Raw genomic sequence first — 72,089 nt, 5'->3', positions numbered from 1 at the left:
AAGGAAAGGTTGCAGAAGATTTTGGAAATCTTTCAGGACGAGGGTCAGAAGTTGACAATCTGAGGAAAGGGGGTGCTACCAGCAACGCTAGGAGAGCCATGGGCGGAATTGGCAAAAATCATCCAAAGCTACATCACTTGCGAAGGCAGAAAAGACGTGGTAAGACCACGACATCTTAAACTCCTAGTTGTCTTAAAACAAAAATGTTCTGTGAATTTGCCTGCATTGTTGAATTCACTATTGCATGATGTCGCACGAAGTATGAAGAAGGCACAGCATGTAGAATCAGTTATTAGCCACCACGGATTAATTCGCTTGATAGTAAATTACAGTCTCACCCAGTAGCAGAGCAGCTGGGAAGAACTAATTGCTGTTATCAATAAAGGGACGGCCACATCTGGACGTCTGAAAAAACGAAAACGAGTTGATAACACACCCCAACGTCCAGAGAAATGAAAACAGGACACTTGCACAGAAGTGCAACCTGAAAAACAATCTGAAAAACGACCCGAAAAGCGGAAACATGACGCTATTACACTCGAACAACCAGAAAAGCGTAGAAAGTCAGCAAGGCTCGCAGGGTTACAAGGAGGGCTGGAGAAGCCCCAGGCAAGCACGAGCCAAGCAATAGAAATCGAAGATGAGCAGTCTGCAGAAACAGAAGCAGAAGAAGAAAGCAGTAAGGAAACAGAGCAGTCCACAGAAACAGAAACAGAGGAAGAAGGCAGCGAGGAAACAGAGCAGTCTGCAGAGACAGAAATGGAAGGAGAAGATGCCGAGGAAGAAGAACAGTCTGTAGAAACAGAAACGGAAGAAGAAGACGTCGAGGGAGAAGAGCAGTCTGCAGAGGCAGAAATAGAAGAAGGAAAGGAGGAGCCAGAGCAATCTGCAGGGAGAAAAGAAGAACAAGATGAGCAGACTGAAGAAAAAGGAGACGAAAAGAAAGAAGTTGAGTAGTTCGAGCAGGAGGAAGGAATGGAACAGCAGGAAGGGAGCCCATTACAAGACCCGTTAAGGGAAGATGAATTGGCTGACATTTTGGCCAATATGGGCAAATATGGCCAACCCCTAAGTCCATCAAACCTCCATGCCGAAGAGAAAACCCAGGAGAAAGATGCACCCGAGGAATTGCATGAAGAAGAGGCAGAAATAGAAAACTTGCCCATTCATAATGAAAAGATATTAGAAAATGCTGAGCAAGAACAACCCGTTCCTAGTCAGAAGCCACCAGAGGAAAGTCCGGAGGAAATAAGGGCAGAAGAGGAATCAGCCCAAGAAATAATGGAGCCAAGTAAGGTTCTTACCCTGGAACAGTTACCTCAGGAAGAAAATCAGGAAGCCAGCTGTTATAGACATTTTTGTGCCTTACAGCATTGAGCATGAAATGTCCATAATCTAAGGGATCCAAAGTCCCTAAACATGTTGTTCCTACCCCTAGAGGAACAAGGCTAACAAACCAAAACAATTCACAGAAGTTCTCCACCTGAAACTGCTAAAAAACAAGTCAATTCAGGATCATGTCAACTGCTCCACTAAGCTTCTGCGCTGAATGTCAGGGGCTCCACTGTCTACCTGCGTTGAATGTCAACTCCAACACTAGCTACCTGCACTGAGCGAGTTTGGACATGTGGCAGACTCATTCCTCAAGGTGTCAGAGCCCAGGAAGCTTCCAAAATGACACTTGCCTTCGGGAATTCGACTGGTGATGAGTAAGAGGTTCCAAATCTCCAAGTGGAAGCAAGAACCTCCAAGTGGAATCAAGAACTGATAGAGGGAGAGGACACTAGTCAGATCTCAAGCTGACTCATCCTCTCTCCAAACATCTATATATGAATCTCTCCTCCATGAGATCCGGGGGCTGGAATTTTGTTATTGCAAAGAATTGTTGTTGGTTTGAGAATGGAATCATTGGGTGCTTAATGCTTTGAAGGGAGGTGAAGATAGGAATTCCATTCTGCTGGGAAGGAGATGCTGGATTGGAGCCCTCTGGGTTGTATCTCTTCCTGAACCTTGTTATTTATCAATAAAGCTATCTTGGTTTTCTCCTATATACTGATGTATCTTTGATGTATGATTGCATTAGTGTATTTGATTTATTTCTAATCCTAAATCAGTTATGAATATGAATATCTGCCTTTGTGTTATGTTCTTCTCTTGTCTCAAGTAGCTGTTCTCTTGTCGCAAGTAGGTGTTCTCTTGTGATCTCGCAGGAATCAAGTAGCTGTTCTCTTGGATGAGCAAGGAGGCAAGTAGCTGTGAACACCCAAAGGAGAAGAGGATCTAGATCGAGGGACAAACGGAAGACACTGGTAAGTCCATTGATCTCTCTTCTTTCACATTTCATAGAGGAAGAAACCAGAATAGCTGTCTCTGTTTGTTGCTAAGGCACTGTCACACCTTAGGTGGATAGGATCGTCCTGCATAGGCATTTTTCCCCACAAAAAATTGGCGACTCCGCTGGGGAAGATTTGTTTTAGTCATTTTATTTGTGTTTCTATCATTGTTTACCTCATAGACTCAACAGCAACAATCGAACTGCTTCTGCTATTCTCAGTTGCAAAGTAGACAGTTGCTGCCTTGATCCTTCACTGGATTTTGTCTATGATCTGAACAATGGATTCACAAATGATTTGATGATCCTTTGTGATAGATCTTAGTACCCTCTCAAAGCATCCCTTTGATTATACCTTGCTTGTGTTTCTGATTTGGCCTGAAACTGTTGATTTTTGAGCAATTTGTGACCCAGAACCCAAGAGAAACGAGAGTTTCTCCTTCAGCGCAACTGCTGTGAAGGCATTTTGCATTTCAACGCAGTTCCCGTGAAGGCTACCTGCGTTGAATGTCAAAACCACAGTGTTGAGGTTGCACTGAACCAGTCTTGCCTTGTGTAGCTGGGGTTCTCTGCTCTCTGTTGCCCTGTTTTGATCTCTGTTTTTTGCAGCCTGTAACCAGCATAGGTACCAGTCTGATAACCCCTTTTCTCTGCTTAAATTCCGCCTCCTTTTGTACAAAAAGACTGTGAGTGTTTTTATGTGTTTGTGGCATCATTTACAGTTTTCCTTTACATGAGTGAAATAATCATCCTGTAGCCCTTGATTCAGATCTGTTGATTGTGATCTTAGGAGAGAGTTCATTGGCTGTTTGCAGATTGATTATACATTTACTCTTGCTTATTGGTTTGAATTTGTCTCTTTTAAAGTGTCGAAACAAAAGTTTATTTCGAAAATCGTTAAGTGTTGTAATCTCTTCTACCCTTTCTGATTTCGAAAAAGTAAACTTGTTTGTATCTGTCATTTAAAAGAAAATTCAAAGTTGTACAAAAAGCTTTCTTTGTAGGCATCAATACTAAGAAAGCGGAAAACAAACACCTGCATTGTGCATTTGCATTTTGATAAGTTTGCATGCTTGATTTAGGAACAGTGCATTAGAGTGTGCTGATTGCTCTTTGAGAAAAGATGGTGTCTTTCTTTTCCCTTAGTAGCTAGGATTTTCAAAGTTGAAAAGATATAAAGCTTGCTTATCATCTTTAGACTGCATTTAGGAATTTGTATCATACATCTCGTGGTGAACCTTGAAAGGCAAACTTCTAAGAAGATCAACTTAAAATAAACTAAATGAACTTAACAACGCTTTGCAACATAACGCACAACATAGAGGTCTAGGCTAGAGACGTGTTCCGACGTCGTTAAGCCTAGTGACTGTCGATCTCGTGGAAGGTGGGTGATTCCTCCTGAGGGACGATAGCGCTAGTATGGATTGTGCTCCCACGTACCGTCGCGTATATATTGGGAGACCCCTATAGGCATATACCCTTTATCCTTAGGAAGCTGTGTCGGCCGCCCTACTGATCGCAATGCAGTGAACACAGCATTCACGAAGATCGACCGCCCGTACCTTAAAAAGTATTCTGCGGTTTTGCGAAAGGTTTGGCACACCCTCTGCCTAGAACTCCAGAGCAGTTTCTTTTGGCCTTTTTCAGACTCTATAATAGAAAAAGTCCATCCAAGCATTTGTCACTTCAGGCTCGTTAAAACATCGAAGGAGACTAGAGTCATCTTTAGCTTTTTCTCGACTCTTTAAAAGTGAAAAAGCAAGTTGTGTCTAAAGCGTCGTTAACAATTTATTTTAAACGGAACAATCACCCTTTATTCCCGCGTTGATCTTTGGGTTGAAAAGATGGAGCACACCAACCAAGGAATTCCCCTTGGTGGAAATCCTAGTCCCTTCTCCTCTTGGGGAGATGTTGGTGCGCCCCACATGGCCACATTGTCGCTTCCAACACTGACAATTAGCCTACCAGTCTGGCTCTTTTCAACCAATGTCGTTCAGAACACCACCATCCCTAAACAGTCGAGTCAACAGTTAGACCAGACCAGAGTTTCCCACCAGCCTTCTACTTCATCTTCCTCTCCTCCTTCCTCTTCGCTTGACGGAACTGGTAAAGCAAAAAACCGAGTTCCTAAGGAGAAGAAGGAGAAGAAGAAGGAGCCAAAGGCGACTGGGGGCAAACAAGTGTCGTCTGACAAAAATCCACACACAGCACTGGCAAGGCCTAAATCGCCATGCGTCATATGCAAGGGAGACCACTTCCACAGAGATTGTCCCTGTATCCCTCGGATACTAAGGGACTGGTCTCCCCATTTGCACAATTCGGTAGCGTCGACCTCTGATAGCCATGTTGACTACTCACCGTCGACTAGTGGAAGTGAAGCCACAGGACAAAGAGGGAACGCTAGATTTCCCTGCAAACTGTGTGAAGGCGATCACGCCATCCACCATTGTCCCTTCTTAGATGAGGCAAAAAGAGTTCTGGAAGATCGCCCGATTTTACGAGCGCAACTTCCTCCTGGATATCAAAAACTCCTGCCAAGTCCTTCGCTAGTTGAGAACCCAGCTGGCCCGCTCAAGTGGTCAGCCGAAGCGCCAGTCATTGAAGATGAACCGTCTGAATTCATACCTGACGAAAGTCTAAAGGTTGAAACGGCAGTTGACCCGGTTTTTCCTTCAGAGGCTCTATCTTTGAATGACACCATCACAGAGGAGAATAAAGACGACACTGTCCAAATTCTCTTCATCAGCACTGACTCTGATGATCAAGGGGGCAATGCCACCATTCCTTTATCGCAGGAAGGAAGTTCATCAGAGCGATATCTGGCCGTCTATTCGGTCCCACCACCAAGCAACCTGGTTGTGTCCTTTAACTGGAACCAACTAGGCAGACCCCGCTTGCCAGCTAGCATACCATTCAGAATTATTGTCCAAATATACAGAATGGTAATGGCTGGCACAGTTATTGATGAAGGGGCATCTGTGAGTATCCTTTCCTCTATTACTTGGAAAGCACTTGGTTCGCCAGCGCTTTTGCCTGAAATGAGAAATCTATCAGGCTTTGATAAAGGAACCAGTCGACCTTTAGGGATCCTCCCCAATGTGCCCATAACATTGAAAGGGAAGACCGTTCAAATGAACGTGATGGTCGTTCAAGGACCCTTGGATTATAACCTACTCCTTGGACGAGACTATATATATTGCATGGGAGCCATCGTCTCATCACTCTTTAGAGTAATGTGTTTTCCGCATAAAGGAAGAATGGTCAAGCTCGTGGACCAACTTTCATTCCCCGGATCACGCATCGCAAATAGTCATGTACCATCCCTAAATGGTCTATTCACGCAAGAAGTGTCTCAACCCACGGTCCGTCCTCCTGATGAGCGCGAGTAATCCGGGAGGATATGACTGGAACCCAGGGGGCATGCGTCCTGGTCTGCTTCGGCAGAGAACTTTGGGTATAGGGTAGGTTTCCGTGGGAGAATATGACTAGTCCGTACCCCGTCCGTCTAGGAAGAGGGGTTGTTCTAGAATAAGATTCTTTTGTCAAAGTTATGTGAGTTGACAGATGGAGTCTCTCACCTTTTTCTATTTCGGTAGACATTGCCGAAGAAGTGTTTTGTTTGAAAGAGTAACGAGACAATCTTTGGGTAACCTGAAAGAGGTAAACCTCTCTCGTTAGAACAAATGTTTTGACGGAAAAGAAGTAGAGGTAACCTTGAAACTCTGTCTTATGCCTGGGGGCATGCAAACCTTTTAGAGTACAAGCAAGGGACGACTATTTATTTTTTAAATTTTTAGGACCTCTAACCCTCTAAACTCGTAGGATTTGTCGTTTCCAAACTTGCATAAAGAAAGGATCCGGAGCAAAGCTTACGTAAGATCTAAGCTCCCTAAAAAATAGCATCTTCAATGAGACACTCTTATCATATGACTGGTATAATCGAGCAGTTTTAGCGCATAGTTCATGCTCGTTAAAAAATAAACATAAGATCGAGCAGTTTTAGCACAAAGTTCATGCTCGTTAAAAAATAAACGCAAGATCCGAGCAGTTTTAACGCGGAATTCATGCTCGTTAAAAAATAAACATAAGCACCACCTGGTAAATAACCACTGTGAACGTAAACCTCATCAGCCATTAAAGCCTTGGTCGTGTTTGCACCGTCACCTCCACTTTTCGTTTGGCCGATCGTTCACCTCCATATGATTGTTTACCCATTTTGAGGAACAGCTGCGAAGAGTGATTTCGCCTAGCCATCCTTGTGACACTGCCATGATTGGAAAATTCCAACCTGTACCTGGAATCAGCTGCTAACCCTGTTTATCACTTGTTCCTCAAAAGACGAGTGTTCTTTAAGCTCTTTTCAACTGACTCGTAAAATATGAAAAGATTGCCGAGTTTTGGCCTTCCAGCTCGTTAAAGCGACCGGAAGTGCTATCCCTCCTCTAGATTTTAATCTTTTTGGACCTGAGGGATTATTGCACAAAAAGATCGAGCGCTTGTTTTGTTCGGCTCGTTAAAACGATCGAAAACTCATCCCTTCTGCATTGTTTTATACTTTTTCGGACTTAAGGGATTAGATGACGAAAAAGGAATTTTGGAGTTAACTTTACGTACCTTTTCAGACTCTCTAAAAATGAAAAGGGACCGAGTTGTCTTTGTCGTTAGACTCGTTAAAATCACTAAATAGCGACAAACTTGTCTTTAGACAAGAACGAGTTTCACTATCGCTAGGCTCGTTAAAACATAGCGATGGGCTTGCCCGAAGGGCAGGTTATAGAACAAGCATATGTTATCCTCCTCAAGCTTGACAAAAATAAAGAGGTACTGGTCAACAATGACTGGGGAAAAATTGGGAGAAACTAAAGAAAACTTTGATGGTAGCAAGTCGCTCTTGAACATGACACTTTTCCTCCGTACCACAATCGGGTTGGGTTGTTTCATTCACCGGTCACATCACCATGGTCTCGCCATACCATCCATAATTAGGGTAATGCTACCGATCCATCGCATCAGTGTCGCCATATGTTCAAGAGAAGTCGTTCAGAAAGAGTCAACCGGGTCCCATCCATTGCCATACATTATCCTTCATCCATTCATGACCGCCACCCTGAATCATATGTCACAGATCGTTTTCACCTCCATTAAAATCATTAGCTCCGTTCCGTGTCATTGATGTGGGATTCATTAAGGCCCTCCTTTGACCGATCGCTTCTTGTCGACATCAGCTCATTATCCAAGAAGTTGATCCAGGGACAACCCCTTCAGTACTTTGAAGCTTGCATGCCTCAATGGCAAGTTTCTCACTTCCGGCGACAGGTATACATCAATGACCTTCGACCAGAAGATTTTGCGTGGTGTTCGACGCCAAGTCCTTTATTCACACCACGTGAATTGTACTGCAGTACCTTGAGGGTCATTATCATTATCGGTGATTCCTCTCGCGCTTGTTAACGGTTTACCTCATTGACCGGTAATCAAGCGATGTCTTTCCATGTTCGACTTCAGCGCAATTCTCACATGGATCGACTTGTACTTAGAGTGAAGATCGAACGATTTTGAAGACCCCGGATCTAGTCTCATCCATCCGGGCTGCGATATATATTCAGGAAATATAAAGACATTTGACATGTACATCATTGCAGCAGATGATCATCCTACTCAAAGGATGATAATTTCACCAAAATTATCAGTCTACCATGAGACGATTGTCTGTTCTATGTACAGAAAATGAATTTATAAAGCTCAGCATGGGAATGCCCGCCTCAGCTAGATCATGAAAGCAGTATGAAAAATAATGTATTGTATTGTATCTTATTACAGGTCTCCTCCCAGCAATTGGATGAACTTCGGACCCTCCTGGATAAAGCATTTCACCCGATAAACGGCCTCATACTTTAGGGGGCAACTGTTATAGACATTTTTGTGCCTTACAGCATTGAGCATGAAATGTCCATAATCTAAGGGATCCAAAGTCCCTAAACATGTTGTTCCTACCCCTAGAGGAACAAGGCTAACAAACCACAGCAATTCACAGAAGTTCTCCACCTGAAACTGCTCAAAAACAAGTCAATTCAGGATCATGTCAACTGCTCCACTAAGCATCTGCGCTGAATGTCAGTGGCTCCACTGTCTACCTGCGTTGAATGTCAACTCCAACACTAGCTACCTGCGTTGAGCGAGTTTGGACATGTGGCAGACTCATTCCTCAAGGTGTCAGAGCCCAGGAAGCTTCCAAAATGACACTTGCCTTAGGGAATTCGATTGGTGATGAGTAAGAGGTTCCAAATCTCCAAGTGGAAGCAAGAACCTCCAAGTGGAATCAAGAACTGATAGAGGGAGAGGACACTAGTCAGATCTCAAGCTGACTCATCCTCTCTCCAAACATCTATATATGGATCTCTCCTCCATGAGATCCGGGGGCTAGAATTTTGTTATTGCAAAGAATCACTGTTGGTTTGAGACTGGAATCATTGGGTGCTTAATGCTTTGAAGGGAGGTGAAGATAGGAATTCCATTCTGCTGGGAAGGAGATGCTGGATTGGAGCCCTCTGGGTTGTATCTCTTCCTGAACCTTGTTATTTATCAATAAAAATATCTTGGTTTTCTCCTATATACTGATGTATCTTTGATGTATGATTGCATTAGTGTATTTGATTTATTTCTAATCCTGAATCAGTTATGAATATGAATATCTGCCTTTGTGTTGTGTTCTTCTCTTGTCTCAAGTAGCTGTTCTCTTGTTGCAAGTAGCTGTTCTCTTGTGATCTCGCAGGAATCAAGTAGCTGTTCTCTTGGATGAGCGAGGAGGCAAGTAGCTGTGAACACCCAAAGGAGAAGAGGATCTAGATCGAGGGACAAACGGAAGACACCGGTAAGTCCATTGATCTCTCTTCTTTCACATTTCATAGAGGAAGAAACCAGAATAGCTGTCTCTATTTGTTGCTAAGGCACTGTCACACCTTAGGTGGATAGGATCGTCCTGCATAGGCATTTTTCCCCACAACACCAGCCACAATCCAAACCGCAGCGAATAGCCTGCTGTTTCTTCAAAAGAGATGATGGAAATAAGGGAATTACGAAGGGAAAAGTGGACATTGTTGAACATAATAGCCCAGCTTCACCAGCAGATTAGGATTCTAAAAGCAAGGCAAAGGGTGAAGGGGACTTCAAGAAGAAAAGGTCTAACCACACCAGTAAGGCCCCTTAAGGGTAGGAGGCGGAGGAACAGAAGCCATCCCACTGCTCAAAACCGTGACAGAAGCCAAACTGCTGTTCCAAATGAAGCTGAAAAACAAACTGCTATTCCATTTGAAAAGGAACAGCAGTGGGTTGGAGTTCGTGTTAAAATTGAAAAGGATGATAAGATGGTTCAGACGGAGACACCACCATTGGGAGTAATAAGGGCTCTGAACTCGAAGCAGCGTAATAAGAAAGTTCAAGTAAAGCTCCCGGCCTCCACGGATGCATGGAAGAAGGACCCGAAAAAAAGAACCCTCCACAAACATTTGAAGCAGGCCCAACAAGAAGCAGAAAAGCTCAGGGAGCAAATGGTCCCCCGAGAAAAATATGAAGAATTACAGCAGCAGCTAAGGAATGTCAACTTATCTGAAAGCCAAGCTTTCGAAGGATGGCGAAGGGAACAAGAGAAATTTGCCAAGGTAACCTGTAGATTAGATGTTGTTATCAAACAAATGGATACCTTGTGTTCTTTATATAATGACGTTCTAGCATGTAGAGCCCATGCTAAAAATTTTGCCCTATTTTTAATGGAGAGGTATTTACAATTGAAAATAAAGGCTGTCAAAGCAGGCGCTCCTATACAGATTAACACTATGGATGATTTCATAAACTGCTGTAAACATTATGGGGTGAAAGTGCAGAGATTATTATGTGAATTTTACTTGCATAACCTTATACTAGAACAAGAGACTGAATTGAACCCAGCCCCTTTTGTTGGGGACATTCAATTGCAAGCATTTATCTCATTTGCAGTTAATCAAATTAAATGGCTCAAAGCTTATAATGCTTTTCAAAAACAAGAGAACGGATTAGATCTTTGGGTAAGAGCCGAGCCTAGGGATCCAGCGCAGTTATGGAGGAGTCATAGAAACCTTATGAGGGCTCTAGGAGTGATTGAAGCGCTAGGACCCATGCATGAGGCAATCATTCGACAGGGACTTGAATACTTTTCCTCTATTAAGGACCCTGCCATTGATGTAGCTAAATTTCGATATCAAGTATCTAATCCGAATATTCAGTTCAGAGAACCATTTAAATACGAGAACTTTAGACTTGCTGCTAGCCGTTTTCCCCTCTATGGTGAAATTGTTTTGAGGGCAGGGCCATCCTGGTTAGGATATAGGTTCTGGAGTCCAATCATTTGGCATCCAGCACCCGAATACCAAACCCTATATGAGATGCCTGAGGGTCAGACAGGCCACTTCTTTGATTATTTAGTTTCGCATCACGGCTGTAGACCCTCACATGAGATTCCATCTCCAGCTTACTCACTCATTGCCTTGCATATCAACTACAATGTTTTCATGAGGTCATGAAAAAGGGTAAGCTGGGGGGTGTGTAGAGTCTCAAAGAAGGTATGTTTTGATGGTTATTTCAGTATCTTTTTCATTAGGATATATAAGCCTTTCTACATTTTAAACTTAGATAATAACGAAACACGTGAGGTTAATAGGAAAAACTGATAATTGTCGTTCTTACGTGCAGGAAGGAGGAAAAGCAGAAATTAGCCATCTCAAAGGGAAAGATGAAGAGGAGCTAACTGCTGTCCCTTTGACGGGGAACCGCAAACAGACCAGATCAAAACGGACCAACCCAGAAAAGGAAGCGGAGATACCAGTTCGGAGCAGAAAAGGAAAGAAGTGACTCAGGGTTAATGATTCTGCAAATCCCTCAGGATCTTAGATCCTGAAGGATCGCTATTTTATCTATTTTCTGTATCTAGATATCTCCGTCATCATCCTTATATAAGTGATAGCATTGTTGGCTAGAGGGGAGGTTCTGTTGTAATTCCTTTTTAACAGATCAAGGCTATGATCTTTATATCCTGTTAAGACTTGCTCTGCTGTAAGTTTATTTCATGCATTAATACAGACTTGGTTACTCTTTTATCTTTGATCCTGGATCAACTTTAAGCGGTGTACCCCTGGAGGCTAAGGGCCCGGCCCTGGAGGACACTTGCTCTTGTACCATTACGCGTGGTTTCTGTGTGGTTTGATAATAGGCGTGATATGTTAATCTGTTGTGTTTTATGAACGTTATATTGCATGCTCTGTTATGTTTAACTTGTTTAATGTTCCTGCAAATTGAAATCTTATATTGACACTGTATTATGTTACCAATTCATTAAAGTGTTGATTAATCTCTACAGGATATTATCACTCCAGTACAGAATTCATTGTGATTGTGTTTTAGCATTATGACAAGTTATCTTGAGAAGTCTGATTTCAGATGATTATTGAATGTTATTGTTTATATCTTGAGATGCAATCGCATGCGTTTATTCAGATCAATAATAGAAGCAGATTGAGCACGTTGTGTTTCTAGGGTTGGAATTGGTAGTATTGTTCTATAGTATGTGTATATCTTTTGAGACTGCAGGATTGATGTTTTGATTGGAGTGGTTAGATAGAATCACAACTTGATGAACTTGGTTATTGCTTGTTCCAATTGCTGTTCCATTTAGTTGCTATTCCATTTCAATTGCTGGTCTATTTCAAGATTGCTGATTTGTTGTTTCATTTACTTGCCATTTCTTAAGGACAGACTCAGGCTGTAGTGAGTGTCAGCTTCTGCTATTTGGCTCCCAGACCTCTGATATGCTCCCATCAGTTATGAAAGGGATAGGTTATTGCCACCAAACCCTTGGCTGATGTGCTATTCTATTTCATCGTTATTTCCTTTAATTTCCATGTCATTTATATTCATCAAGGACGATCTCAGGCTGTAGTGAGCCCCAGCATCTACTACCTAGCTCCCAGACCTCGGATTTGTTCTCATCAGTTATGAAAAGGATGGGTTATTGCTACCGAACCTTCAACTTATGCAATGCTTGGTGTGATTTAGCCTTTTGAAGTAGTTAAGTTGTAGAAATGCAGCCATTTACTTTTGTAGCCTTTAAGTAGTTGTACTACGAGCATTACTCTGACAAGTGCTAAGCCTCAGACTGAGACACTCTTTTGAAATAGCAAGACGTTCCCGGATTGACATTCTAATGTGAGGTAACTAGAGGTGAAAGAGACCCTTTTTATAGCTCTACACCTGCAGCTTCTCGAGTGCACCCAGTTTTCCATGTTTCATGTTTAAAGAAGGTTATAGGCGACAAGCTCCCAGTTCAAACAATATTGCCAGAACTTGACGAGGAAGGAAAAATTATGTTGGAACCAGAAGCAGTCACAAAAACAAGAACTTGACAGCTACGAAATCGATCAATTTCGGAGTATCTTATCAAGTGGAAGAACTTATCGGCTGAAGATTCCACATGGGAGGCTGAGAATTTTATACAGAAGCATCTAGAACTACTCAAGCGTTGAGGACAACACTTTTTTGAAGGAGAGGGGCATGTTGGGTCCCTATAATACTAGTGATTACCCCATTACTATTGTAGTTGTATCCCTTATTAATATTGTTGTGCCCCCATTGTCCCCATATTGTTATTACTATGCCCCATACAATCCCTCTATTGTTATTTTTGTGGCTGTATATTATTATTTTTAGGTCGGCTGGGTTATATTGTGACTCCTTAGACTCCTATATATAGAAAGGAGGTTTTGTCATTTGAATCATCCAATAATTGTTCATTTATGTAATGTAAAGGAGGTTGCCCCCTTGAAGAGGCTGAATTCTAAGGCGTGGATCTAACTTTTCTATCTTTTTCTTGCGCTGGTTCATAACAGGGGTCCACAATTTGTATCAAGACTTGACTTGGAAGTTGCAGTACTGTACTTCCAATATTTTTTAAACAAAAACTAGACCAAAGTTCTGCATTTTTATCAAAGAGGCTTTTATAATATTTGCACTATTGGATCTTTTGAAAGTGTTCCCAAATAGCAAGGTAGAATCTGAATTTCGTTTACATTGGGAGAATTCAAATGCATACAGTACTATTATCTCTGTTTTTCTCTTATTTCTCTATGTGAATGAACATTTTTCAACATTTCTATTATTGATATATCTATATGTTTTTCAAGCAATTCTTTAGCTTGTCATTTCTGAATGTTTTAGAATTGTTATCATTTGAATAGATATGTTGGTGATATATATTATGATCAATGCGATAATGTTTTTTCTATTACTTTGTTTAACTACTTAAACAAAGTAACTATCATATGAATGCATATTTCTATTTAATGAATAATTCATCTTTATGGTTATTTGTTTAATAGAAACAATAAAAAATCATGTTGTTAAAAGAATACCCGGGATAGATTAGTTATATTTGTATATTTTTGCATTATAGAATAGAACACTTATCACTTTCGTTATACATTACAAACTAATCAGCCATCAACTCATATATCACTGGGAAATTGGTCCCATTACATCCAGTCGGAGCCACCATACCAAACGAAAGGGAGCTACACTAAGGTCTAGACTGGGTGGATTTCCCTGATGTTGATGCAACGATTTTAGACACATCATTATTTTTGGCGCTAGAAGGAGGGCATGAACCGTGAATGGTGAGAAAATCTAAATCCATAGCCCATTCTGAGAGTAAATCTCCCTCACAATCTTCTCCAACTTCTCCCTCGCATTCTGAATCTCCAATTCCCAAGCAAGAAGTTGAAAAGACAACAACCACCACTGAAGACCTGAGCATATCGGACAAATCTACTCTTGAACCCCCTGAAATTTAGCCTTTAATTCACAAACTTTAAGGGTTTTCAATATCTCAAGAAAAGTCTAAATGATCCCAAGGCAGTGTGACTTCACAATACATTCCTTCTCATCCTCTTACAAGATTACAGAGTGAAAAACTTGGTATTGAACCAACAGAATTTCCTCTGCCTAAAAGGAAAAGAGCTAGGAAGACACCTGAGGAGTTTGACAATGAGACTCTTTCTTCATCATCATCCATTTCATCTAATCCATTGCAAAGTCAACCATCCACCCCCCAACTTCATATCATTGCCCAACAGGGTACAGGTACTCTGACATCCTCTTCCCAACTACTTGTAACTACATCCTCACTTTCTTTTGCTATTATCACAACAATGGCACACAATCAACCACAACCAAGTCCATGGACAAATCAAGGGGCAGTTGCAATGCCTGCACCCTTGAGTCAATTACCAGCCCATCCTGAAAAATGGTTGCCAAAGTTTGATTTTGATATAGGCATACTGGCAGAAGAACACATAAACAAATTTATGTTGTTAATAAACTTAAATGGAGTGACAGAAGAAGATTTTTTTGTGAGGCTTTTCCCATACACCTTACAAGGAGCAGTTGGATCATGGTATTTTTCATTACCAGCAGGATCCATTACTAGTTGGAATGCTTTCCAAGAGCTGTTTTTGACTAAATTCAGAGACGATAGGTCCACAACGACATTAAAAAATGATCTCTCCAATCTTAAAATTGAATTGAGAGAACCCATTAAAGATTTAAACTCACAATTTAATAAGCTCTTAAATAAAATTCCTACTACGTCTAAGCCTAGTGAAGAGGTTCGAAGAGAATGGTATATTTCTGCCTTGCCTTGAAATATAGCAATATTCATTGATAGAGCTGCAAAGCCTACCTTAGCAGAGAATATGAAAGAAGAAATTTTCGTTGAGAAATGTATAATCGATTTAGAAAAGAAAACTACTCTTGAGGAGAGAAAGTCCAAAAAAGTTTCTTTTAAAGATGATTCGAAGAAGAAAATGGCTAAATATCCTATGATATGGAGGGTTTGCAAAATTTTTTAAAGACTATGTCTAATGAAATGGTAGAAATAAAGAAACAAGTAGATGAAACATCCACTAAAAAGCCATTTAGGAACTTCAAAAGAGCTAAATAAAAACCACCTAATGCCATATCTAATGCAGAATGAGATCCAGATAATGATGAGGATGAAGACACAGTATTATCATCTGAAGAAACAAAAGAAGATGAGGTTTCTAAATGTCACGGTATGTGGGATTTCATTTTGCCCAAATCTGATACTGAAAGCGAATAGGAAGCTCTCCCACTGAGTACTAGGAGTAAAGCCATTGGAGAGCCTATTCAACCAACTCAAAAGAAGAAAAATGCAAGCCCTACTGGCAAAGACAAGGCTCCCATAAAGAAATCTACTATGTAGCCTACTCAAGACCAGCCATCATCTTCCAATTCGCCCTCATCATCCAAGACTTTGGTAGTCTCTGTTTCTATGGATTACAACATTATAGAAGACATGAAGAATACTAGAGTGAATATCTCTTTGTTTGAGCTTAACAGGCTTAAACATCAACAGAAATTGCTACTCAAAGAGTTAAATGCGGTACCTTCTTCTCCTCTTCCAAATGTTGTATTGTCCAAGGCGACTAAGGGAACAGGTAAGCCACCATCAGATAGAGTAAATGTTACTGATGCGTGTTGATCGGAGATGGATCTAATTCTCATACTCCTCGTTTTCTCTTGACCTATGAAATCTTCAACAAAAATCTGCACAACTGCTTAATAGATTCAGGGGCTTCATCAAACATAATGCCAACCTCGGTTTGACCAAAATCGAACATTTAGCTCCAAAAATATGCAGTGCATATTGTTTAGTTGGATCGAATTAAGGTTCAAGTACTAGGAGAGATTAATTCAGTCACCATTAAGTTATCAATTGATCCTACAGTAGTTCAGAGAATTGATATATTGATTGCTGACATCCCTGAGTTTTATGGGTTAATTTTAAGCAGGGATTGTTCTGAGAAACTCCATGGTTACATTTCTATTAATCAGTCTCATATGTGGCTTCCCTATAAAGGGAAACCAAATCAAATTAATATTGATCGAGAGAAACACATGACCCATACTGTAACGGAGTTTGAGTAGGAAAATCAACCCATAGCTTTCAATAATAAAATTCTCAGAAATTACTCAGCCAAATCATTCTTTGGTAATTTTAACGCTCAATCATCACCTTTCTCTGTCAATAGTTTCACATCGCAGAAAGAAATTTTTTCTCATACAGATACATGAAGTGTGTTACTATTGTTGAAGAAATTGTAGATAAAACTGTAGATAATCCTATATTTTGGTCTTTATAGTTCGATGGGTCAAAATCCAATGATGGTGCAGGAGCAGGATGTATTTTAGTTAGTCCTGAGGGGGAAAAAACTATGTTATCAAGTAGACTAGAATTTGAGTGTACAAATAATACTACTGAATATGAAGCATTGATTCAAGGAATTTACAAAGTAATAGGCCTAAAGTTTCAATATCTAAAAGTATTTGGTGATTCTGAGATTGTCATCAAACAAGTAAGAAATACTCTCCATTGCCTTTTAGGACACCTCAAGCATTATTAGTCCTTGGTTCAAGACCTCATATCTCATTTTCTAGCATTCAATATATCTCCCATTCCTAGATCTCAGAATGTAGTAGCTGATTTATTAGCCAATGTTGTTTCTAAGCTCCTTCCATCAGAGGATTACAACCCTGATAGGCTTTTAGTTGAATTAATTTTTAGACCATCCGTTGCAGAAAATGTCACCAATTGGAGGGTATTTAATCATGACGAAGACATTTAGAATTTATTAACTTCTAAGAAATTCTATGATGACCAGATTATTGATGAGAATGACCATGATCTTCAAATAAAACAAAAACCAGAGGAAAAATCCATACCTAAATCTGTGGTCAAACTTGAAGATCTTTATGATATCAAGGATAGGTTTAAACAATTCACTAATTCAAAACTTCAAAGTTCTACTTTGAGGTTTGAATTAATAAATCTTGGCACTGAGGCCAAACCACCAAATATTAATATGGGACTAGGGCTCACTCCAGAAGAAAGATTGGCCTTTATCAGATTGTTGAACAAATATAGAAATGTTTTCGCTTGGAATTATGATGATCTAAAAACGTATGATACTTCTATTATACAACACACAATTCCAATGATTTCTGAGGAGAAACCTGTGCAGTGAAAATTGAGGAAAATACATCTAAATCTAGAGAGTCAGATTAAAGCAGAGTTGAATAAACTCTTGAAAGCTAAGATAATTTTCCCAGTTAGACATTCGAAATGGGTTTCTAACTTAGTATCTATTAGAAAGAAAAACGATGACATTAGGATCTGCATTGATTTCATAAATCTTAATAAGGCAAGCCAAAAGGATAATTTCCCACTGCAAACTATGGAACAAACTCTTCATTCAGTTGTTGGTTCTGAATTAATGTCTTTTTTGGATGGATTTTCTGGATATAACCAAATATTGGTTCACCCAGATGACATAATAAAGACTACCTTCAGAACCAAATGGGGAACATATGCGTACCAGAAAATGCCTTTCGGTTTAATTAATGTTGGAGATACCTTCCAGAGAGTAATGGATATATCATTCAAGGGTTTGATTAATAAGTCAGTTGTTGTCTATTTAGATGACATAATTTTCTTCTCCAAGAAAAGAGCGAAGCATTTACATGATTTGAAGCAAATCTTTGAACACTGTAAGAGGTATGGGATTTCATTAAATCCCAAGAAATCATTCTTCGCTCTTGATCAAGGGAAGATGTTAGGGTTTATCGTATCTAAAGATGGCATTTATATTGATACAGAAAGAATCAAGGAGGTTTCTGATATTCCTCTTCCACACAATAAAAAATCAATGCAATCATTTTTACGTCAAATAAATTTTGTAAAAAGATTTGTTCCTAATTTTTCCCAAATTGTTTTACCTTTACAGACCATGATTAAGAAAAACTTAGTGTTCAAATGGGAGCATAATGAAAATGAAGCTTTTGATTAAATCAAACAGGCGATCATTAATGCTCCTGCATTGAACACTCCAAATTTTTCTAATTATTTTATTTTGTATACTTTAGCATCCGAAACTTCCTATGCAGTTGTGTTAACACAAATCAATGATCAGCAAGTTAAAGCACCCATATCATGTTTTAGTTCTAATATGCAATGTGCTGAACTTAATTATTCTAAAGTAGAAAAGCAAGCTTTCACTGTGTTCAAATCTATTAAACACTTTAGGCCATTCCTCCTAAAGACTCATACAAAAGTAATAGTCCCATTTTCAACAGTGAGACAACTACTAGTCCAAAGAGAAGTGGGAGAGAAGAGAGCCAACTGGGTTACAACATTGCAAGAATATGATTTAGATATTAAACCAGCGAAAATTGTTAGAGGTCAAGGTTTTTGCAGTTTGTTAATAGGAGCTTCAAACATCCCAGAACATGAAGGTTCAGACAATGCTCTTCAGATAAATGAGATAAGTATTATAAATTTTGAATCTCAATATGTAGATATGGTCTTTTATTTAAAAAATGGATATGCTCCTCCTAATCTCTCTTACAAAAACAAACGTGCCTTGAGATTGAAAGCAAAACACTTAGAAATCATTGATGATGTGTTATTTAGAAGGAATTATGATTCAATTTTATTAAGATGCCTTGAAAAAACTGAAGCATAAAAAGTGTTACAAGAATTACATGATGGTCTAGCAGGTGGACATTTTTGAGGTGATACAACAGCTCACAAGATAATACATGTTGGATATTATTGGCCCACTTTATTCAAAGATACCCATGACTATGTAAGGAAATGCAAAATTTTCCAAACAGCTAGGGGAAGACAAAGGAAACCAGCCTTTCCTGTGCAACTAGTCAACATTGAACAATCATTTGAACAATGGGGACTGGACATCATAGGAGAGATTGTTCCACATTCTTCCAAGTAGCACATATATATCCTCACAGCCATGAATTACTTTACAAAGTGGGTGGAAGTAGTTCCTTTGAAGGTAGCCAACTCTGATGAAATCATTGAATTCATCGATCAATTCATCATTACCAGGTTTGGTGTACCTAATGCTCTCCTTTTTGATAATGCATCTTATTTTTATGGAAATACAATACTTGAATTTGCCCTCAAGAGAGGATTTAAATTGAAATATTCTGCAAACTACTATCCTCAGGGTAATGGTCTAGCAAAATCAACAAACAAAAATCTTATCAAGATTATTAAGAGGACTATTGACCAAAATCAAAATAATCGACACAAGTCTTTGATCTTTGCATTATGGGTAGACTGCATAACATAAAAGGCCTCAATAAGCACTTCTCCATTCAACTTAGTATATGGGAAAGAAGTTGTGTTACCAACAAACTTAGCACTCCCATCTCTAGCCTTAGTGCAATTTATTGAAGAAAATCCCTCATCTTTTATTCAATTGAGATATGATCAAATCCTTAAATTAGAAGAAGAAAGGGAAAAAGCCAGAATTACACATGCAAAACATCAACAGGTTATTAAATCTTCTTTTGATGCAAATTCTACAGGCCCAAAAATTTTACAAATTTGTGATCTTGTTTTGAAATGGGACAAAGCACACGAAGATAAAGGAAAACACACTAAATTGCAAAAGATGTGGCTTGGACCATTTCAAATCATTGAGAAGATAGGCTCATCAATGTCCATATTGCAGGATCTATCAGGAAAGAGAGATTCTCTTCCTGTCAATGGGCATATCTTGAAAAAATTCTTTACTTAAGGAGGTAACCCCTTCTTACTTGTAAATATTCCTTATGCAGTTTTGTTTTGTTTGAAATTTTATTATTAGGAAATAAGGTTGTAAATAGTCTTCCATTGACCTTTTACTATTTTAAAGTTATTAAAGGAAGTATTGTAAACACTTACTTTCGATAGATGGGAACCTTTAAGGAGTAGACCGCAGTTCTAGAAAGTTAGTCAAAAAATAAAACTCTTAGAACCTCTTGTTGGCATTATGATTCTGGTATGACTCTATGTTACAGGTGTTGTACTTGATGGCAAATCACTCAAGTAACAATGCTCAGGCTCTCAAAATGTTGGAAATTAAGAGGTACGCAGGTGAATGGTTCAAAAGGTGCGGACCCGCAGGTACGCCGGCCAGGAAGTGCGTTCATACCCGCAGGTTACCCGTTCATGAGGTGCGAACCCCCAGTTCACTCACTTCAAGGCAGAGAAGCGTGCTCACGTGGGGTTTCTTATTTTTGGCCCGTGGTATTTAGCCCGCCGTTCTTGATTCTATGTTTTTGGCCCATGGTATAGGATCTAATTTAGCCCCGGTTTGGATCCCTTGTTTTGGTTATTTGATGGTTTTGTCCCATGGTGTGAATGAGGGCTTGACTATAAATAGGGAAGGAGATCACTTGGCCAAGGTATCTTTTACAAATTGAATATCTTAAGATCTGAAATATTGGGTTATCGGTTTAAAAGCTTGATCTATATAAAAGTGAAGTTGAAAGTGAATCTATGAAGTGTGATCTCTCGGGCGCATGATCAGATCTGGGCATTTGACTATCTGTGGCACACTAGTGGACTGCCAATTTGGCCCTAATCAGAGGTTCGCAGGTGATTAACGGTGCAAGTGCGGGGGTACGCACAACAGAAGAAGGCGCAGTGCATGGGTACGCACAGCAGAAGAAGGCGCAGTGCGTGGGTACGCAGTGCGATAGAGGTTCAGGTGCGGAAGAACAGTAAAGGTATGCGGCATGACAGAGGTTCAGGTGCAGAGGCACAGTGAAAGTACGTGGCGCTACAGAAGCTGCAGGTGCGTAGATACGCGGCGCGATAGAATCTGAGGGTGCGTGGCCACAGTAGTAGTATGTGGCATGATTGAAGAAATAGTGGGTGGGTACGCGGTGCAGTGGAAGGCTCTCTGCGGGGATACGCAGAGACGCAGAAGGTGAAGTGCGAAGCCACGCAGTCTAGATAAAGAAAAATTGCATATCTGTCCTAAAACATTTGTTAATCATCTTCTATTTATTGCTACAGAGTTCTGGGTTTATATTTCTGGTACTATCTTTCTGTTTACAACATTCTGAGAAGTTGGGTAATTCTTGGTTGATTGTATAAGGAGTTTGGGTAATTTGCATGTACTTGATGTTTATTTGATATTCTTGGATCCAGTTTGAAAATTTATGAAAAGTGGTCCTTGAAAGAAAAGAAGTAGGGGGTTGTAGCTCCCTTCCAGGAGAGATTGGAAAACGAGAGAGAGTTGTAATTCTCTGCAGGTTGCAGCCTGCGTACTGGTAAAGGACTGCACCAGTACAAAATCATTGTAAAAGGAGTTTCTAATTGAAAGAAGATAGAGACATGTTGCAGCAGGTGGTTTTCACCCACATTGGGTTTCCACCTTATATCTGGTGTTCTTTGGTGTGACTATCTATTTTTCTTGTTCATGCTCATTGTTTTATGGTACTGACATACAAGAATAATTCAAAGTATAAATAAGGAAGATTTATTAAAAAGAACTTGATAATACTGATTCACCCCCCCCCCCCCCTCTCAGTATTATTTCCAACACCTCTTTTAGAGTTGTAAAAACCTTCACAACCCTTGAAAATACTGTAAATCATTCAACGTTTTAAAGAGCCAAGAGAGGTTATTCATCAAAAGTAAATACTTTTCCATACTTAGCATCTACAACTCTAAAATTGTCATCCATATACTCTTAAGGAGAAAACCATTCACCCCATCCTCTAAGTTTATGATTTTTCAGAGTGTAATTCTAAAATATGTCAGATATAAAAGATAAGAGGTCTCGTCATGAGCCTGCTTACCATGATCATAGGAAACTAATTAAACTGACATTACCAACACTGCATATCAAAGCAAGGTAATGGCTTATAATCGTAAGACAAGGGGTCGCATCACGAGCTAGCTTGTTTAGTTTAATTACAACCAGTGAATGACATTGTCAATAGCTGGCCACCAAACCAGAACAATGGCTTTTTGTCTTTTAAAGAATTTGAAAGAATAAAAAAACACAAAAATAAAAATATGTGTGAACATATCTTTTTGAATTTATCTTTCAAAAGTCATACTCTTAGATGGATGGAACAATGAATGATTAAATGGTTAAAAGGTAACCCTGTCGAGTCTATAAACGTCTGCTGGCAGTAGAGGCACTACCTGTGACAATAGAGTAATCTTAAAAGAAAAGTTGGAGAAACACCCTACTTTATCTATACCAACAAATTAAAGTTCGAATAAACTCAGAATGTTTTTATTTTAGGATTGGAAAAGGAATTACAAAAGAAATTTTCATTATATTCAGAGTTAATTTTCATCTAGCTATTCTTAAATTGTTTTCTTTATCCTAAATGGTTTCCAAATTTATAAAGTTATAGATATTGCATTACTTTCTCAGAGATAATTGTATCTCCCAGCGAATCACCAATTGTTGTGCTATACAACAACCCTCCCCATTTCAAAATTTCTATCCAAAACTTCAACATGAAATGGGGCCCCTTTTTAGTTAAAATCAATAATTCAATGATAATCGCAAGCTTGGATTTAATCACATAACACATGCATGTCCTTATGAAAAGGTCCGATCCGATATAAATATTATCCAAGACCTTTTTGTAAAACAAATGTAAAATAATATGTCACATCCTTTATTTAAAGGATAAGCTTAAAAGGCTCTCATTAGCAAATCACCGATGCGATAATGCTATCGGAAATCACATATCGCAAAGTGAATAAAGAAGCATTCCAAAGGTCTATGCCAAACCCCCGATGTGATAATGCAATCGCAATCGGCCATTGCAGATACCATGAAACACATAACAAAAGCCCCTTTGGAATTCGCCGATGCGATTTCATAAAGGAAAAGTGTGCTTTTTGATAAAACGTTGTTAAACATATATTAGAGGGTTTAAGCCTTAAATCAATAATAAACAAGAAATAGATGATTTGTTAATTATCCTACCTTCTCACGATACCTAGCACCTTCATTGCAATCGGAGCTACCTATGGTAACAACTTGAGCTATATCTTTGAACCTCCTAATCTGTGATATGCGATTTTCGCTAATCACTGATCGAGAAAGCCAAGAAATCCACTTTAAGAGATTGTGAGTAATATGTGTGATGCGACATATCATTATCACATTTATTTTCCACGATTGGCAATTACAAAAATAATTAATAAAACAGTTAATGTTGAATCCTTCGAGGATTTCATCCGTGGTAATATCTCATTTCATATTACTTATCACACTTGAATTACCATTAAGCTTTTTATTATGTCTTGGCTTTGAATGAGTTTTTTTCTTTGTTACATTCTTTTTTTCCTCTGTAGAACAAGTCTAAGTTGATGAATCTGGCTAAAATGAAAAAGAAATCAAAGAAACCAAAGGCCCCTATCGTAGCTAAAGAAGAACCAGTTAAGAAAGTCCTGATATCAGATACTACTTGCCTCGGTCTAGGCCAAGCTTCATGGGAGAGTATCTACAATTTTCCGGAAGTTGAGGATCCTAAAGAAATCGAAGTAGAAGCAACAGAAGATGGCACGGACAAGTCGGAGAATACTCTTAAATATTTTTCCTGCTCCTATCTTCATATAATAACAACCCGCACCAACGTTTTAGCCAATAATGACGTGGTTATATGGGTTATTGAGAGCATCAATATCATAGACAAAACTTTCCTTACAACTGATGGAAGAATGTTCAAGTTGTTCAAAGCAGGAGATATCAAAGCAATGTACCATTTGCCCAAACCGGAGAAGTGATATAACAAAGCATTCTTGGAGGCTTTCGCCAAAGAAAATTCCATTGAATCGGACCCTATCGGATAATGGAGGCATTTTATGACCAAACACAAGCATGATTCATTGGGTATGTACTCCGTAGATTCATTGGCATCTCCTTATTGTTATGATGGTGCAATGATGTGCAGACTCTTTGGAGTCCATGATTCTACTAAATTTTCTATACAGATGGTACCATTAATGGAGGTTGCAATTAATTCCTATATCATGGATTGGGCAACCATTTTGTCTGATAAAATGGCCAACCAAATTCTTGACTGTAGGAAAAACAAGTTTGTGGCTACCCGGGTACTACCCCCATTTTACATGAGTGCGTATATTATGGACACTATCTGTTTCAATTCCAAATATCCCATTCTAGGATGGAAATTGACTCCACAGGACTCGAACCCCATTCATATCTATCATAAGGAGATGTGGAAAGCCCATTACTAAAATCATCTGTATAGAATCTGTCAAGGTTTCATCCTCCCTGTGCATTATGACATATTCAACAAACCCGCTCCTAGGTTGTCTGAGGAAGCCTCTATTGACCTAACTACAATTGGCAGTTGGTTTGGTGAAGAAAAGTTCACATACATTAGACTTTTTTGCAGCACTGCTAACCCTCATGTCCTCCCCTTATACATCCCAGATAAGTTACTTGCCAGAGAGTTGGCATATCAAATAACAGTAGAAGGGACATCAAGGAACCTAAAGGAGTCTAAAAAGCATATGTGGCCTTCATTCCCCCTCCGATGTGGTGCTTTCGCACTGCATGATTTCAAACATGCAGAGAAGGAAGCTGAGAAAATAAAAATGTTAAAGTTAGCAATCATCGCAAAAGGGCAGTACGATCCCAAATCAATTGCCTACAATGTCACTTATCAAGCCAAAATCGCCAAGTTTGATCATGAGAGGGATATTTATGATGATTTGTTTACTTCAGTCGAGGTATTTTCTCTAGTGAAACAATTAGTAAAAATCAAATTGGGAGCAGAGGGACTAGAAGAATTTTACAAGTTCATGACACAGAGATTGGAAACACTACCACTAGACTTGTTAAATACTACCTCTGTGGTTCAACCACAAGGCCAGTTTGAAGAGAAAATTAGTGAAAAGACTCTTGAGAAAGAAAGGACCCTAGAAAAGGTGTAGACACAGGAAGGAACTAGTGAGCCCCTTGATACAGATATTCATATTGATCCTAAGTTAATCAAGGAATGGAAGCAGTTCGACTCAATCATCAATAACTCGAATAAATCCCAAGAGCTCACTACACCAGAAACGCCTATAGCACAGAACCTAGAAGTTATCACAGTTTCGATTGGAGGAACAAGTAGCCTACATAGAATTCAATAGGACATAGAGATTATTCCCGAGAATCCCACTGAGGAGATTATATTGCAAACTAAAGAAATACCACCACTTGGTGTCTTCTACAGTCCGAAGCACAGGGTTGTAGTTAAAATATAGAGGAAGAAGATTAAAATTGATCAAATTCCTCTTTTAACTCCTCAAGCAGAAATAATGAACATGGTATGGAAAGCAGAAGTCGATCCCTCAGAGGATTTAACAAATATATCTCAGTTCGTAGGAGTCTACACAACAGTGACAATGGATAAAGCCACGGAGGTTAGCCATTTGATGAGGGAAAATGATCAGACAATTACCCAACTTGAGGTGCAATCGTCAGAGCAACAACAAAAGATAAATCAACTTGAACAACAGTTAATAGAACAGAGGCAACTAAATGAACAATTAAAAGAGAAATTGAAGTTGGAAAAGGAGAGGATTGATGAGCAGACTCTCCATAAACAAAAGGAGTTGTCTCAAGAGTTGAGCAAGCTTCAAAATCTAAGAGAGCAAGAAAATAAGGGAAAGGAGGAAAAAATCACACAAATGAAAGAACAGATAGAAAGGTATAAAGGTTATCCACAAGTAAGCGAATTCAGAACAGAAGCTTTGGAAATAACCAAAGCCTTGTCTCGACAGTTGGATATTCTTTGTCATAACCCCTTATGCGATATCTCTATATCAATGATTGAAAAGGCAGTAGACACCAGACTTGAATTAGATAAAGTAGATGATAGGTTAACCAATTTTCTGTCTTGGGAAGATTCCAAAGAAGGAATGGCTGCCAATCTGCTAAGAATACAAGAATTTCATAAAGAAATCCTGTTTTCCGAATGTGAGTCTCAGTTAATGAAATCTAAAAGAGCAACGCCTAGATGCAAAGCTGCAATGAATAGTCTGATTGAATTGATAAATAACAGTATGCATATGTCCAATTTGATCACTGATTGCTCTCCGGGAAGACTCGCAAAAGCAAAATAATTGGAACAACATTGGAAATAGGAGCTGGCGCACAAAGAAAAATAGATTGGAGGAATCGAAAGCTTGACATGGGAAACGTTCTGGTTTTTCCTTGTCAAGCCACATAGCCAGCAGATGGCGATGAAGTGTATTTCAGATGTAATCAACTGCATGATCTCTGAACTCTCCGATGCCACCTATAGAGCTCAGCTACACTCCAGGATGAGTCAACCTCTAGAAATCCAGCCTATGCTCGCAATCACAGGAAAAGAAGTTGATACAATGGATTCATTTCAACTACCACAACACTGCTATTTTTAGAATAAATCCCAAATTTATATGTTTATAGTTAAACCAGCGCATAGCGATTTTTATTGATAGTTTGTTGTTATTTTTAGTATTTAAAGACCCTTTCATGTATTTAGAAGGGGTCCACAATTTGTATCAAGACTTGACTTGGAAGTTGCACTACTGTACTTCCAATATTTTTTTATGAAAAACTGGACCAAAGTTCTGCATTTTTATCAAAGAGGCTTTTATAAGATTTGCACTATTGCATCTTTTGAAAGTGTTCCCAAATAGGAAGGCAGAATCTGAATGTTGTTTACATCAAGAGAATTCAAATGCATGCGATACTATTATCTCTATTTTTGTCTTATTTCTCTATGTGAATGAACATTTTTCAACATTGCTATTATTGATATATCTATATGTTCTTCAAGCAGTTCTTTAGCTTGTCATTTCTAAATGTTTTAGAATTGTTATCATTTGAATATATATGTCGGTGATATATATTATGATCAATGTGATATTGTTTTTATTATTACTTTGTTTAACTACTTAAAAAAAGTAATTATCATATGAATGCATATTTCTGTTTTATGAATAATTCATCTTTATGGTTATTTGTTTAATAGAAAAAATCAAAATACGTGTTGTTAAAAGAATACGTGGATGTTAAGTGAGTGATAGTTTAAGTGAGCAAATTTCTCATGCCAAAGTTTGATCACTTCATCATTATGAGTAACAAATAACGAGGGAAGAATTGATGACCCGAAGTTGTTAAACTTATACAACCTTGTAGAATCATCAACAAAGCCAGTAGTTAAAATCTGTCTAGGATCTCTTAGGTCCTTAATTACAACATCATAAGGTGAAAATTCAACAATTTTACCTTCACGTGAATGAGTTATATGATATATATATATATATATATATATATATATATATATATATATAGATATATAGAGTATATATATATATATATATATATATATATATATATATATATATATATATATATATAAGGCTGTAGGATAAGGTAGGAACACATAATACATCATTAAATTGACCATTGTCTATATGAATTGTTCTAGTCCCTACAAAACTAAGAGATCTATCATCACCAACATATATATTTTTGGTGTTACAATCATTTAAAGAAGAAAAAATGGCTTTGTTTTTTTCCATGTGACAAGAAGCTACAGAATCAATGAGCCAATCATGAGAATGAGAAGAAGTAGAGACATTTAGTGCATAACTAGACCGAGATGCTTGAAAACCACATGCAGAAAGTGTTATTCTTGAAGATGAAGTTAAAGTTGAACAATGCTCCAAATGGATGTTATGCTTCTTCATTGTTGCTTCCAAGGCTTCCATCTTCTTAAAGCATTTGGATTCTAAGGGCCATCTTGATTACAAAAGTTGCAATGTTTATCAGTATTCTTCCCTTTGTTTTTATTTTCCTTATCATTTTGTTGAATTGATTTTTCATTTTGAAACTGAAATTCCTTATGACCCTTGTTTGGTATAGGACCATTCTTTTTAGGATACTGCTTCTTAGGATTCTTTGAATTTGGTTGTTGTTGGGCTACTAAGGCTTTGTTATAAGAGTTTTCAGTATTAAGAAGACCAAGATGTAAGAGTTTTTCTTGTTCTCTTGTTAAAGGGTCACAAAAGGCATCAAAAGAGGGGGACTTGTAGGCTTGTCCTTGAAATAAAGGCTTCTCTAGTAGAATGGAAGGTGAAAACAAACATAGAGTAGGATGGTCCTAACTTCGTAAGAATGGAATAGATAAGGCTACCATGTTCTTTCTTAACCTTAACACCTTCCAAGAGAATTGTAAGGGTATTGAACTTGGAAAAAAAATCTTCAATGGAAGAAAAATTATTGAGGCCCAACATAAGAAACTTATTTTTGAGTTGATGGGCTCTAATTTCATTTTTTTTTTTCAAAAACTATATCGAGTTGTTTCATTACTTCATCAGGGGTATCATGTTTTACGATATGGAATCTACGGTCTCGAGAAATAGACATCCCTATAAACCCACGTGCCTGATCTTTCTTATTTTCCCATTTGGCTTACTTATCTTCATCTTTAGGTGTAGACTCTTGGCCTCAGTCTATTCTATAAAGACCTTTACTTCTAAGTAAATCCACAATGTAGGACAGCCATTGGAAGTAGTTGGTGTTGTCAAGAATAATTGGCATGGACTTTCCATTTTAACAGAAACTAAAGATGTAGATGATGAAACTAAGTGTTCTAATGGAACAATATTGAAAAATTAGACCGATTAAAAAAACTCTGGCTCTGAAAATGGCTTCCAGATGAAGAAGTTATGATTTTTTGAAGAAACATTGTTGAATATGCTAATGAAATACGTGAATGTTTGGAAGTGAATGACAATGCTATATTTTAAAACAAATCTCCCCCTGTCCAAACTTAATCTAATTAGTTTATTTTTTCACAAGATTAATCTATGTCACCCACTTTTATAAATAAGTGAAAATCACTTTTACAATGGTACTTAATGAGCTACCCAGTAAATTGTAACCTAAATAAAAGATAAAGTGACTTTAGAATTATAAGTGACTCACTTTTTATAATGGGTGAGAACGCTTTTACAAAAGGTAGCTTTAAAACATAAGTTACATGTTTTTTTGGAAAATGTAAGTCAACAAAAACAAATACTTGAACCCAAGACCTCTATTCTCATAAAGTAACTTTGGACCAATTGAGCTAGTTTAAAAGCTTAGTAATTTTTTCAAAAGAGGAAGTTTTTTTTTTTTTTTTTTCCCACTAGAGCTTTCGGGTGCGTGCTTACTTGAAAATGCCCTTTTTGCCTACAAAACAAACAAAAAAACATACAACCCAAAATGAACATGAAAAAAGAAAAAGAAGACTTATGTCTTAAAGTTATATTTCGCGAGAAACTAAATATTTTCCTCAAAGTTTCTGATTTTTCGAGATCACACTAAGGTGCAACGGAAAAGAGCATATGCATGAGAAAAATCCTTCCTTTCTATTTTTGATTTTCCCAGAACGCATAGAGTCGTGTGATAAAGATCATATGAAAGAATTAAAGGTATAGAATGAGTAATAAAAATAGAGAGATAAATAAACTGAAATAAACAGAGAGATAAATAACTAAAATTGCAAATAAAGACTCTATACCTCCAAATCTTAAAAGTGACGTAGCTAGGGATACCAGAAACTGTTTCGCGTGAAACGAAATGGGTTCCTCACTGAATAGATGCTCCTAACATAATAGAGTAGTCTTTTGGGCCCAAAAGTGGTCAGAAATAGTAGATCTACGAAACAACATCTAGATGTAGTTGTATTGGCTTTGCATTTGGATCACCAATGGATGCCGCCCTCAAATAGATCTGATACCATGTAGGAATTTATAGGGTAAGTTCCTTAGATAGAACACCAAGGGACACCGCTCACAAATAGATCATAGATCAGTACACTAGTATTGTTGACGTGGTTAGAAACCTCAAAGAGGGAAACAACCCATGGCCTAAGCCAACGTGACCACTTCAGGCAATTTATTATTGTAAAAGAAAAAAAATTACATAAAATTCTCTCATGAATGGTCACCTTACAAATGACCCTCCATGCTCTTTAAATAGATATCATGGACCAATCTAGTGTTAAGCCACATATCAAGTGTTAGTAATACTGAGGAGAGAATGAACCTTCAGATCAGTTCATGTCTAGAACATATTGTGATCATTGGGTTGTAAGTTACAAAAGTAAAAAGTAATGAAACACACTTTACTTAACTCTACACTAGACCAAGTTATACTTAACTATTTCCTATGTGTTAGAATATCCTAACATAGGAAATCTTCGGAAGGGATCCAAAAGGAACAATAGAATATGAGACAAATATTAGCAAAGAGATGAAACTCTTCCAAGGAACAACTTTAGAAGATATGCCTCATCAAGGCAACTTCATGAAACCATGTATCAAAATATGTTTGTCGGTCATCATTTCTCATGCTTGAAGTTTAGACATAAAGAAAGGGATGAAAAAGGCTATGCCATAAATGATTATGTGAGTTATAGAGGATTTTACCAAATTCCTAAGAACAAATACATGGGAAACCAAAATAGAAGTTATAAAAATAGGTGATATTGGAAATTCTCGCTAATATTCAAACCAAATAAATAATGTTACATGTATCATAATGAAGGACTTATAACATGTGATTGCAAAACCAATTTGAGATCGTATAAGGGAGGGCTCTCTAATAACTCAAGAATGAAAACCATGGAATGGAGAATGAAATAGGATATACCAAGGTTCACTATGAACACTCAAATATAGTCCACTAGTGATATCTTCTTCAAGAATATAGATGTTTCTAAATGAAACTTTAAGAAGAAATATTATGGAAGATAAATGTAGGATGATCATTCATCAATAAGAGGGAGAAATTGAGTAGGAAAGTTATACTATACAAGTACAACGATTTGAAAGGAGAAATTAAGTAGTTCAAGGAAGTTGAGTAGCTCATATTAGGTTAGATATAGTAGATCATGATTACTTGTATCTTAGATATAAAATATAGGGAAGACTTCAACAAGCAGAAGTTTCACTACAAGCCTACACAAGAGGAATATGCACAAGTTATGAAGTATTTGTAGGTAGAGATTTTATTAACAAGACAAGAGTGTTTTCACATTAAAGGGAGCATATTCTCAATGCAAGATTTCATTCACAAAAGGATCAGAACCACAAAAATAATTAGGAATCTTTATATTGATTTGACATGCAATCACCTTGTAAGTAGCCATCATCAACATGACCCTTTTCCATTGATGTCAAAGAGGGAGAGAAAGCACATATTGAAGTAGAAAGAGAAGTTGAAAAGAAAATAGACATTGAATAAAGAAAGAACAAGGCATACACTGAAGTATCAATAGACATTCAATGAAACATAAACAAGTAGGGGATTTCCCAATAACATGATAGGGGGGGTTCCATTTCCATCAATGACCATCAATGTTTGGTGGTGTTTGCAATAATGAAAAAGGGGGTTATTGTTGGACATAATGTTGTCATTGATGGAAACCAGTGTCATTCATATCAAAGGGGAAGTATAAGTAGAAAAAAATGTCATTAGTGAATCAAAGAAAGAATTATGATAATCTGATATCTTAACAACATCTCATCAAAGCATGTCAAAATGGCTTAATGTTAATTGAACTTTTACTAAAGTTATGATGCTAAAATGAATCTATGGATGGTATGGTTATAAATTCCTCTTTGATATATTTCCTATGGTATATAAACCTTCGTCAAACTCTTCCCCGATGAGAAGATATGTCAATTTCAAGTTGGAAATTTCATTAGGGAAAATACACCAAATTTGTGAGTTAAATCACCAAATTGTTAAAGTTCATTCATATTTAGATTGGATCCATATCGTTAATGGAAATGATGGAAGTTGGAGTGTGAAATTGAACACTATTTAACCTAACTAAAGTTTGAGCATATTAAAATGGATTTTTCCATTGGTGGCCACCCACCTATTCAACCTAGACCTCCAGTCGGTTTCATCTATTTCCTTGTTTTTTCATCATTTACTATTTTTAGTAGTTTTTCGGGATGTGAACTTTCAGAGCAGTTTTGATCCCCTAAATGACATTTTTTGAGGCCCGCAACATGGCCATGGCCATAGGTAGGGTCCTACCACAAATCCCATAGAACTTATAGAGACCTTTCCAACAAGGTATCATATGCACCAAACGAAGATAATATGACCAAGTTATGACCCTAGGAGGTTGACTACCCAACTAACCAAAATGGAGCCCACAAACTCTTGGCGTTACATCTCCTGGGGTTTGGGTTTTTTTTGTTTAGGGTTTTCACTTGTTGTTCAATAATAAATAGGCCCCTGAGCCTCATTATAACACAATTCAGAGGCATGTAGCTACCACATCTCTTATTAGAGATAAGCTACCATTACCCATGCTAGTTTATTTCCATTTTGTTTGTAAGCATATTTTAGTATTTTGATATTAATGAAATGAAGTGTTATTTCTGTTGCATATCTATATTTATGGCTATATCTATAACTTTTTATGTTCCTATTTAAGTTCGGATCAGTGGTATCATGGAATTCTGCTCTTTCTCTGTTTTTCTTTGCATGTCCCCAAAAAGGTTAGGGTATAAGGAGTTAGGGCTCGAACTAGTTGAACCTTTCCAAGACCAGCCTTGCAAACCCCGATGGCCTTCCATGGAAAAATAAAATAAACATGAGGGGGTAGGAGATCCTTTTAAAATCTTGCTCGAGGAGGCTCTCGACCAATGAGGAATGTGATTATGGATAACTTTTCCCAGACCCTCCGACTCTACCCACAAGCGACACATCTTCATTCAAAAGCCACTCTAAAGGCCCCACTCCTTTTAAGGTACAATTTAACTTTGATATTCCCATATTTAAGGGCCAGATAGATGCAGATGTCGTAGATAAATGGTTCAATCTGGAAGGATATTGTTCAGTTCATGAATTTTCCAATCGGGAGAATATTTATTTTGCACATCTCAAAGTTTCCCCACACATCAAATACTGGTTGGAAACCTATTGTGAAAAAAATAACAAGAGGGAATCCTCACTATTTTTAACCACACCCACTTGGGACTCTTTTTGAGATGCCATCAAGGAAAAACATTACCCTATTGGGAGCTATGAAGATAAATACATAAATTGTACCATGCTACGAGAGGGAAGGGACCAAGATGTGATGGAGATCGCAAACATTTTCCATACCCTATGCATGAAGTTGGGTATCAAGGACTCCGAGTGGCTTTTGGTGCTCAAGTACCATGACTGTTGACATAAGTACATCTAGGACAATATGGAGTTCCTAGACATCTCCTCGCTCGACACGACATACTGATACACTATTAAGATCGAGTAGAAGTTTAAACAGAAGAATCAAGACTTTGGATCTACGAAACCGAAGCAAGCAAAATTCTCTCACAAACCACATAGCGAAGGCCAAAGCCAAGGTGGGGTGACCCAGGACAACCTTCCAAATCTGCAAGCAAATAAAAACACCACGAAGACAAATAATGGCATAGGAAAATGGTGTGATTTCCATAAGAGATCCACTCACAACACAAGTGACTGCCAGGCCAAGCAGTCACTGGTGGCCGAGATGAAGGATTATGATTCAGACGGATGTTCCAAATTTGAGTTAGAACTCGACAAGGGGAATGAAAAAGGAAAGAATATCATTGACGTGGAGCCTAGTGCCAGTGTTGCCACCACCAATATCCATAAGAATGAGCTTGAATATCCAAAGGAGGGAGAATTCCTCTTCCACTCATAGACGTGGGTGAAGGGTTCTCTTTCTAGTTTATTGTCAAGAGCGGGAGCCAAAAGAACCTCATTTTAGCAGATGTCATGAAGCGGTTGGGCCTATCGATGATAACACATCCGTAGTCATACACCATCAGGTGGCTTCACCAAGGACAAGATCTTCACGTCAGCCAACAATTTCACCTTCCCTATAGAATCAAACCCTTAGGAGATTAGGTATTATGTGATGTTGATCCTCTTGAAGTTTGTGATGTATTATTAGGAAACCCATAATTTTGGAAGCAAAATCTTGTATATGAGTCTAGACCTCACTCTGTGATTATTACTTTGGGAAATAAGTTGTACATGATACCGGAGGTAGCCCCACCTATCGCCATCTCTTTGATCACTACAACATAATGCAATAAGATCATTTCACAAACTAGGAATTTTGTTTTCCTTATGATTCTCCCTCAGGGCAAGAAGAAGGTCATGGCCATAGCCTCCAAAGAGGGCTCCTATACACAACAATAACATATGTAAAAGGTCGTGTAAGAGTAGAGGGAAATTTTCACCTCACCTACATGTTGGAAATACTAGGGGGGTGAATCAATATTTATTTTCAATTGTTACTTGTACCAGTTAGATCACTTATATTTAGAACACAAAATGAACAATAGAAATAACTTATTTTATTAATATAATATTTACAATGAATCAAGTACATTATAGGTAGGGTTCCAACCCTTGATGAAGACACCTAGGCTCCAACCTAGGATGTGCCAAGAACCTACCTGGACTTTAGTGAGGCTCCGACCTCTATGGCTTCAACCCTATCCTATCCAAGACACCAACCTTGAGTTTTGGAGCACCAACTCCAAGGAAACCAATCCTTTAGCTTTTCTTTGGCAAGATATGTTAGGTTGTTCTTCAGGCTCCCAAATTCTTCTTCAACAAGCCCTGTCAATCTTCAACAATCCCTTCTCTTAATCGTCACATCATATAATCAATGACAACCTTGTCTCATACACGGTGTCACCACTGCTATTCATTATAGCCAAAAAAATATATCTAATGTACCTCATCATGGATAATGCATCATGGTATTCAACATTATCTTGAAGGTGCCTACAAAAGGTGGTCCAAGTTCTACACCTGCTCTAAGCCTCTTCAGGGGCTTCTTCAATAACTTTCAAGGCAGTCTTCACAGTGTTTTTCCGAACAAGAGATTCCTCCAAAAGCTCTTCAATGGGTGCTTCAAGATGTCTTCAAGGTATCTTCGCTATGCTGCACTAAGCCTACTCCACTACACCATTCTTCATCACCCAATAGGCACCATCAACTCTGCACCATACTACACCATCTATTTTGAAACATACTCCTTCATCAATTTTGCATCAATCTTTTTGCACCACATGTCACCAGTACTTCACCAATGCTTCTTCACCATAGATCACCAATTCTGCACCATCTATTTAGAAAGAATATTCTTGCACCATGTTGCACTAGCACTTCACCAAAATTTATTCACCACATCCCACCAATCCTGCACCATCTATTCAACAACATTCTTGCACCATTTTGTACCAGTACTTCACCAACACTTCCTCATCACAACTTCACCAATATTGCAATACCCAAAATTCTGGGCTTCACCGAGACTATAATGCCTACTGATCTAGGCTCCATTGAGATCACAACACCCACTATTATGTTTTCTATGAATATTATTATCAGGTTACTTCATTAGATCATCATCTACACTCAAGCACTGAGCTATACAATGTCTTCACCACATTATATGCACTGTAAGTGAGGCACATTACTTTTGTCTACATGTAGGGAGACACACTACTGCTCAGACCACCATATGAAATCTGTCCCAAGATAAAAACTTTGTCCCTAGTCAAGTATGTAGTAGACTTATAGATACGCCGTAGCAAAAAAGAGGTTAAGACTTCAGTTCACAATAGATGTATCAGAGTGAGGCTTAACTACTTAGCCCACAGTCAAGTTTGGGGACCCTTTCCACATCTTGGAGATGAGGATTGGAATAGTTCCCAAAATAGTCTTCAACCACCCTAAAACATTATGTAATCCACCATAAAAATAGTCTTCAATTCACCATAAAATAGTCCACACTTTTTGCTTTAAGGTGGCAGGTTTTATTCTTTAGTTCACAAGATGTGAATTAATCTTCATCTCTAAGATCTGTATTCTTCACCACAATTATGAACTAAATTCCCTCTTATCCGAATGCACATAGGTTCATATATATAGTTGCTTGTCATAATTGAATGGACACATCTATTGAATGGGTGTGTTGTGTCTTAGTGAGCCTACATGAGTTGGCTAGCAGACTTTGGTCAATTTTGACAAATGTTATTTTGAAAAATAAATGTCTCCATAAAGGAAGGGATTTAGAAGCTGGGTGAGGGCTCGTTGCGAAGAGGAAATAGTCCTATTGAATATGGTGGAGGAGCAAATGTGATAGGATGTGTCCAAGGTGAAAAAAATATAATTTTTTTGTGATTGTTCTTGAAATGTTTTAGTGCAGACCATGGGATGATTATTTTGGAATTTTTAATGTGCTTGGTCATTTATTAGTGCAGAATTTGAGGTAGGGAAGTTAAGCTTCTTCATCATAGGTTTATAATTTCATCAAGATAGACTTCATCCATCTCATCTTGATATTTCATAGTGTCATCATGTACTAGTGTAGTGATATGGCATAAGCAACTTCATCATTAGGAAAGTTTCAAGATAGTAAGATAGTATTCCAACCATCAAATGAGATATTCCATGTCATCATCTAATCTTCCAACCTTCATTAAGTACCATCATTAAGTGTGGTCATTCAAGAGTATGACATCATCAAAAGTATGGCTTCATTAATTATAATCCTTCACATCATGAGGTTGTATATTGGCACTTAGGATCTAGATCATCAATCAAGGCACATGATTGGCACTTGGAAAAATCATAGTTAATCAAATTACTTCTTAGGGATTCCTTCATTTATGGTTTGAATTCTTCGTGACTTGACATCTTCAATGATGTTATCCTAATCAACCAACTACCAAGAGTCATGGCATCATCGTCTGGAACAAGGCATATCAAGAATATTGACATCTCAATTGATACCATATTGACATCAATGACAACCTAGATTAAGAATCTCCCCCTTTTTCATTGATGACAATATTGTTTCCCTTTCAACATTGTTATAGGAAAATTTGGGCACATCAGCCCCAGCTTCTAGAGCAATGATATTAGGGTCCATCAACCCCTAATTCAGTTGTTTTCATTCCCTAATGAAGTTAACCTACATCATGCTTGCCTCCCAAAAGTTTCATGACACCATTCATCCAAAAAATGTCCCTAAGGAGATCATCGCAGGTGGCCTTCTATCTGGCTGCAATGAATGGCAGCCACTACACTGTTTGGGTGCTATGCATAGCACCTGGACTTTTTATCACCTACAATGAGCGAGATCCATCGAATTTTTCAAATGAATCCATTGGATTCCTTATCGAATGGATGCTTCTAGAGGTTTCTAGAAGGATTGGGCTTGCTTTTGGATGAGGAAGGAGACGAATGAACCTTAATCCATTATCCCTTCCTCCATGGAACCACTTCCCAAATATGGAAAAGAATTCATGAGGGCCATTAATGGCCTAACCTCCTTTTTTCAGCTATAAGAGGACTAGGCATTCAAGGCTGGTCTAAGGTTGGAACTTTGTAAGTTAAGGAAATGCTGCTTGAGTGAGACTTGAAAGAGAGTAGTGTTATCATGTCAAATTGTTGTTTCCAGGAGGAGAGAAGGATTTGAAGCTGGGAGGATGACGTTGAATCGGACATGCATCTACAAGGGTTGTAATCTTCCTTTCTATGAATAAATATTTCTATGCTTTTTCCCATTCATGTGTTATGTGATGTATATTGTACTTTCGATTCTATAATATGTTTAGTTAACATATCGATATGTATGATTTGATGGCTTTCTGTCTTAGCTTGTGTACAGGTACATTTCAAGCGAGTTAAGTATGGAAGGGAGTGGCGAAACAAGTCAAAGGGAAGAGGGATCAAGCGAGAAATACATGTTGGTACCTTTTCTCCTCTTTCTTTTATCTGTTAGTTATAGGAAAAGCAATGGAATTACTTTAACTGTTGTTCTAGACTTGATACTAGGTCTAGGGGTTAGTCATTTGAAAAGACACTAAATTTGCCCATAACAAAATGGCGACTCCACTAGGGAATGATCCTATCCCTTATAGTAGCTAATCAATCTCTTAGAACACTTTGACATACTTTACCCTCTATTTTTCATCGAATTCAAGTTCAATTCAATGAAATTTGAGTCAATTTTGAGAATAAAATTTTCATTCTGCAATCATTGCAACTCTGTAACTGACAGGGTGCTATGCATTGCACCCTCTACACAGAGATAGTGCTATGCATCACACTGTCCCTCACTCTAACCTACGATGATTCCTTTAGGATCAGTTTTCCCATCTAGGAGCTGAAACCTTAAGTCAATTTTCAGTTGTTTGATTTGCTTGTTGGATTTAGATGAGGTCTTGTCTCTGAAAGCAATCTTCATTTCCTTGTTTCGACCCATTTTAGACTAGATTGTTAAATGTTTGTTTATGTATTTGTTTTATCATTTGCAGTCCATTGTCGAAAGTAGTTTTAGTCGATTGTTTTGTCAAATACGAAGTGTCGTAAAATCTTCCTTCATTAAAATAATCGGTTGGTCTACTTGTGCATCTGATTCATATTTTCGTTTAAGTGTCGAAAATCTATGTTTCATTAAAGTTAAAAGTGTCGTTTAGTCTTCCTTTATCGTTAAGTGAAACTGTCATAAATCGAAATTTTTGTGAAAAAAGCTTTTGAATCATTGTGCATTTGTTCTTTTTAGTGCATAATTCACATTAAGGAGAACTAAAAAGAAAAAGAAATACATGTAATGGTATTTTAGGAGATTGAATGTGTGTGCTTAAAAGGAATGGTTAGGGAAATGCATTAGTGAGTGCTCTTTGTTGTTTGATCCAAAAAGTATTTTTTTTCTCTTTCCCTTGTAGCTAGGATTTTCATTGTCAAAATGGAAAGAGTGCTTCTCATTTTAATTGCATTCTTAGGAATTTTGGAAAACATCACGTGGTCAAACCCAAAGGAAAATTTTAAGCAAGATCAACCTAAAATTAACCTCAATTAACCTAATAACTCATTGGAATTTAACGCAAACATCTAGAGGTGTCTAGGCTAGAGACATGTTCCAGCGTCTTAAAACCTAGTGGCTGTCGTTTCATTGAGGTTGGGTGATTCCTCCTCTCTGAACCAGTAAGTACTAGTACAAACGTGTGCTCCCTGTACCATCGTGTATATAGTGAGAGACCCCAATAGGTTTAAATTCTTTATCCCTAGGAAGCCGAGTCTGCCGCCTTACCAATCACAATGCACCGAACACAACATTCGGGAAGATTGACTGCCGTATGGTAAATCGTTGGTAATATCTCTTTAATTTACCACCAAGGTGTATATTACAGTTTTGTGATTAGTTTGGTAAACCCTCTTGTTTAATATCTCTAGAGCAGTCACTTTTGCTCCTTTTTGACTCCTTAAAAGAAAAGGTTCATCTGAGCGCTTGTCCTTTCAAGCTCATTAAAGAACGAAAGCGACTAGAGTCATCTTTTTCTTTTTCTCGACTCTTAAAAAATGAAAGAGCAAAGTTAAGTTCTAGTGTCGTAAAAATTAATTGACCGCAGATAACATCCTCCACACTTGTTTTTTCAGTTGATATTAGGTTGAAACATATGGCGACAAATTCAAAGTCCACCAATCAAGGAATTCCTCTTGATGGGAATCCTAGTCCTTTTCCTCCGTTTGGAAATATTGGTGCTCCATATATGGCTACACTGTCCCTTCCGGGATTTACCATTGGCTTGCCAATATGGTTGTTTTCAACCTCCTTAGTTCAAAATGTCATGATTTATTCACAATCGAGTACACCTCCAACTGGACAAAATCAACCTCCAGTTGATCCTAAGGTTGACCCTTTGCCTTCTTCCTTGGTTGTTTCGTCCGCCCCTTCTTCCTCTTCGCTTGGTGAAATTATTGGTACTAGTAACGAGGTGGCTAAGAAGAAGAAGAATGGGAAGAAGAAGAAGAAGAAGCAAGTTTAGCAAAGGGAAAACTAAGCAACCATTGCTTTGAATGCAACATCTGATGAGAAACCATCCATCAAGCCTCACAAAGTTCGATATCCATGCAAACTTTGTGCGAGAGACCATATTCTGCGAAATTGTCCTGATATTCCTCAGATATTAGAAGAATGGTCTTCTCATTCACATCATCTCGTGTCATCAAAATCTGGAGATCATGTTGGTGACATACCATCAACTAGTGATAGTAAAGTTCATGGAAAGAAGGGAAAAGTCAAGTTTCCATGTAGGTTATGTGAAGGGAATCATCCCATTCACCTTTGTCCCTATCTGGATGAAGCCAAAAGAGTGTTGGATAACCATCCTGCTTCACCGCAGTGATTTCCATGTTGTTACAGGAAACTATCCCTTAATTCTCCACTAGTTGATGAATTGACTGACTCAAATCAACCATCGGTCAAACCCACTCTCTCTAAATGTGAATCCTCTGAGTTTATACTCGACCCAAATCAACAGGTCAAGGTAACCGTTGACCCTATTTCACCTTCAGCTAATCGAACCTTTCCCGAAGAGAGTGAAAATTATACCACTCAAGTTATTTTTGTTTCTTCAGATTCTAAGGAGATTGGGGGTAGTCCTCCTGTTCCATCATGACAGGAGGAAAATCCTCCCACTCTGGTAACTCAAGGGGTTAATCCTCCCGTTTCTATGGTACCCCCTCTGAATAGTCTTGTCACTTCCTTTGATTGGAATGAACTAGCAGGATTCTGCCTTCCTTCTCATGTTCCTTTCCAAATCATAGTACAAGTTTGTAATATGACTGTATCAGGCACTATTATAGATGAAGGTGCATCAGTGAGTATCCTTTCCTCAACTGCTTGGCAAGCGCTTGGTTCGCCACCGCTTGTGCCAGTTACACAGAATCTGTTGGGTTTTAACAGAGGAACGAGTCAACCATTAGGGATCATCCCTCAGTTACCTATTACTTTAGGAGGAAAAACCTTTTATCTAAATGTGATGGTAGTCCAAGGACCTTTAGATTATAGTTTAGTTCTTGGGTGCGACTATGTTTATGACATGGGGGCTATTGTTTCAACACTCTTTTGAGTGATTTGTTTCTTGCATGAAGGCATAATTGTCACTGTTGACTAGCTTTCATTTCCCTATCCAAATGTGGCTCCTAGTCAGCCATCTTCCCTAAATGGTCCATTTATACCAATGGTATCATCCCCGCCACGAGTTAATTATGTGGCAACCTGTTCCATACCTACATCAACTGATGATCAATTCAGTGATGTTGTACATCATGTATTGGGGGCATTGGAACCTGTTCTCTCCTTCATGACCACTTATGAGTTGTGATTGACTTCTGAGGATAGTTCGTTGTCTTGTGTCAACCTCGTTAAAAAATGAAACAAGGAGTCCGAGGATAGTTCATTGTCTTGTGTCAACCTCATTAAAAAATGAAACAAGGAGTCCGAGGATAGTTCGTTGTCTTGTGTCAAGCTCGTTAAAAAATGAAACAAGGAGTCTGAGGATAGTTCATTGTCTTGTGTTAATCTCGTTAAAAAATGAAAAAAGGGTCTCCGAGGATAGTTCGTTGTCTTGTGTTACCCTCGTTAAAAAATGAAACAAGGAGTATGAGGATAGTTCTTTTACCGAGGGAAACTCATTAAAAAATGAAACATACCCATGAGGAGAGTTCCTGGTCTTGTGTCAACCTCGTTAAAAAATGAAACCAAGGATATGAGCATAGTTCCTTGTCTTGTGTCAAGCTCATTAAAAAATGAAACAAGGTCCCCTAGAGCAAAGTTCCGAGTCGAGTCTTTGAGTAGATCTTGTAAAATCCTAGTCGATTCATTCACTTGATCTCGTAAAAGAACCTTCATTCCATCCACTTGATAGCCATGAATAGGCTTGGGGGGCATGCACCTAGTGGCAAAGATAAGTTTCCCTGTAGGTTATGTGAAGGGAATCACCCCATTCACCTTTGTCTATCTGGACAAATCCAAAAAGGTGTTGGATAACCGTCCTGCTTCACCGCAATGATTTCCATCTGGTTACTGGAGACACTCCTTTTCATCATGCTGGGGGCATGTAAACCAATTCAAGCATAGTTTCTCATTTTAAGCTTGTGTAAAAATGAAACTGAAGCTAAGGATAGTTTTTCGTTTCAAGCTTGTGTAAACACGAAACTGAATACAAGCATAGTTCCCTATGGTTCAAGATTGTATAAAAATGAGCCTATTTTCATTTTTAACTCTCATGATTGCCATTCTATCAGCCTTTTTTGTCAGATGAGCCTTGGTTGTTCTCATTCCATCGCCACCATCCCTTTGGCCGATCATACGCTTTCACTTGGTTGTTTTACCATTTTTGAGGAACAGTTGCAATGAGTGGTTTTATTAGCCAACCTCTTCACATAAATCAACATGTTTTGAGAAGTTCCAACATCACTGGAACCAGTTGTTACCCTAGACAGCACTCATTCCTGAAAATGGAGCCCTCCTTAAGCTCTTTTCAGACTCTCTAAACATGAGAAGATTGCTGAGAACTTGTCGTTTCTAGCTCGTTAACAGATTAGAATCGATATCTACTGAGTATAGTTTTACCCCTTCTTTGGGCTGAGATAAATTAACTACGAAAAAGGTACTGCTTGGTCAAACATGATCAATAGGTTCTCTCTTGTATTGTTTTATGCTTTTTCGGGCTTGAGAGACAAATGTACGAAAAAAAACTTTTGGAGTTTTCTTTAGTCCCTTTTCAGACTCTCTAAATATGAAAAGGACCGAGTTATCTTTGTTGTTAAACTCGTTAAAAAAAATTTAATAGCGAAAAACTTGTCCATCTAGACAAGACTGAGTTTCACCTTCGCTAGACTCGTTAAAACATCAAATAGTGATGGATTCACCCGAAGGGTGGAATTATACAACAAGCATATGTTATCCTCCTCAAGATTGTTAAAAATAAAGAGGTATTGGTCAGAAATGACTGGGGAAAATGGGAAAAAGATGGGAACACTTTATGGTAGCAAGTCGCTTTTGAACATGACACTTTCACCTCATCACCTTAACTATGTGGGCTGGGTCATTCAGCTTGATGGTTATCACACCGTTGGTTTATCATACCATCCATTGCTTTGTTTTGGGTCAATGCTACCAATTCACCTTAGTGTCACTGATATGTTCAAGAGAAGTCATTCAATTCAAAACCTCATCCTTTACAATACCATAAACCTTCATTTTCATGCCTGCCATTCTTGAAACTTGTGTCGTCAGTCAATGTTCTGTCTCAAAAATCATTTATCTCGTTTCATGTCGTTGATGTGGGATACATCAAGGCCCTCCTGTGACGGGTCGCTTCTTGTCGACATCAGCACATTATCCAAGAAGTTGACTTAGAAACACCCCTTCAGTACCTTGAGGCTTGCATACATCAATGGCAGGTTTCTCACTTCTGGTGATAGGTTGACATCAATGGCCTTCTACCGAAAGACTTCGTATGGTGTTCGACATCAAATCATTTATTCACACCATGTGGAATGTATTACAGTACCTTGAGGGTCATTATCATTATCGGTGATTCCTCTCACATATGTTAATGACTTACATCATTGGCTAGTAATCAGACGATGTCTCTCCATGTTCGACTTCAGATCATCTATTCACACGGTTAGACTTGTACTTGAGTAAAAGATTGGAGAGATTGAAGACCCCGGATCTAGTTTCATCCATCTAGGCTGCGATATATTTTTAGGAGTACTATATCAAATGTACAATGGCCTTACATTCATGGTCATCCACTCATGGGTCTACATCTGTAGATGACTATATTTGTACATGTAATGGAAGTTTATAAAGCTGAGCATGGGTCTGCCTTCCCTCAGCTATATTGTGAGAAAAAAATCAAAGTATCATGATATTTGTATTGTAACTGATGCAGGTCACTTTCCGTTTCGAAACCTTCTCTCCAAATGGTAAAGCATCTCACTCGACATGGTTATTTTTGACTTCATGATTTAGGGGGAAACTGTTACAGGAAAATTTGGGCACATCAACCCCAGCTTCCAGAGTAATGATATTAGGGTCCATCAACCCCTAATTTAGTTTTTTTCATTCCCTAATGGAGTTAACCTACATCATGCTTGCCTCCCAAAAGTTTCATGACACCATTCATCCAAAAAATTTCCCTAAGGAGATCATCGCAGGTGGCCTTCTATTTGGTTGCAATGAATGGTAGGCACTACACTGTCTAGGTGTTATGCATAGCACCTGGCTTTTGTATCACCTGCCATGAGTGAGATCCATCAAATTTTTCAAATGAATCCATTGGATTCCTTATCCAATGGATGCTTCTAGAGGTTTCTAGAAGGATTGGACTCACTTTTGGATGAGGAAGGAGATGAATGAACCCTAATCAATTATCCCTTCCTCCATGGAACCACTTTCCAAATATGGCAAAGCATTCATGAGGGCCATTAATGGCCTAACCTCCTCTTTTCAACTATAAAAGGACCAGGCATTCAAGGCTGGTCTAAGGTTGGAACTTTGTAAGTTAAGGAAATGCTGCTGGAGTGAGACTTGAAAGAGAGTAGTGTTATCATGTCAAATTTTTTTTTTCCATGAGGAGAGAAGGGTTTGAAGCTGGGAGGATGACACTGAATCGGACATGCATCTAAATGGGTTGTAATCTTACTTTCTATGAATAAAGAGTTATACGCTTTTTCCCATTCATGTGTTATGTGATGTATATTGTACTTTTGATTCTATAATATGTTTAGTTAATAGATCGATATGTATGCTTTGATGGTTTTTTGTCTTGGCTTGTGTGCAGATACCTTTCAAGCAAGTTAAGTATGGAAGGGAGTGGAAAAAGCGGTCAAAGGGAAGAGGGATCGAGTGAGAGATACAGGTTGGTACCTTTGCTCCTCTTTCTTTTATCTGTTAGTTATAGGAAAAGCAATGGAATTACTTTAACTGTTGTTCTAGACTTGCTACTAGGTCGGGTTAGTCATTCGAAAAGACATTAAATTTTCCCATAAAAAACATTCTCTTCCCCTTTAACATCAATGGAAAACAGGGTGCCCAAAGTACTCCTCCTATCGAGGTACTTCTTTTCTTCATGACTAGTAGTTCTTCATAGGTATCTTACTCCCCTTGTGATGGTGGTCCTCTTTATGGCAATGTGGTTCATGATAGATGTGCTTACATTCCTTTATGTGATGAACCAAGTCCCCTTGTCTCTACAACCTCCTCTAGCTCAAGAAAGATTAGCTTCTTAGTGATGAAGTTGAAGACATCTTCAATAACATTCCATTCGATATATAAGAGATCATGTTCTTCAATCGAGTGGTCCTAAGAAATGATCTATGAAAGAATGATTTTCAATGTAGCTCATAAAGGATTTCATAAGGGCCATTCATGGATAGCTTCTACAAGAATTCTTAATCATCACAAGCTCCCGCTAACTGTATGTATGGTCTTCCTTTTGGCAGAGTCTCCCCATCATATAATTGGAATATCAAGGATAATTTCACCAGGTCCACAACATGTGTTGTTGGCTGGAGTGTTCAAGGGACTTCTAGATTTAATTTGCTTCCTTCTCCATACTTGTGTAACTTTCTTCCATGGCACAATTCTAGCTTGTGTAGGGACCTAAGTCAAGTTATAATCACGTGCCATGTGTCCAATTTTATGACACTTGAAGCACTCTATGTTTTTCATGAATAATAATTCACGACTTCTTGCAAAACTTCTTCTCGAAGATTGACGGGGACAATTAAATATGTCTTTGTGATATGCCCTACAATCTTTTGCCACGTGCCCAAATTTTGTATAAGAATAGAAATAACCAATAAATATACTTTGGTACCTGGGAGATGAGGATTTCCTTGATGTACTTCTAAATTCTTTTTGCCTTGGGATCCTTTGATGATAACCATTGCTTCTTGCATTCTTGACACTATTTGCAAGTCTTCTTAGAGTAGAATTTCTTTCAATGTGTTCTTGACTCTTCTCCTTGCCTTTGTTGGAACTTGAAACATCAACATTTCTTCCAGGCTTCCTCACATCCTTGTTCTTTGAAGGATTAGGGTTTGCATCATTCTTTCTTTAGGATTCACTCACATATCCAAGACCTAATTTATCAAGGGGTGAACTTTGATGACTTAGGATTCCATCTAGGGTTTGAGAACTCTTCAAGTCCTTATTCAGCAAGTCAACTTCCTTTTTAAGAAAGACAATTTCTTCCTTCATTTCCTTACATTATTCATCCTTATTTGATAGAATTATCTCTATTTATTCTTTCATCTTGGTTGCTTCACAAGATTGGGCCTTAAGAGAAGTGATTTTTTATCTTAACTTGGTTATGTCATCATCATTTTCTTCTTGTTGGCATATCATGGTGTTTCTCTCCTTTTCTACTTCATCAACTTGTCCTTATATGAATGCCAAAGCTTCCATCACATTCTCAGCTCCTTATGCTTGTTTCCTTGCTTCTTCTAGTTGATATCTAAGGGAGGAGACATCTTCCTTGTATTGACCAATCTCTGCTTCAAGTTTGTTCAAGATTTTGTGCCTTTGTTTAAGGTGGCTTGACAAGGTATCTTCCCATTTCTATGCCTTATCCAATTGATTTTTCATGGATATGACTTCTTCACGATGCTTTCTCTTTTTTTTGATGAAATTCTTCCTTAATATTGGCAAGCTCCCCATCTCTTTCTTGTACTTGAAGCTTGAAAAGGTCAGCTTCCTTCGTTATCTTGTCTTGCTCACCAACTTGCACTTTCTTCTTAAGTTCCTCATTTTCCTTTTCCAAATTGTTAATCTCTTCCATGGCAGCCATAAGTTTAGTGAGGAGATCTTCTTCAAAATATTTTTCATTCTCTTAATTTTTTAGGTCTTCTTTAGCCTTAGTATCATCGCTCTTATCTTCAGCTTCCTTGATGGGCTCAAGATTTCCTTCTTGTTTTCCATCATTTTCTTGACTAGAGATCATTGTCAACACTCCTTTTGAGTGACCATCATAAATTTTAACCCATATGCCTTTTGCTGATGAGAATTTTTCAAAATTTGCCTTCATAGAATCAGGTAGCCCATTCAAGGTTGATTTCATTATGCTTGTATTATGTTCCTTGGATTCTCCATCCATCATGCTATCAAAAATCACCAATTTCCAAACTTCAATGCCTTGGGTCTTTAAGAAATTCCTCATTCTTGCTTCCCATATATCAAAGATTCCATTGAACAATGGAGCCTTCACAAATTGATTAACTTCAATTTCGGTGGTTAAGGGAGACACATCTTTAGGAGGATTGGAGACTTTACTCCTTGGCTTCACCATTTGTGTTTTAATGATCAACCTTCAAGCTGTTAGGCTTTGAATGGAGGTACTGGCTCTGATACTAATTGTTGGAAATACTAAGACAGGGTGAATCAATATTTCTTTTCAATTCGTTACTTTACTAGTTAGATCACTTATATTTAGAACACAAAATGAACAATAGAACTAACTACTTTTATTAATATAATATTTACAATGAATCAAGTACAATATAGGTAGGGATCCAACCCTTGATGAAGACACCCAGGCTCCAACTTGGGATGTGCCAAGCACCTACTTGGACTTTAGTGAGGCTACGACCTGTACGACTTCAACCCTATCTTATCCAAGGCACCAAACTTGAATCTAGGAGCACCAACTCCAAGGAAACTAATCCTTTAGCTTTTCTTTCTCAAGATATGTTAGGTTGTTCTTCACAGCTCCCAAAGTCTTCTTCAACAAGCCCTATCAACTCTCAGCGATCCCTTCACTTAAGCATCATGTCATATCATGAATGACAACCTTTCTCATAGAAGATGTCACCATTGTTATTCATTATACCCAAACAAAGATCTCCAAGGTACCTCATGATGGATAATGCATCATGGTCTTCAAGATTATCTTCAAGATCTTCAAGGTGTCTACAAAAGGCAGTCCAAGTTCTCCACCTGATCTAACCCTCTTCAAGGGGTTCTTCAAGAACATTTCATGCAGGTCTTCACAATGTTTTTCCCAAAAAGAATTTTCTCCACAATCTCTTCAATGGGTGCTTCATGATGTCTTCAAGGTCTCTTCACTATGCTGCACTACACCTACTCCACTACACCATTCTTCATCACCCAATATGCACCATCATCTCTGCACCATATTGCACCATCTATTTTGCATGATACTTCTTCATCAATTTGTTTGCACCACATGTCACGAGTACTTCACCAACACGTCTTCACCATAGCTCAGCAATTCTACACCATCTATTTAGCAACAATATTATTGCACCATGCTGCACCATTACTTAACCAAAAATTATTCACCACATCTCACCAATTTTGCACCATCTATTCAGCAACAATATTCTTGCACCATGCTCCACCTGTAATTCACCAACACTTCTTCATCACAACCTCACCAATATTTCAATACCCACAATTTAGGGATTCGTCGAAACTATAATGCCTATTGATCTGGGCTGCACTGAAATCACAACACCCAATGTTATGTTTTTCGGTGACACTATCATCAGGTTACTTCATTAGATCATCATCTCCACTCAAGTATTGAATTGTACACTGTCTTCCCCGCACTATTTTCACTGTAAGAGAGGCACATTACTTTTGTCTACATGTAGGGAGAGACAATGCTGCTCAAACCACCATATGAACTCTATTTGTAGTCAAGTATGTAGCAGTTTTATAGATACATCATAAAAAAAATAAGGTTAAGACTTCAATTCACAACAGATGTACTGGTCTGAGGGTTAATTACTTAGCCCACAATCATGTTTGGAGACCCTTTCCGCAAATTGGAGATGAGGATTGGAATGGTCCAAAAAAATGTCTTCAACCACCCTAAAATAGTCTATAATCCACCCTAAAACAGTCTGTAATCCACCTTAAAAATAGTTTGCAATTCACCATAAAACAGTCTGTAATCTATGCTTTAAGGTGGTTGGTTCTGTTCTTTAGTTCACGAGATGTGACCTAATATTCATCTCTAAGATTTGTATTCTTCAGCACAATTATGAACTAAATTCCTACATATTTGAATGCACATGTGTTCATGTAAATATTTTTTTGCCATAATTTAAGGGACACGTCTATTTAATGGGTATGTTATGTCTTAGTGAGCCTACATGAGTCGGCTAGTAGACTTTGGTCAATTTTGACATATGTTATTTTTAAAAATTAATATCTCCATAATGGAAGGGAGTTAGGGTTGAATGAGGGCTCGTTGGAAAGAGGAAATAGTCCTCTTCAAGATGGTAAAGGAGCCAATTTGATAGGATGTGTCAAAGGTGACAAAAAAAATAATTGTGATTATTCTTGAAATTTTTGTAGTGCAGACCATGGGATGACTGTTTTGGAATTTTTAATGTGCCTGGTCATTTATTAGTGTAGAATTTGAGGTAGGGAAGTTAGGTTTCTTCATGGTTTGGATTCTTGTTAGGATTCTTCATCATAGTCTTATAATGTCATCACGATAGAAATCATCCATGTCATAGTGTCATCATGTACTAGTGTAGTGATATGACATAGGCAACTTCATCATTTGGAAATTTTCAAGGTAGTAAGGTAGTCTTCGAACCATCAAATGAGATCTTCCATGTCATCATCTAATCTTCCAACCTTCATTAAGTACCATAATTAAGTGTGGCCATTCAAGAGTATGACATCATCAAAATTATGGCTTCATCAAGTATAATCCTTCACATCACGAGGTTGTATATTGACACTTAGGATCTAGATCATCAATCAAGGCACATGATTGGCACTTGGCAACATCATAGTTAATTAAAGTACTTCTTAGGGCTTCCTTCATTAGTGTTTTGACTTCTTTGTGACTTGAAATCTTCATTGATGTTATCCTAGTCAAACAACTACCAAGAGTCATGGCATCACCAACGCTCTATTCTAGAGAATGATGAGATCAAGAGGAATATTTAGGAATTGTTGTTGAAAGGGCACATTAGGCCAATCTCATCACCCTGTGGGAGCCTAATTGTATTGATACAAAAGAAGGAAGAGACTTGGAGACTCTATATTGACTATCGAGCACTGAAAAAGATCAATGTTTGGAATAGGTACCCAATCTGAGAGATAGATGACCTTCTGGGCCAGTTCAAGAGGGCCAAATATTTCAGCAAGATTGACTTGAAGTTCGGTTATCACCAAGTGCCTATTAAACCCTGCGATGTGTGGAAGACTGGCATCAAATCTAGTGAGGGCCTTTTTTAATGGTTGGTCATACCTTTCAGGTTGACGAATGGCCCCACAACCTTCATGAGATTGATGGGAAACATCTTGTGACCCTTCACAAATGAATTCATGGTCGTGTATTTAGATGAGGTCTTGGTCTTTAGCTAGAGTTGGGAAGAGAACCTACACCATATTTGAGAGGTACTTAAAACCCTATGACAACAAAATTTGTGTGCTAATTTGGATAAATTCACTTTTGGCATGACCCAGGTTCAATATCTAGGGTACATCATTGATGATCAGGGTGTGCATGTTGACCTAGCCAAGGTAAAAGTCATTCGGTATTTTCCAGCCACAACCACTCTAAAATAGCTCCACAACTTTCTAGGTCTTGCCAATTTCTACCATAGGTTTGTGTTGGGGTTGTCTCATATCACTTGGCCTTTAGGTCAAGTCACCAAGGGCAGAGCGAAAGAAAATATGTTGGCCTAAAACCTGACATAAGGCATTTTTTGAGTTGAAGCATCACCTTTGCTCTACACTAGTGCTCACATTACTAGACCTACAAAAACCATTTGAGATTGAGACATATGCATATTACTATGTTATTGGTGCAGTTATTAATTAGCGGGGGCATCCAATGGCTTACCAAAGTGAGACACTTTCAGACACAGTTTGAATGTCTCCCACTTAAAACAAAAAATGTATTCCAATGTGTAGGTATGACGTCAATGGAAGGATTACATTCTGGGGAATGCAACGGTCATCCACACAAACCATCGACTGCTACAGTTCATACAGACTCAAGGGAAGTTCTAGAATGATTGCCATTAGAAATGTTTCACCTAATTGCAATAGTTCCATTTGAACATTAATTATAAGAAGGGAAACACCAATAACGTTGTAGACTACCTCAACCGACCACTAGTCATGGCACTGATCACTGTGATCGACTCTTATGGGCACAAGACTTCGGGGTGGCCGAATCTTTGCAACGACGATCCAGAATTCGGTAGCACATATGAGACACTCTTTAAAGGGAATAAAGTTCCAAATTTTCACCTTTAAGATGCATTGTTATGCCACCTAGGACACATCTGTGTTCCTTCAAGCTACCATTCCAAGATTATTTGGGAGGCACATTACAGTTGGGTCCCTGGACATTTTGGAGTAGAGAAAAAAATGGTGATATTGCAAAAGTATTTTTGTTGGCTAAAACATCATCAGGATGGTGTGAAGTACATTAGATCCTGCATCGCTTGCACCATTGGCAAACCAACCATCAAGAAGCAAGGCCTATATACTCCTATGCCTACTCCTATTCGACCTTAGGAATCTATCTCCATGGATTACATGTTGAGCCTTCCTTCTACTACGCATGACAACGACTGCATTTTTATGGTCATTGATAGATTCTCTAAGATGGCCATCATGGCGGCCTACAAGAAGAATATCACAATAGAGGTCATTGCTAGGCTCTTCTTTGGGAGAGTGTAGGTACACTTTGGGATCCCACAATCCATTTTCCTAGATCAGGACAACATATTCCTGAGTGCATTTTGGTCAAGTCTCTGGTCAATGCTAGATACAAAAATTAATAAGTCCACGAATTTCCATCCCAAAATTGATGGCCAAAAAAAGGTTGTCAACAAGATGATAGTAAACATTCTACACATGTACAACACGAAGCATCCATGCACATGGGATGAAATCCTCACTTATGTCTAACATAGATATTGTTAGCACCTGGATTGAACCTTGGGTTGAAGGAAGGCAATGCCAGGGTAACCACAAACCATGCTTAGCCAAGTAGCTAGCCCTACTAGGCCAGGAGAGGGTTCTCTCCGTAAGGATCTCAGCCAAATTGACTAGATCTAGAAACTGATATTAGGCTAGGTATAGTAGCACAAGGTTTGATTTGATTTTCAAGGGTTTTGCTGGATCAGGAGGAGCCAAACAGTTAGTGCAAAGAAATTAGGTCAAAATTGCAGGGTGTTCGATGGGGCAAGGTAGGAACAATGACCAGAACCTTAGGGTTTGATGGATGAGATGAAAATATAGGTGAGGAGCTAGGAAGAGCATGTAAACCTCATAGAATCTTCCTAAACTGAAAAAAAATAGACTGTGAAATGTCTACCCAAAACAGAGCATAAAAGTTATGGATTCTGCCTTTCAGCCCTGTATACATTCACATAAAGAGTATGAAATGATGAAATGGAATCAACAATACATTTTAACACATGAAAAATTAAGAAAAATGGAACTGAGCATCATACCACACGGATCCCAAAGAAATAGATGCAACTTTTCATTAATCTCCTACTGTAACTAGTGCAAAATGATGTCTAATCAAAACATAAGCATCCCACTGAGTCCAACCCTTTACAATGAGAAAGAAAAAGAAGATATAGACCTCAATTCAACCTCCTCCTATCCTCAGGGGTCGAATCCCTAGGATGAGGAACTAATCCATCAAGAGCTGAACAAGAAACTGGAATCTAGACAACCATAACAACTTGCCTCTAAAAGTGAGGGAACTGATTCATTTGACTTCAAGAGAATTTTTGATGCAATGAATCTCCCCTCTAGTAACTAATATTCATCTTATTTGCATTCCTAGTCACCATTTACATCATTAAAAACATCATCCACGAGAGAAAACCCAAAAATTACAGTCATGGCACAGCAAAGTGAAAATTTAATAGAAAATTGTCCTATGTGTAGTGCGAGAAGGCTATGCGCAACACTTTTTGCAGGGCCATTTTGGAGGTTCATTGGAAAGCCTATCCTATCTACTTTCCAAATATTCCTTTAGTTTCCCATTTGGAGTTGAATTTACCCCTCAAAAATTGATTTTCCCAAGATTGCTTCTATGCGCAGTGCCATGGTCAAAAAGAGGGCAGAAAGGTTATTTTTTGGGTGTTTTTTGACGAACCCGTTTTTCTCCAAAAGCTTAGAAATTGCATAGGGAGCATGCTTACATCATTATAAATCTAATGGTGGTTTTCGTTTGTTCATTGTATGCTCCTAGGAAAAGCGCATCACCAGTGGTGCTACGCATAGAGCCAAATTAGCATAAAATTGTCCTATGCACAGTGCCAGAAGGCTATGCGCATCACGTTTTGTAGGAAACTTTTGGAGGCCTTCACGGTGTCCAAATTAGGCTTTCCATATCTCTATGGAAATATTGTCAAGTCTACTTCACAAATTTTCCTTTAGTTTCCCATTTGGCGTTGATTTGACCCCTGAAAACCTGATTCTCCCAAGGTCACTCCAAAAGTGCAGCAACTCTCCTATGACACTTGTAGTTTTGACATTTCTCCAAAACCATGACACCTATGTACACAATGAAGGTGGATTTTCTTCCTTGTTCTATTATGGAAAAAAACCTCTCTCACTTTTGTCAAATTCATCTTTTCTTGGTCAAAAACATAGTTCAAAGAAAAACCAACCCTTATGTGTGGTGAATGACTTGTCCCTTGGAATGACTTCTTGACAAATGATGGAGACCTAATGTCGATGATATTAAATGTCCTCATACCTGATGATATACCTTATACATCCTCTACTCAAATATCTTTGATTCCATACCAAACCCTGGCTTAGTGGGAGAGGAAATTAGGGTTTAGTGAAGGGAAAAAAGGGGATTTGTAAACATTTATAGGAATGAAGGGGAATAAATGGGATAGGGGGCTTATAAATTCTTAGAAAAATTTTTGGACGTAGGGAAGGATTTTAGGAGGTAGGGGAAACTTGAATTTCAAGGATTGAGTGAGGGGAAAGGGTCCAAAAGGGCAAAACACATGCCTAGTCTAGAAAAGTGTCAAAAGCGTAGAAATAGGCCGGAGTTTGTAGAAAAATAATTATTTTGAGGGATAGGAGTGATGGAAAGTGTTTATGAAGGTATATTAAGGATAGGGGAAGGTTTAAGAGCATCAATATACAAATTTTTTGATGATTTAACCATGAAGGTCATGAAACCAAGAAAAATGGTCTCAAAACCCTAGGAGAGGGAAATGAGAAGAATAGGCATGGGAAAAGGTCAAGGGAGGTAGATGAAGCATAGGTGAGTGATATATAGATGGATAAGAGTGAAAATGAGCCTTCCATTTGTCTTTGATGGCCTTTATACCTTGTTTATATTTTCAAAATTAGTCTTGGGACCCACTTTTTCTTTCTCAAACTTGACTTGTCTTTTACAATTTACCTTTGGACTTGACCTTCTGATTTGATCTTCTTGGTGGATTTGGAAACATAATGACTTTGAGACTCTTCCTTTTGGATGATGGAACTTTGAACTTAAAACACTTGGAACCATGAGAATTATTACATATTAAAACCATAAAATTACATTTTTTCTTAAATATTCAAATTACAAACTATTTTGCTGATGAAATCTTGTTTATTGGTACTCCCTCACTTGTTGGTCTTTTATGCAGGAGATGGTGTTTTAGTGGACCTTGGAAAACCTAAGACCTAATGGAGACTTTGAATGGTTGTAACCATGATGAAAATGACTATCGTGATTGATACAAATGGCATGATAAAAATAACTGTATGAGTGATGTACAATCAACAGGATATGAAACTATGCCAACAAGTAATCACATTTAGGGAAGAGTAATGTTTTTGAACTAGAACTACCATCAGTGACTAATTTTTTGCATGGCCTAATGGAATGATAAAAAATTTCTGAGTGGGACCCTTAAAATGATATGAAAAGAGGATTTCTGATCATTGATGGCAGTATGCAAACACTGACTCTAACAGATACAATAGAGCTCTCCACAGCTCAATCGGCCACAACCCCTTTTAGGTATGGATGGGGCTTCAGCCATTATATCCCATTGATGTGCCCATACCATTTGCAGATACTAAGGAAGATTCGAGTCACATCTAGTCAAAATCTGATAGGTCTAACAACTTCATTGAGTGCATTCAACACATCTGCGAGGAGGTCCATGATATATTGGACAGAGTCAATGCTAAGTGAAAGTAGCACCATGATCAACATCGAGTGTTGCATAATTTCTAGGTGGGTGACAAAGTTTGGCTACATTTGCAGAAGGAGTGCCTTGCTGGACCCCAATGAAATCTTCGCCCACTCCGATATAGGCCATACAACATCACCTAGGTTATAGGTGAGAATTACTTGAAGCTCATCATCCCACTGTTGCTTGGTCTACACCTAGTGTTCAATGTAGACTGCCTTCAACCATACATTCCACCATTTTTGGACACATCTGACATTACAAAACAACTCACACGAACAAATCTCATCCCAGACTACATGGAACAGGAAAAAACTGATCATATCATGGACATGCAGATCAAGAGCACTAGCGAGAAAAGGATCTAGCTATATCATGTTGTCAAATCACGCCAACCCCTTCACCATGGTAAGTAGTTCATGAGGGAACATGTTCAACAAAAAATCCTCACCTCATAGATACTCTGCTTGCAATGGGGACCATTTCTTCCTAAGGGGGGAGAACTGATCCAGGTGGATATTGCTAGCCACCCACCTATCCCACCTAAACATCTAGTCAGTTTCATATGTTTCCTTATTTATTTTAGTATTTAATATTTTTAGCAGTTTTTTTCGGGTCCTGAACTTTGAGAGCAATTTTGACCCCTAAACGACATTACAGCCAAGTTACGATCCTGGATGTTGGCTGCCCAACTAAATCCAATGGGGCCCATAAACTCTTAGTTTTACATCTCCTCGGGTAAGGGTTTTGGTTGTTTAGGGTTTTCTCTTCTTGTTCAATAATAAATAGGCCCTTGAGCCTCATCTTAACATAGTTTAGAGGCATGTAGCCTGTTATCACTCAGATTTTCCTTGATGTGGTTAGAAGAAGGAAAGGGGTCTGAGGTAACCACCAACCAATCTTTTAAGTGTAGAATCTAGCCAATATCTACTTAGAGAGGGCTCTCTCTTTATGATTTAGCTTTGTTTATGGGATATTAGGCTAGTTATGAAAGCTTGCGGGGTTTTGATTTTGTTTGGTGGTGGAATTCAAGAGCAGATGAATAGAACAGGGTATTTTAGGCCATTGGGCTATGGAGTCAACTGAAGATGGCTTAACTGGATCAGGTTGATTTAACAAAGGAGAGTTTCACAGGGCAAGATAACTAAACAAAAGACAAATGATAGCTTAAAATGGGTGGAATGGTCTTGAACAGGGAGGAAGGGCAATCAAGAATCCTTCAACAAAATCCAAGATGAAAGAAAGAGGGTGCTCATTAACAAAAAGAAATTAAGTATTCTTTGTTAAATGGTCACAGTGATAAACTATGAAAGTAGGGAGAAATTAAGAATTCCCTACCTATAATAGCCTGGAAGAAAACATTAAGAATATAGACAATTTTAAAGATAGAATGCAGTAACGCTCTTTCTGAAATATAACTTTTCATTTATCATTTAGATATGAAACACATATCAATATTTATTAAATGAGAAAAACTGTAAAAACACAAGATATAGAATACTTATTTATTTCTCGTCTGACACAGGTATCCTATAAAAGTCCTTTGCTTTATTACTTTGTTCCAACCAGCCATACAGAAGTTGTTCAACAACACTTCAATTCCGAAGTAAATTGTCTACAAAAATGTCTGAGAATCCACCCTCAGTACTTCGAATAAGGAAGTACTTATACAAAATTTACATCAAAATATCTCCTAACTAAGAGAGATACATTCTAGGAAAACTAAATATCTTTTACATGAATATAGAGACAGATGGTCTCGAAAGTAGAAACTGAATGTGAACTACTTATTGCTGTCCCTATTTTTGTTGAAGGAGCTGGAGGCAGGTCCTATGAATATGCATCTTGTTGTCTTGCTCGTAATTCTGTTCTGGATGATTGATTTTAGCTTTTCACTGATAGTCTTTTACCTGTGACTGATACTCTTTTTTATTCTTTTCACCCTTTTATTCTTTTTCTAGGGTATACCCTTTTACATTTTTTAAATTTTTTTGTTTTTATTTTTATTTTTTACAAATGTGGAAAACCTTTGCAACAAGTAAAGGTATGAGCATATTTCAAAGCTAAACCAAGTCAATCATGATATATGACACCTATTGGTATAGGGGCATAACAGTGGCTCCACTTGGGGATGGCTTTCCCTGGTGGAAATTCAAGAACAATAGATTAGTGGCCTCTGAATGACTGTGACTGTGCCCTGCAATCTTCCTCTTGCCTACTACTTTATGTATATGTATGACAGTAATACTTCTGAAGCTTAGGGCCTTCTCTTCGGGCTTCAACTCCAAAATCTTACTGTCCAATCAACACTATGACATTACAAAAGATATAATATGTACTGTGAAGAACATGGTAACATTAGTAACTAGGATCAAAGTAATGCTTCAACATCCGACCATTGACTGGTCCTCCTTCTACTTCTGTACCATCTAACTCTTTAAGAAAATATGCATTATTTCCTATGAAAGCATAGATGATGTATGGTCCTTTCCATAGGAAGTCAAACTTCCCATTTTTCCCCTTGTCCTCTCTTCTTGAATCCCATATTAACACTTTATCTCCAAGGTAGAAATCTTTTGCCTTGGTTCTTCTGTCAAATATCTTCTTATGTTTCTCCTGCAATACTTGGGATCTTTGGTACACCTCCTCCCTGGTTTGCTGCAAATTGATGGTCTGGTTTATCCTTATTTGTATATCATTAGGTTCCACTTGAGCTTCTTGGAGTATTTTCATAACAAGAACCCCTAATGATGAAGGAAAAATAGCCTCCATGCCATATACTAACTCATAGGGACTGGTTCCAATGGACTTTTTGGTTGTAAGCCTGTCTACCCACAAAGCATTGATCAATTTTTTCTTCCAACTTTTCTTATATTTTTCCAACAATTTTTTGATGATATTAATTAGACTCTTGTTGGAAGATTCTGCTAGTCCATTCCCTTGAGGGTAGTAGGATGTGGAATGGCCTAGTGTAATGTGATACTTGTTACAGAAATCAATCATTTTCTTTGACTTGAACGCTGCAACATTATCAATAGTGATTTTAGTGGGACAACCAAATCTGGACAAAATATTGGTCTCTAGGAAACATGTGATCATAGTGTCATTGGCTTGTCTGGAGGGAATGGCTTCTATCCATTTAGTAAAATAGTCAATGGCAGTGAGTATCCATTTGTGTTGGCCAGAAGAGGGTGGAAGAATTTCTCCAATGAAGTTAGGACCCCATTATTGAAAAGGTTTCTCGGTGGAAATGGGTTTTAAGGGTAAAGGTAACAACTTTCTTTTGCCTTCAAAGATTTGACATTTATGGCAAGAAGTTACAAATCTCTTCACATCTGCAAACAAGGTTGGCCAATAGAATCCAACCCTTAGGATCTTGTCTGCAGTTGACTTTGAATAGAGATGTCCACCACAGTCTCCTACATGAAATTCTTGGAGGGCCTTGTTAGCTTCATCTTTTAATAAACAATTTAACAAAATTCCTTCATGATTTTTCCAAAAAATAGTATTATCTAAGATGCAAATCTTTGAAGCTTTCATTTTCAAAAACATATTCTTGGTTCTGGATAACACTGGAGGATCCTGTTAGGGTCCCACCCTAACCCCCTTATTTATGTAATGGGATCGAGTCATAGTCAAGAGTCAATAAAGCCCATATTAATAATTGTAAGTGGTTAACCTGCAATTAATGACGGGACCACAGTTAGTTGCAAATGGGTTGTAGTATTAGATAGATTGAATTAATAAAACCCATGGTATTAATCCTTGGTATTGCATGTATGAGTCATATATAAAGGATAGAGACTCCCTGCGAGGAGCATCGTGTCTTATTTTTGAATCGAGCTCTGCTCTATTGGAGGTTGCCCCCTCGAAGAGGCCAGTGAACATTGCTTTATGAATAATAAAATATTTACTGTTGTCTCTCATTAATCTATGTTCTGGGTATCTTTCTTCGCATATTCTGTATTTGGGTATCTTTTTGCAGGTTAAGAGCATAACAAGTGGTATCAAAGCACTTTCCAGGGCCGGTGGGATCTCCATTTCTTAGCAATTTTCTTTTTTGGCTAGAGACGTGTTCCGGCGTCTTTAAACCGCGGGATCTGTCATTGAGGGCATAAACTTGCGGATTTGGGAAGGCATGCACGCAGGAAATACAAGAGGTGGTCACGCTCGTTGGACTCTTCGATCCTAGAAGGGTCAATTCGAATGCCATCTTTGGAAATAATATGACCTAAAAGTTTACCCTCCTCCAGACCGAACAAGGACTTCTTTGGATTCAAAGAAATGCCATATTTTCTACATTTTAAAAAGACTTTCATGAGATGGTCCAAGTGCTGTTAATCTGATTTAGAAAAAACAGTTATATCATCTAGATATATAACAAGAAAATCATGAATTTCTTTGGCAAAGGCAATGTCCATTGCTCTTTGGAAGGTTTCTCCTGCGTTTTTTAGTCCAAATGGAATTTTGATGTATATGAAAGTACCCCATGGTGTTGTAAAAGCAGTTTTCTCTTGGTCATCAGGATGAACCAAGATTTGGTTATATCCTGAAAACCCATCTAAAAGTGAAATTCTAGAAGAACCCACTACCCTTTGCAAAATATGATCCATTTTGGGTAAAGGATAGTTATCTTTAAGAGAGACCTTATTTACATTTGTCAGATCAACACATAACCTTATTTCCCCAGTTTTCTTCCTAGTAGGTACCAACTTAGACACCCACTTTGAAAATTTAATAGGGGCAATAATCCCCACTTCATACATGCATTTGATTTCCTTCTCAATTGATGATAATAGCACAGGGTTAATTCTTCTGAGTTTTTGTTTAAAGGGCTTTTGATTTTCCTTCAAAGGTATAGTGTGTTGAATGATAGAGGTGTCATAGGACTTCAAATATTCATAACTCTAGGCAAAGACATCCTGGAATTCCCTCATAAGTTCAACATACTTTAGCTTCTGATCAGGAGGTAAAGATTTTGACAATTTTATCATTTTTGGATTATCCTGTGTTCCTAAGTTGTACTCTTCGATATCTAGTTTACATGAGAGTATAATATATAAATCTCGCTCGGTGCTTATTTGTGATCTAGCCCATCAGAATCAGGACGACGAGCTGAGAACGGTGGTACCATTCAATTCTTACTGAAAAAAAAATTTGGGCAGTCCCAATCTCAAGACATCTGATCTTTGCATGGTAGAAACTAGAGCTCAAGCTATGGCCAATGAGAAGATTGACAAAATTGAACAAACCTTGCAATCCATCTAGAGTCAAATTGACAGATTATATCTCCTAATCCTGAAGGGCAAGGAGGAAGCCCACGAGGAGGCGTATAATGGCAATGGACATAGTGAGGGTGAGTCTAGCCACTCTCCTCACGTCTGGCGCACCCACCAACAACCCCGTCCACGACCTCCCAAGTTGGATATGCATAAATTTGACAGTTCTCACCCGGCAGCATGGATAGCACAAATGGAGCAGTATTTCAATCTAAATAACATCTTAGATGATGAGACTCAGCTTATGGTAGGGAGCATGTACTTGGACAATGAAAGGTGGCAATGGTGGGAATGGCATCAACGTTGCAATGGACCTTTTCGGGCTTGGACCAACTTCAAAAAAGCTCTTACCACTTGCTTTGACCAGGAATATTCTTTTTTGGGTCGTCTTACTAAGCTCAGACAGACTGGCACAGTGGATGAATATATTACAGCCTTTGAAGCCTTAGCTTTCCGCACTTGGGGTCTCTCAGATGTGTTCTACATGGAATGTTTTATCAACGGTCTTAAAGAAGCCATAAAAGCCCAAGTCCTACTGCACCACCCTCCCACATGGATGGAGGCTTGCAAGGTAGCTCGTAACGTGGAACGTGCATTAGCAGCCCAGTACAGTCGCCCAAATTTCTCCACTAAAGGTCACCCCCCACAGGCTCACAACACGACTCAAACACTTAAGGTCCAAAAGGTGTCACCTGCAGAAATGGCCGAAAGAAGAAAGCAAGGATTATGTTACTACTGTGTTGAAAAATACTCCCCAGGTCATAAATTCAAGGAGCCCAATTTTTTTCAAATTGATGCCACTGACTACAGCTCATCAGAGGAAGATCCACCACTTGAGGAACATGAGGTGCTAGGGACAACCAAAAGGACAATGTTTTTGACAAACCAGTTATTCGCTGCATGCTTTGGAAAGGATTTCTTCACCTCAAACTCTCAAAATCAAAGGTTTTATTAAACATTGCCCAGTAGTAGTCTTGATTGATAGTTGAAGTACACATAATTTCATCCATCAAAAAGTCATGGAAGCAGTGCATTGTTTTGTACGAGCAGTTTCTAACTTCCAAGTCCAAATTGCGGATGGGGGCACAATGAAATGTGAAGGCCGTTATGAAAATGTCGAACTTCAAATGGGGGATTATCAGTTGAAAACCCACATGTTTGCCATACACATGGGAGGATGTGACATTGTCCTCGGAGCTGAATGGCTCCACACTCTTGGGCCAATAACAATGGATTTCCAAGAGTTATATATGAGTTTTAAGCAGAACAACTCCACACATACCCTCCGTGGACTCCAAGCGGGAGCTCCCTCTATCATCAGCTCGCATAGGATGGAAAAATTGCTAAAAAAGGGCCATCATGGAGTTATAGCTCAATTTAATTCCATCCAGGCAGTCAAAACCAAGTCTCTGCCGATTCATCCTGAGATGCAACAGATTTTAAATAACCATTTGTCGGTCTTTGACAAGCCTCATGAGATTCCACCCTCGAGAGGGGAACATGATCATAGCATCACCTTGGTTCCAGGGGCCCAACCCCCAAATGTGCACCCATACAGATATCCATTCACCCAAAAGAATGAAATAGAAAAAATAATCAAGGAACTGTTGGAAGGAGGTGTCATTCGTCCCAACATTAGTCCTTATTCATCACCGGTGGTCATGGAGCTCAAGAAAGATGGGGAGTGGCGGATGTGTCCAGACTTCAGGGCCCTCAATAAGTTGACAGTCAAAGATAAATTTCCCATCCCGGTGGTTGACGATTTGCTGGATGAACTCAATGGGGCTCAATTCTTCACTAAGATGGATCTTCGCTCGGGCTACCACCAAATTCGCATGAAGGAAGTCGACATTCCAAAGACTGCTTTCAGAACTCATGAAGGCCATTATGAGTTCCTGGTCATGCCATTCAGTCTTTGTAATGCCCCCTCTACTTTTCAGAGCCTTATGAACCACATTCTCAAACCATATCTCAGGAAATTTGTTCTTGTCTTCTTCGATGACATCCTCATCTATAGTTGCACTTGGGCCGCACATCTTCAACATGTAGATCTACTCTTGCAACTGCTCCGCAAGCATAAATTATTTGTCAAGATGTCCAAGTGTTCGTTTGGCATGGAAGAAGTTGAGTATTTGGGCCACATTGTGGGGCGTGAAGGTGTCAAGGTGGACCCCAAAAAGATCCAGGCAATGCAGGATTGGCCTCAACCTAAGACCTTGAAGAGCGTGAGAGGATTTTTGGGTCTCACAGGCTATTATCGTAAATTTGTCCACAACTATGGTCGCATAGAGAAGCCCCTCACTCAACTCCTGAAGAAAAATTCATTCTTCTGGAATGAGGAAGCACAATAAGCATTTACAGCTCTCAAAAATGCCATGTGTTCTACTCCAGTCTTAGCACTACCTGACTTCACCAAATCTTTTGTCATTGAATGTGATGCTTCAGATACAGGTATTGGGGCGGTCTTAATGTAGGAAGGGCGACCTTTTGCCTTCACAAGCCAACAACTAAGTGGGAAGAATCTGGGCCAATCTACCTACGAGAAGGAAATGATGGCCATCTTACATGCAGTAGAGACCTGGCGACCTTACTTATTGGGGCGACGTTTCCAAATCCACACAGATCATCACAGCCTTAAATATTTTTTGGAGCAACGCCTATCCTCCCCACAACAAAATAAATGGCTCGCCAAAATGCTGGGATATGATTATGAGTTCATTTACAAGAAAGGGAAAGACAATAGTGTAGCAGATGCATTATCTCGCCAATTTGAGGAGGAAAGTACTCTGCTAGCAATTTCCCTCCCCATTCCAAAATGGATTGAAGAGGCTCGCAGGGAATGTTTTTCACACCCCGGGCTCTCCCAACTCATTTCTTAATTGCAGGTAGATCCAAATTCCACCAAGGGCTACTCGTGGCAGGATGAGATTCTTCGCTATTGGGACATAGTCGTAATATCACCAACATCCACCCTCAAAAGTCGCATTTTTGCAGAATTGCACTCATCCCCCATCCCAGGACATTCAGGCTTTCAAAAGACGTATGCTCGCACCAGAAGATCATTTTTTTGGACAGGCATGAAAAAGGACATCCTTACTTTCGTAGCAGAATGCGATGTCTGTCAACGCCACAAAGGGGAGACCGTCAACACACCAGGCACATTACAACCCTTGCCCATCCCGGCATCAATTTGGACGGAGGTTTCTATGGATTTCATTACAGGTCTTCCAAAGTCAAGAAATAAGTCAGTCATCATGGTGGTTGTGGACAAAATTTCGAAGTATGCTCATTTCTGCGCCCTACCCCACCCGTTTACACCAACTTTGGTCGCTCAATCTTTCATGGATCAGATCTTCAAATTGCATGGCATGCCCACTTCTATTGTGTCCGATCGCGACCTGATCTTCACCAGTAATTTTTGGCAGGAACTCTTCAGGATATAAGGCACTCAACTAAAACTCAGTACTTCCTATCATCCGCAAACAGATGGTCAAACTGAAGCTGTCAACAAATGTCTGGAAACCTACCTTAGGTGTTTCACTTCAGAAAAGCAACATCTTTGGGTACAGTGGTTACCTCTGGCTAAATCGTGGTATAACACCAACTATCATGCCACCACCAAAATGACTCCCTATGAAGCAATATATGGTCAACTCACTCCTTCCCCTACTTCTTATATCAAGGGGTGCTCAAAAGTACAAGCAGTGGACCAACTCCTACAAAACCACGCAACCATGCTTGCCCATCTTAGAGAGAATCTTCGTCAAGCTCAAAATCGCATGAAGCAACAGGTAGACCAGCATCGCTTAGAGCGCCAATTTCAAGAAGGGGACCAGGTCTTTTTGAGGCTCCAACCATATAAGCAAACATCACTCAAAGACAAGGGTTGTCAGAAACTATCTCCAAAATTATACGGACCATATCAAGTACTTCAGCGCATTGGAGAAGTGGCTTACAAGTTAGCTTTGCCACCTACTATAAAAATCCATCCAGTTTTACATGTCTCATGCCTCAAGAAAGTGATTGGGAACAATTGCAGAATTCAAACCAGTCTACTTGAATTGGACGAAGAAGGGTCAATCTGGCTCCAACCTGAACAGGTCCTAGACACATGAGACGGGCACCTGCGGGGCCGCATGATTAGGGAAGTCCTCATCAAGTGGAAAGATACCTCTCCGGAAGATGCTACTTGGGAACCAGCTACTATTCTCCAACAGTTTCCGCAGCTTCAGCCTCGAGGACAAGGCTAGTCTTAAGGGGTAGGGAATGTTAGGGTCCCACCCTAACCCCCTTATTTATGTAATGGGATCGAGTCATAGTCAAGAGTCAATAAAGCCCATATTAATAATTGTAAGTGGTTAACCCGCAGTTAATGACGGGACCACAGTTAGTTGCAAATGGGTCGTAGTATTAGATAGATGGTATTAATAAAACCCATGGTATTGATCCTTGGTATTGCATGTATGAGTCATATATAAAGGATAGAGACTCCCTGCAAGGAGCATCGTGTCTTATTTTTGAATCGAGCTCTGCTTTATTGGAGGTTTCCCCCTCGAAGAGGCCAGTGAACATTGCTTTCTGAATAATAAAATATTTGCTATTGTCTCTCATCAATCTATGTTCTGGATATCTTTCTTCGCATATTCTGTATTTGCGTATCATTTTGCAGGTTGAGAGCATAACAGATCCTACAGGTTTTGTAAAACATAAATTATATCAGCATACCAAGGTGAATCTGAAAAGGCAGGGCTGATTTATGGAGTCACCATCTCCTGCTCGTTATCTAGCTCATTTATGTCAAGGGATTGACAATTAGTTTCTGCCATGAGTTTGGCCAATCCCTGACCTTTTATTAGTTTGGTAGGTTTTATATCTATATCATACTCTAAGATGGTAGCTATCCATTTTCCTAGTTTACCATCAAATCCATCCTAAGTTAGGATGTATTTGACTACTGCATTAGGAAGATAAGCTATTAGATGAGAGTATAATATATAGACTCTGAAATATTTAATAGCTTTTACCAGTGCAAAAGCTTGTTTCTCCATTATTTTTTATTTTAATGATGCATCTCTGATTGCTTTACTAAAAAAGGCTATAGGTTTTTCACATCCCTGATCATCGTTTTGTAATAAAACTGCAGCTATGGTGTGTTCTGATGCAAAAGAAAAAATGATGAAGTCTCTATCAAATTGTGGACTCGTGAGGACTCGTGTTCTAGTTAAGGCCATTTTGATTTCTTCAAATGATTGCTTGGTCTCTACTGTCCATTTGAACTTGAATCCTTTTTTAGCATGTTATTTAGTAATCTAATGAGTTCAGCTAAGTTAGAAATAAATCGTCTTAAAAAATTTATCTTCCCTAGGAAAGCCTGAAGTTATTTAATACTTCTTGGATGGGGTATCTGTAAAATAACTTCGATCCGGGAAGGGTCAATTCGAATGCCATCTTTGGAAATAATGTGACCTAAAAGTTTACCCTCCTCCAGACCGAACAAGGAATTCTTTGGATTCAAAGAAATGCCATATTTTCTGCATTTTAAAAAGACTTTCCTGAGATGGTCCAAGTGTTGTTAATATGATTTACAAAAATCAGTTAGATCATCTAGATATATAACAAGAAAATCATGAATTTCTTTGGCAAAGTCAATGTCCATTGCTCTTTGGAAGGTTGCTCCTGCGTTTTTTAGTCCAAATGGAATTTTGATGTATATGAAAGTACCCCATGGTGTTGTAAAAGCAGTTTTCTCTTGGTCATCAGGATGAACCAAGATTTGGTTATATTCGGAAAACCCATCTAAAAGTGAAATTATAGAAGAACCCACTACCCTTTGCAAAATATGATCCATTTTGGGTAAAGGATAGTTATATTTAAGAGAGACCTTATTTACATTTCTCAGATCAACACATAACCTTATTTCCCCAGTTTTCTTCCTAGTAGGTACCAAGCTAGACACCCACTTTGAAAATCTAATAGGGGCAATAATCCCCACTTCATACATGCATTTGATTTCTTTCTCAATTGATGATAATAGCACAGGGTTAATTCTTCTGAGTTTCTATTTAAAGGGCTTTTGATTTTCCTTCAGAGGTATAGTGTGTTGAATGATAGAGGTGTCATAGGACTTCAAATATTCGTAACTCTAGGCAAAGACATCCTGGAATTCCCTCATAAATTCAACATACTTTAGCTTCTGATCAGGAGGTAAAGATTTTGACAATTTTATCATTTTTGGATTATCCTGTGTTCCTAAGTTGTACTCTTCGATATTTGCTTTACATGAGAGTATAATATATAGATCTCCCGAGGTGCTTATTGGTGATCTAGCCCATCAGAATCAGGACAATGAGCTGAGAATGGTGGTACCATTCAATTCTTACTAAAAAAAAAAATTTGGGCGGTCCCAAATCGCAAGACATCTGATCTGTGCATGGTAGAAACTAGAGCTCAAGCTATGGCCAATGAGAAGATTGACAAAATTGAACAAACCTTGCAATCCATCCAGAGTCAAATTGACAGACTATATCTCCTAATCCCAAAGGGCAAGGAGGTAGCCCACGAGGAGGCCTATAATGAAAATGGACACAGTGAGGGTGAGTCTAGCCACTCTCCTCACGTCTAGCGCACCCACTAACAATCCCGTCCACGACCTACCAAGTTGGATATGCATAAATTTGACGGTTCTCACCCGGTAGCATGGATAGCACAAATGGAGCAGTATTTCAATCTGAATAACATCTTAGATGATGAGACTCAGCTTATGGTAGGGAGCATGTACTTGGACAATGAAAGGTGGCAATGGTGGGAATGGCATCAACGTTGCAATGGACCTTTTCGGGTTTGGACCAACTTCAAAAAAGCTCTTACCGCCCGCTTTGACCAGGAATCTTTTTTTTTGGGTCATCTTACTAATCTCAGATAGACTGGCATAGTGGATGAATATATTACAGCCTTTGAAGCCTTAGCCTTCCGCACTTGGGGTCTCTCAGATGTGTTCTACACGTCATGTTTTATCAGTGGTCTTAAAGAAGCCATAAAAGCCCAAGTCCTACTGTACTACCTCCCACATGGACAGAGGCTTGCAAGGTAGCTCATAACGTGGAACGTGCATTAGCAGCCCAGTACAGTCGCCCAAATTTCTCCGCTAAAGGTCGCCCCCCATAGGCTCACAACACGACTCAAACACTTAAGGTCCAAAAGGTGTCACCTGCAGAAATGGCCGAAAGAAGAAAGCAAGGATTATGTTACTACTGTGATGAAAAATACTCCCCAGGTCATAAATGCAAGGAGCCCAAATTTTTTCAAATTGATGCCATTGACTACAGCTCATCAGAGGAAGATCCACCACTTGAGGAACATGAGGCACTAGAAGAGGACAACCAAAAGGACAATGTCTCTGATGAACCAGTTATTTCGCTGCATGCTTTGGCAGGGATTTCTTCACCTCAAACTCTCAAAATCAGAGGTTTTATTAAACATCGCCCAGTAGTAGTCTTGATTGATAGTGGAAGTACACATAATTTCATCCATCAAAAAGTCATGGAAGCAGTGCATTGTTTTGTACCAGCAGTTTCTAACTTCCAAGTCCAAATTGTGGATGGGGGCACAATGAAATGTGAAGGCCGCTGTGAAAATGTCAAACTTCAAATGGGGGATTATCAATTGAAAACCCACATGTTTGCCATACACATGGGAGGATGCGAAATTGTCCTCGGCACTGAATGGCTCCGCACTCTTGGGCCAATCACAATGGATTTCCAGGAGTTATATGTGAGTTTTAAGCAGAACAACTCCACACATACCCTCTGTGGACTCCAGGCGGGAGCTCCCTCTATCATCAGCTCGCATAGGATGGAAAAATTGCTAAAAAAGGGCCATCATGGAGTTATAGCTCAATTTAATGCCATCCAGGCAGTCGAAACCAGGTCTCTGTCGATTCATCCTGAGATGCAACAGATTTTAAATAACCATTTGCCAGTCTTTGACAAGCCTCATGAGCTTCCACCCTCGAGAAGGGAACATGATCATAGCATCACCTTGGTTCCAGGGGCCCAACCCCCAAATGTGCACCCATACAGATATCCGTTCACCCAAAAGAATGAAATAGAAAAAATAATCAAGGAACTGTTGGAAAGATGTGTCATTCGTCCCAGCATTAGTCCTTATTCATCACCGGTGGTCATGGAGCTCAAGAAAGATGGGGAGTGGCGGATGTGTCCAGACTTCAGGGCCCTCAATAAGTTGACAGTCAAAGATAAATTTCCCATCTCGGTGGTTGACGATTTGCTGGATGAACTCAATGGGGCTCAATTCTTCACTAAGCTGGATCTTCGCTTGGGCTACCACCAAATTCGCATGAAGGAAGTCGACATTCCAAAGACTGCTTTCAGAACTCATGAAGGCCATTATGAGTTCCTGGTCATGCCATTCGGTCTTTGTAATGCCCCCTCTACTTTTCAGAGCCTTATGAAGCACATTCTCAAATCATATGTCAGGAAATTTTTTCTTGTCTTCTTCGATGACATCCTCGTCTATAGTTGCACTTGGGCCGCACATCTTTAGCATTTAGATCTACTCTCGCAACTGCTTCGCAAGCATAAATTATTTGTCAAGATGTCCAAGTGTTCATTTGGCATGGAAGAAGTTGAGTATTTGGGCCACATTGTGGGGCGTGAAGGTGTCAAGGTGGACCCCAAAAAGATCCAGGCAATGTAGGATTGGCCTCAACCTAAGACCTTGAAGAGCTTGAGAGGATTTTTGGGTGTCACAGGCTATTATCGTAAATTTATCCACAACTATGGTCGCATAGTGAAGCCCCTCACTCAACTCCCGAAGAAAAATTCATTCTTCTGGAATGAGGAAGCACAACAGGCATATACAGCTCTAAAAAATGCCATGTGTTCCACTCCAGTCTTAGCACTACCTGAATTCACCAAATCTTTTGTCATTGAATGTGATGCTTCGGGTACAGGTATTGGGGCGGTCTTAATGTAGGAAGGGCGACCTTTGGCCTTCACAGGCCAACAACTAAGTGGGAAGAATCTGGGCCAATCTACCTACAAGAAGGAAATGATGGCCATCTTACATGTAGTAGAGACCTGGCAACCTTACTTATTGGGGTGACGTTTCCAAATCCGCACAGATCATCACAGTCTTAAATATTTTTTGGAGCATCCTCCCCACAACAAAATAAATGGCTCGCCAAAATGCTAGGATATGATTATGAGATCATTTACAAGAAAGGGAAAGACAATAATGTAGTAGATGCATTATCTCGCCAACTTGAGGAGGACAGTATTCTGCTAGCAGTTTCCCTCCCCACTCCAGAATGGATTGAAGAGGCTCGCAGGGAATGGTTTTCACATCCCGGGCTCTCCCAACTCATTTCTCAATTGCAGGTAGATCCAAATTCCACCAAGGGCTACTCGTGGCAGGATGAGATTCTTCGCTACAGGGACAGAGTCGTAATATCACCAACATCCACCCTCAAAAGTCGCATTTTGGCAGAATTGCACTCATCCCCCATCGCAGGACATTCAAGCTTTCACAAGACGTATGCTCACACCAGAAGATCATTTTTTTGGGCAGGCATGAAAAAGGACATCCTTACTTTCGTAGCAGAATGCGATGTCTGTAAACGCCACAAAGGGGAGACCGTCAACATACCAGGCACATTACAACCCTTGCCCATCCCGGCATCAATTTGGATGGAGGTTTCTATGGATTTTATTACAGGTCTTCCAAAGTCAGAAAACAAGTCAGTCATCATGGTGTTTATGGACAGACTTTCGAAGTATGCTCATTTCTGCGCCCTACCCCACCTGTTTACACCAACTTTGGTCGCTCAATCTTTCATGGATCAGATCTTCAAATTGCATGGCATGCCCACTTCTATTGTGTCCGATCGCGACCTGATCTTCACCAGTAATTTTTGGCAGGAACTCTTCAAGATACAAGGCACTCAACTAAAATTCAGTACTTCCTATCATCCGCAAATAGATGGTAAAACTGAAGCCATCAACAAATGTCTGGAAACCTACCTTAGGTGTTTCACTTCAGAAAAGCAACATCTTTGGGTACAGTGGTTACCTCTGGCTGAATGGTGGTATAACACCAACTATCATGCCACCACCAAAATGACTCCCTATGAAGCAGTATATGGTCAACTCCCTCCTTCCCCTACTTCTTATATCAAGGGGTGCTCAAAAGTATAAGCAGTGGATCAACTCCTACAACACCGCGCAACCATGCTCGCCCATCTTAGAGAGAATCTTCGTCAAGCTCAAAACCGCATGAAGCAACAGGTAGACCAGCATCGCTTAGAGTGCCAATTTCAAGAAGGGGATCAGGTCTTTTTGAGGCTCCAACCATATAAGCAAACATCACTCAAAGACAAGGGTTGTCAGAAACTATCTCCAAAATTCTATGGACCATATCAAGTACTTTAGCGCATTGGAGAAGTGGCTTACAAGTTGGCTTTGCCACCTACTGTAAAAATCCATCCAGTTTTCCATGTCTCATGCCTCAAGAAAGTGATTGGGAACAATTGCAGAATTCAAACCAGTCTACCTGAATTGGATGAAGAAGGGTCAATCTAGATCCAACCTGAACAGGTCCTAGACACATGAGATAGGCACCTGCGGGGCCGCATGCTTAGGGAAGTCCTCGTCAAGTGGAAAGACACCTCTCCGGAAGATGCAACTTGGGAACCAGCCACTATTCTTCAGCAGTTTCCACAGCTTCAGCCTTGAGGACAAGGCTAGTCTTAAGGGGGAGGGCATGTTAGGGTCCCACCCTAACCCCCTTATTTATGTAATGGGATCGAGTCATAGTCAAGAGTCAATAAAGCCCATATTAATAATTGTAAGTGGTTAACCCCCAGTTAATGACGGGACCACAGTTAGTTGCAAATGGGTCGTAGTATTAGATAGATGGTATTAATAAAACCCATGGTATTGATCCTTGGTATTGCATGTATGAGTCATATATAAAGGATAGAGACTCCCTGCGAGGAGCATCGTGTCTTATTTTTGAATTGAGCTCTGCTCTATTGGAGGTTGCCCCCTCGAAGAGGCCAGTGAACATTGCTTTCTGAATAATAAAATATTTGCTGTTGTCTCTCATTAATCTATGTTCTGGGTATCTTCCTTCGCATATTCTGTATTTGGGTATCATTTTGTGTTAGAAAATTATATATTACGGAGAAATGGAACACATAAAATATTGCAGAAATATAAACACAGAAAACACACAAAACAAGAGAGACACAGATATACGTGGTTCACCCAGTTTGGGCTACGTCCACCCCAAACAGCCAGTCCTTCCTTTCTATTATCCAGCAAAATGAAGAGACACAACCTACAGCAAATCCGCTGTAATATCCTCTATTTTCTCTCACAGTCTCACCTCTCTGTTTCTCACTCACAAAATACACATCTATTT

This window comes from Pinus tabuliformis, chromosome 6 (assembly GCF_031772625.1).
Source record: "Pinus tabuliformis cultivar Carrire ecotype Pingquan chromosome 6, CPIR1, whole genome shotgun sequence".
Taxonomy (NCBI): domain Eukaryota; kingdom Viridiplantae; phylum Streptophyta; class Pinopsida; order Pinales; family Pinaceae; genus Pinus; species Pinus tabuliformis.
Note: the sequence above shows the minus strand (reverse complement) of the source record.